The sequence below is a fragment of the Onychostruthus taczanowskii genome, unplaced genomic scaffold (assembly GCF_017590055.1).
Source record: "Onychostruthus taczanowskii isolate IOZ18803 unplaced genomic scaffold, ASM1759005v1 scaffold35, whole genome shotgun sequence".
In the NCBI taxonomy this organism is placed as follows: domain Eukaryota; kingdom Metazoa; phylum Chordata; class Aves; order Passeriformes; family Passeridae; genus Onychostruthus; species Onychostruthus taczanowskii.
In genome coordinates this window covers 6,739,754-6,811,842 of record NW_024500905.1, presented here as the reverse complement: position 1 = coordinate 6,811,842, position 72,089 = coordinate 6,739,754, and the positions used below count along the sequence as shown (strand labels likewise).

Below are 72,089 nucleotides of genomic sequence, written 5' to 3'. Positions count from 1 at the left end.
TTTCAAACTAAAGAGAATTACAAATTGGATTTGAATAATTTAAAGTAAGGCTATAGATGGTTACACTTTTCAGGCTTTTGTAAGAGCTCATATTTTAAAAGGTTTATCTTGTCTGGAGAGGATCTGCCAAGCAGGAATGAAAACTGAAAGATTTGTTAGACTATAAGAATAAGGAGGCTTAGTTATGGATGGCATACTTAAAAAAATATAAAAAGTAGAAACCCGGAAAAGGGAGGGGGATTTTTTTTTTTTTTTTTTTTTTTTTTTTTTTTAGGAAGCAGAATAGCTATGAAATATTCTAGTGTTCTTTCCTGATTCTTAGTCAAACTGACTTTTTTTTCCTGGTTATTTCCAACACTTAATTCTTTGGGATAATAAGGAATAAGAAAAACTGTTCAGTTAGAATATGAAATAAACCACCTCTGTCCCAGATTCCAATCAAATGGGGACGCTTATGACAAAAATGAAATCAGGAAAGATGATCTCTAAGTTTAAAGAGAAAAGGTAATTCATATTCTTAGCTCTGCTCTGAAAAAATGGAATAAACAGTCACAGCTGCTGCCTGAACTACAAGCTCAGCTTCACACAGATACACAGAGGCAGCTTCAGAGAGAAATGCAACACCACATCTGCAGCCAGAGGCAAATGGTTAGTCATGTTACTAACCATGAATAAACTGTAATTATTGAGTCAAAGAGGATACCTACTGGTGTTCAAAATATTTCAGTGCACAAATGGGAGCACAGGAACAAGGATAATATCACCATCAACTCTTGCTCAGTTATAGGATGATGCTTAATAACTTGCCTGTCTTAGGGTTTTTGCTTTATGATTAGAAAAGCTAAATTCAGTTGTTTCAACTTTCTGACCTGTATGGGGGGAGAACCAGTCAGAGATGTCTGCAGAAGGAAGTGACATATCCATGAAAAGCTGATGATTAATCTGGACTCTTGTTTAGATAGGAGAGGCAAATGGAAGAAGTTGCTGATAAACATTCAAACTTTTTAATGTCTTATCCAAGCCTCTCTGGTCTGGAAGCAGGACTGGAAATAACTCTAATAGGATTTCTTGAAGGATTTCCAGAAGTACTTGGTTTTGGCTGGGTAAGTAGTACAGCAAGAATAGACTTCCTGGGATATTTTGGCATTGCTGTTTCACATTTCAGACACAAACAGAACATTTGGGTTTTTACCTCTCCTCTCCTCTCCTCTCCTCTCCTCTCCCCACCCTCCTAACATTTCCAAACAGCTCAGGCTGTGGTTCAGCTAGAGATTAGGACAAAAGTTTTGCTTTTGTTGAAACAGGGACACGAAATTACCTACATGCTTTGCCAAAGAAGACTGCTGCACATCAAAGTCCACAACACTGAGAGCAAACAGTAACATTTGGTACAGAAAGAAAATGGGAAGCTAATGAATATTATAATTCAGGAAACTACATTTCTCTTTCTCCTTAGAACTGCTGTATGTACATAACCCCCAGTGTGTACACACAGAGCCAGATCCCATCCCCAGCTACGCACACCCTGTTCCCACTGAAGCACAGAACCACACACATGCATCTGAGGGTAAAATGGGGACCCAGCAGCTGGACATTTTAGTTTAGCCACATTAATTACACAGCTCAATGACCACTGCATACAACTGAATCTCTGACCAGACTGAGCAGACCAGCCTTGTAATGTCATTTTTGGCTCATGGATGGCAGGCAGTGATGTCTGAGGGAAGAGAAACACACTTCTGAACACCTGTTCATTCACTCCTTGCACACCAGCATTGGTGCCCGTCCTTCCTTCACCAAGGACTAATTGTTACATACATGGCCACACACAAAGCCTGCCTGGCAGACAAAGAACTCATAAACCAAACCCTGTAATCTACTTTGCTGGCAGCACTCAGTGATAGGGATGCAATTGGGATAGTGGCGTTGCTGACTTGGCCAGAGTTTCTTTAGCTGCTTCTGTTAACATTTCAAGACTTGGCTGCCACCAGGCCTTCCCAGCTGCCTTCTTTCACTGGCTTAATTCAAAGGCCCAAGTGGATTGAGTGTATACAGAACTGGTTCAACTTTGTTCCACTGTGTGTATACACACACACACACACACACACACACACACAAATAGCTGCATTTATTGAGTTGAAAGTGCTCTGGTTTTGACAGTTGAGAACCTGAAAATAAATTTCAAACTTCTGATAATAAAAAAATTAAACTGATATAAAAATAAGTAATATGTTGTGATAAGGCACGAAATGATGACACAGACACTGCTGCTCTCGAGGGGAACAAAAAAGAAAAGAACCTTTATTTTCTGACTCCAACATTTATAGTTTTCCAAAGGTGACAGTGGATTGGAGGGTGACAGTGCCACCTCTCCAATGCCACTGGATAGACCAAGGGTCCATCAATTCTCTCCACCTCCATGAAAGAATGCAAAACATAGGTTATTTACAGAACTGTGTGTGAGAAAGTTTGTTGAAAGAATGCAAACATCAGAAGGCTTAACAAAGTCTTACAAAATCAGGGCGACAGTAATATTATTAAATATTGGGCAAAAAGGATGTAACATAAAATAGGAATATATCGCAAGTGTTCTGTATTTCTGGGTGCTGCATGAGGCCCTAAGAAATGTTCACCTCACAAAACATAATGTGCTTTTTCTTACACAGAAGAGAATCTAACATTATACATTGGATTCTAGTCTCACCTTTGGTATCTTTGACAAAATGTGCATGCTGGCCTGAAACTCCACTAAAATTACAGCAGGCTGGATTTTGCTGCTTGTGATTCATTTTTTTGCTGCTTGTTTACCTCTTCCTTTGTTTTAATGGGCGACAACAACAAAAATGTTCATTTTTTGAGGATGTCCCCCACTTAAAAATAGAGAAAATTAAAATTATTCTTCCCCATGAACTTGTACCACTGCACAGCATTGGAAGAGTTACTTTCTAACAGTGCATCATCAATTTTGCTTTGTTTGCTTGCCCAATGTTGAATACACCTTTGAAAAGAGGAGGACAAGGTGAAAGTGCCTTCAGAATACAAATAATTAGCTTGGCTCATCTTTTTTAAAAGAGACAATTCAAAGTCAAAAAGACTGATTACATTTTACCAACTGGAAATCCTATCCTGCAAAGTCAGATGGGTGTTAGCATCAAGAGGAATGACACAACATGGAAAAGCATTGCTGTCACAAAAGCATGTAACATCAAGGGACATTAACAGCTAATAACAGTTTTGGGGGGTAGTTAATTAAATTGTGCTCTAGTTGATTTTGATTTTTTTTTCTCCCTGAAACTATTTTACATACATTTATATTTTAAAAAACCTTTTTCTTTTGCATCAGAGTTTTGAAATGTTTTTGATTTATTGACTCTAAGAAATACCCAGGTTCCACTACAGGAGATTCTGTGCCCCCAGGTTGAAAATCTTGCTCTCTTTTGTAAATTAAAAATAAAATATCGTCTTATAATGTGCTATGAAATTAAAAAAACACAAATCACACAACAAGTTGCATTTCTTTAAGGAAAGATGCTGTGGTTTTCACAGCAAGGAACAATTCCCAGCACAATAAAGTAACAAAGAAAATAATAAAAGAATGGAGGATGGCTATAAAATACTTGCAGCAGAGGTATTTCCATTTGCTTGATGCAGACCTCTCATTTCAGATGCTGGCTGAGTCCTCACCCACAGTCTCTGATCCTTTATGCGTGTGATCCATTCATTCAGTTCTGTTCTCTACACTGTTAATGGAATTGTCATCCCTTGAACCTGTCTTTGTGTAACCAAGGTTCTCTATTTTCTTTTGCTCTCTTAAAATAACATTCAGCCAGTGATGAGCACACCTATGTTCTCCATCTCTTCACACCTCCTGCACTGATCTTTACAAAAGGTACTTGTTGTTTTGAAAAGACTATGAAAAGTAAAAAAGAGAAAAAAAAGAAAGAGAATCTGCTCACCAAATAGATTTCCTAAATCATCTTCCTTTTGATGATTAAATATATTATCAATTCTTAATATATATATAATATATAATTATAAATATAAGACAGATTTGTTTAAATAATATTTCTTTTAGATATGCATTTCTTGTGCATATCACAGTACATATTCACTTAGTACACATTACTCAAAAGTATATTTTCCATGATATGGGAACCTTTGTTGTGAGGCTGTAGTCTTTAGTAATAAAAACCTGATAATTAAGTAATATTTGGTCCCTGATATATGTCTGAAAAAAACCAAAATCAGTTTCTCGTATTTTACCAAAACATTTATAAATATTTAAATGATGGCTTTCTTTAAAAGAAATTGTATTTTGAAATAATATACACAGATACACTGAATGTACATAGAAATACTGATTAATTAATTTTAAAATTAACATCATCAAGCTTTTTACTTTTGGTAGAAGAAGTCAGGGTGAAAAGAGCAAAATATTTAGTTAAATTATTTTCTTGTCTTTTTGCCTGTCTTTTCTTTATGGAGTATATTTCTGGTGCAGACATTTCACATGTATGAAAACATCCTCTGCTGTAGTTTGGACAAGTCCACTGAAGGCGTGGTTATGTGTGCGAGAGCAAAGCCTTGCAGAAATATCCATGTTAACTTTAAATGAGCCACACTAGAGACTTGGTTCAGAAGAGTTCCTTTAGTGGGATCAAACACTATGAGGAAAAACAGACATTCCTGTCTCCCAGTAGGCATTTTAGCTCATTTAGGACAGGTTCTTATAGCTCAGTTACTGCCTACTCTGAGTTTACATTTAGTCAGTTTAATGTTTCAGTGGAAAACTCTTGTAGGATAAAGTCCTGTGGCTCAGTGCAAGTCTGCTCTGATGAATTTCCATTCAGAATGTGTGAAGTTTGGGCTGTGTCAATACCTTGGTGCAGAAGACAGCACATGGCACTTTTAATAGCACAAAAGGGAGGATACTGCCTGCCCTGCAACCTGGTCAAGAAACTGCAGGAGCAGATGGCAGAGATTGGCTGGGCTGACTCTCTGCTCTAATCTCATTCCTCAGCAAAGATGGGTTCGTATTGTACAGTTTTATGATTTCTCTACCTCAGCTGCTCCTTTAACTAGGATTCTGCAGCTAGACAGACACAGGGATTTTCAGTTCAAGATTTTTCATACCATTATTTAAAGTAAGTGAATTTTAATTCAGCTACTGACTTGGTCAGGAGCAATATAGCCAACCCCTTGATATTTTTGAGCAGCTGGGTCACAAATGAAAGTCTCTATCTAAGATATATCCACAAGGGTACATTAACTATTAATTTTTACTTCATAAGAAAATTGTATTTTTTCTTTTAAGTAATTGTGTGTATCATGCTAACTTTATTCTTAATCTTCATCGATCCACATGCATAAACATTTGATGATTGTACTCAAGCATATGATTAAATCTCATATTTGTATTGAAGCATACTGATCAATATTTGATTCTAATTTACTGCAGAATTATTAAGGATCCTGAATACACAACATATACCATTTTCATAATGAAAGGATGTTATCTACTATCATAAGGTATACCATGTTTTGGAACACAACTTTATCTTAATATCAAAAAATAGTATAAGATTTTAAATTCTATAAAATTGTAAATGGCATGCATCTCAACAAACTGATGCAGAAGGCAGGTACATATGGGTTACTCAGCTAGATTATTTTTATTGGAGAGCAAATGGCATTACTAATCTTACATTTATTATGATATTTTAAGTCTGTTAATCAGGGTGAGATGAGGTGTTTCCCAGGAATAGCTGTTTCTCATAGCAGTCTGAAAAAGAAGACTGAAATACCATTAGATATAGATTTCTTCAACAGAGGTACCTATACTAGAAACATTTTCAAAACTACCATTGTTGTCTGACTGCAAAGGCACCTTCTGAAACACAGCCAGAAAGAGTTATACTGGCCTCTTATGTACATTAGATAGTTAAGTTTAATAATCTATTTACCCAGTGATTTACTGCAATTTGCCCAACCTACCTCTTGGCCATACTTTTTTCCCTATTAATAATGCAAATCATATTCCTCTTTCCTCACTTTATGAAAAAAAGGAAAAAGAAAGAAAAGAAAAGAAAAGAAAAGAAAAGAAAAGAAAAGAAAAGAAAAGAAAAGAAAAGAAAAAAGAACAATGAAGTTATATTTCTGCATGCAAGGACTAAGCAGAAGAAACCAAATGCAATGAATTTTGTGTAGCAGACATGTTCTATTAACATATGTAGGATAAATAGCAAGATACACAGATGAATGAACTTCTTGTATCCATTACCCTTCTCCAATTGTAATATGTTGCTAGTATAGCATTAACTTGTGATAAGAATGTCTGCTGCTCCAAGTAGATAGGAGTTGAAAAAGAAAATAAATTCATTTGATTTGTATTCTCAAGGGCAATTGCCAGCCCAAAATGCATTATGCTCATAGCCAATGGTATGTTAATTCAACAGAAACTTAGTCCAAAGGCCTTTGCCTGTACTTTTCCAAGTTGCACTGCTAAACCATTCAGAACAAAATAAATAGGAGAATAGATCATAAAGGAATTACAGTCCCAAAGGTAGTTGACTGAAGCTCAGATGCTCTTGGCAGCATGACAAATGATGTGCATATGATCAACAAAAACCATGGAAAATATGAAAAGCATCATGACATATTTTGCTGTTGTTTGTTTTTCTTCTATTTTGTTCATTGTGTACAAAATTAGAGGTAGAAGCCACAGTCAGAAATCAGCAGCTCAAAACAAAGTAAAACAGAATGCCTACCCAAACAGCTGGATTAAATAAACTGGGAACAAAACCAGGAGCAGCAAGCAACAACACAGAAGAGTGTTTGAGTCAGGAGAGAAAAAATCCCAGACCGAACAAACAAACAACAAAACAAAATAAAGAAAACTCTCATCTTTATACCTTTTCAGTGATGAAAACTTTGAGCAAATCATAATAAAACAAAAATTAAATATTTATTAATCTTTAATTATCACATCTCTTTCATGAAAAACTCCTATCAGAAATCTCTGGGGCAATACTACACCTTCCCTGGGGATCTGCTGGTTCCCACTGCTCTTGACAGCTCAGCCATTCTTGCTGTGTCATCATCATCATCATCACTACCTGCTGGACATGAAGTGTTGGGAAAAAGGAAATTTCTTCCTTAACAACAAACCTGATATAAATATTACAAAATGCCTTTCTATGTTTACAGAAAAGGTATTTATAAAAGAGGAAAAAATAGAAACATCAGAGCTCCTGACAAAAAAAAAAAAAAAATTATGTTTGTTAAAAGATATTCTAGGCCAAAGAAAATTTTAAATTAAAATATTCCACCAGTTCCAACTTACTGTTTTCATGTTGATTTAAATCTCTCTTTACAAGAATGGTTTTTGCAGTTAAAATTCACCCAGCCTTTTCTGTGGCCTGTAAAGCATTTATTAAGTACAGGAGCCTCATGCAAATTTGTTCATGTCTGTAAGATTTCGTGTTTCGATTCTGAGGCAATATCTTGCAGCTGTACTTGTGAGACAATGTCCCTGAAAGGTGCATTTTGCACCAGCAAATTAACAAAAACACAAACAACATTTTGCCTTGTTCTTCTGAACCCCTATAATGTAACAGCTTCAAAAGATGTTATTCAGGTGAGCCTGTGGAATAGACATCAGGGTAAGAACTTCAACTACCTTTCACTATCTATCCTTCCATTTTGTGTTCTGAGATTCTTTATTTCAAAGCTTCCCTGTGAGAGCAATATGGCAGATTAAACAGAGACTAAAAACAGTGCAATCATGTTATTTTTTCTTTCTTTTACATTTTAAAAGGTTGGACTTTATCCATTTTGGCTTTCTTCATTCCCTCAGCTAAACTGGGAATTCAAACCCAGCTTGGACCTGTGTCTGTCTATCTATCTATCTATCTATCTATCTATCTATCTATCTATCTATATTATATATCTCCCTCTATATATATATGTGTGTGTATATTTATCTATAAAATAGGTTTGTTGGCTCTTTCTTCATGACCTTGGACAAACCAGTTTACAGTTGTCTGATTCAGTTTCCTTACCTGCATATTTTTTAAAGACTATTTTCCTTTCTCTGATGCATTAACATTACAAGCTGAAATTACATCATTGCCAGAAAGCCTATCACAGGAGTTTAGGAAGCAAACAGAATGGATGAGAGACTGAATCCTTTTGAAAGTCCATTAAAAGAGCATTGGTGGCTTTCAGTTTAGGAAAGGTTGCACTACTAGTGCTTGTGGCATTCCTGCTGTGCATGTAAGGAGGAAAAAGTGCTCTCTGGAACAGACAAAACCAAAAAGCTATAGATTTACTTCATAAACAGATAAAACATTAAAACATGTTTCTCCTTTCTCTGTGTGGATTGCACTTGTAGATTTCATTTATCAGCTCAGCACTCTCCACACACACACATGCAAAATTCATGTGACTGTTAAAGACTTATAGGTTAAAACCATAAATAAGATATAGTCCATCAATGGGTATAATGTGCCCCATCTTTTTCTTTTATCAGCCAAGTGTGAAACACAGGCACAGACACTGAACACTGGTTTAATTGAATCACAGTTGCTTAAGTGCTCTCAAGAGGTGATAAATTAAAAAGTGTTTTATCGATGAAAGAAATGGGTTTTTGCAAGTTGAAGGAGCAATATGGCATGAATCTAGTAATAAATTGTTGGTTATCTACTAACACCAAATTGCTACTAATAAAAATTATCTGTGAGCTTTTTAACAAGGAAGGAACAATAAACAGAAGATTCCAGCCCAGACATTACTTCGTTTTCCTCTTTCTGGTCAAATTAATGTCAAGTTAAATGGAGAACTGATCAAAATATTTTCTGGAAGGCAATTATTTCAGTTAATCTGATTTATTTTGCCCTGAATAAGTGTTTCCCAAGGAATGCTGATTAGATGACTTTATGGCTGTTTTCCAAATTTTGAAACTATGACCTTTTCTGCAAATTTCTTTTTCTGAAAAGTTCTTATTAATTTTTAAAAGTGCTTGCTTTCCAAATTCATATTCTACTGGTTATGTAAAATCACCAAATAGGGTTTATCTGCAAAAATATTTTTTATGTTTTAATACAAGTTTTTTGGTTTTTTTTTTTTCTTAGAAGTTCCTAGGTAAAATGCTGACCTGTCTAAAGGTAGTTGATTTTAGCAAGGACAAGAAGCCATATTGCATGTCTTGAAAGTAACTACAAATGTAATGGAATAAAACAGAAAAGGCATTTAAAAATAAGCAAAAAAAAATAATGCTATCAGGTAAATATTTAAAATATTCCCCAATTAGGATCTGTGCCTCTTCTTCCTGTACAGGTTTTCTCTGGGACAAAACTAACTTTCTTTATAGTAGTTTGAATGGAGCAACATGTTTTGGAGTTGTGATTATAACAGTGCTGGTAACACATCAATGATTTAGCTATTGCTGAGCAGTGTTTTCACATCATCTTGACCTTTTCTGTGTCAGTGCTGGGGGTCCACGAGGCACTGGGAGGAGGCAAAGCTGGGATAGCCTCCCTTCTTTTTTCCCTAAAGATCTTTCACAGCCCTCTCCTTCCCTTTTCTCATTTCACATGCTTTCACTATGGAAACAAAGTTCATAACCACAGCTTTATTAAAAATAATGTGTAATCATATACTTTCTTCAGAGGCCCCTTGAGTAAGTAGAAATACATACCAACACCCCAAATAACCCTAAACTGATAGGTGCTTAAAGGTATTCCTCTTTCTTCCTTGCCAGCACATAGAGACTGATGATGTTATAGCTCCTAAAGGGGATCAGGTTGGGAATTCATGCAGTCAAAGACCTAAAATGCACTTTCAAGATGCCAGTACTTGTTTTGCACCACAGAGTAATCAGAGCCCTCCCCTCAAGGGACCAACACCTGGTTCTAGATCAAATTACACAGTGTGGCTTGTGTGCACACTGCTCAGGACAAGTTCTGTGAGAAAGCCCTGGCAGAAACTCTTCCAAATAGCCTGCGGCACCTCCAGGCTCCATTTGGCACCTCTACAAAATCCTTCCTTCCTTTCCACTTCCTTCCTCCACTTCCTTCCTTCCCCCTTTTTTTCAACCTATAATGCCCTGAAATGTTGTAAGGACTGTGTTACAGCCTATAAAATGCTTTGGAATCCCTGATTTGAAGGCATGTCAGTAGGCTCTGCAGGGGCACCACTGCTCCTCCTTCCCCAGCTGACCACTGGGAACAGACTCAAACACAGTTGTCCCCAGAAGCACATATGAATTTAATTACAGAAGGATCTGGTTGATTCACTAAATATATGTGTATATATATATATATATATTATATATATATATATATATATATATATGTATGTATATAGAAGACCTGAACAGGGAAACAGAGATATTAAGACAATAAAGATATTTCCATTTTTCTCCAGGGTCCCAATCAGGAAATCTCATTTTGCTGTGCAATTTTATGGGTACAAAAAGTTAATCTTTCCAATATAAGAAAGACAGGCTTTTGATGTATCATAATATCAGATATTCCTGCTTCATCAAACAAACTGGTAAAGACATTTGGACATTTCTGAATACTTGAGGATACTGCTTTGGAACACCCTTTTGGAAATTTCTCTAGAGGAATCTAAAATTGAAAGATCCAAACTTAGAAAGAAGAAAACAAAACAAAACAATTTTGTTTCAGTCTACAGCTATTTCACAAGGTCAACAATTTTTTTCAGGATTGTATCAATATGGAAAAATATTTTTGTTGGGAAAAAATTGTTAATCTCTTTTTCTATTCTGTATCTTAAGAAACACAATATCTTTTATTTATCTTGCTGGTAGTATAAAGTTATAAGAGTTTTACAGCAGCAAAATATAATTCTCCCATTCAAACTTACAAAATAAATATCTACCTGGTGGATCATTTAATAATAAAACAGTAAATTAAATACAATACTGCTTCACGGTCTACGGCCTCACCTCTCAGGATTCAGAATAAGACTGAATACATTAGGTCTTTGGGGAATGTGTGATAAAAATTGTGCCTGTTTTCAAATTTGTGTGCTTAAACAAAGACTTTACAGTTCCATCCAGCTTAATAATGAAATTCTAGCTGTTAGAACCTCATACACAAATGCATTTCTGAATGGGTGTTAGTGATGAAGTAGCCTCTCCATCATGTGTGAGAAGAGAAGCACAAAGCAAAAGCCCAGGAGTGATTCTTGCTAACCAAGACGTTTCCCAAGGCCTCTGCCACAAGAACATTTTCCTGTCATTAGAGAAACACAGGCACTTCCAAAGGGCTGTCCAGGCCATGGGCTCAGCCACTCTCTGTCAGGCATGGATGAGTATGGTACACTTAAAGCCTTTAGCAAATACACAAAAGCAAAACTCAAACCAAAGCCAAAGTCAGAAGTAAGCACATTTTGAGCTAATGCAGATTCATCCTGCAGCTGCAGAACAATGTCACCTGACTGATTTGTGAAATCTTGAGCAGTGTGAAGAATCACAGAAAAAAAGAGAAGCATTTGGTGCCCAAAGATAGTCTTGAGGGGTGAAATAAGTTGGAACTGAGGAATGCTCTGCAGGCAGCTGTGAGGCTCTCTCTGCTTCCCAAAGGAATGACCCTTTTAAAGAATAACCTGCTTTTCCTGCTTGGCCTTTGCCCCATGTCAGGACACAGACAGAAACAGAAACATTTCACAAATGCCTAAGCATAGCAGCAGGGTAGCCATTCCCACAGGAAGCTTATAATTCAAACAATTACAAACTCAGAGGAAAGGCCATATTTCTTTCATGGTGCATCTCAGCTGAAAGCAAAACAGAGATAAGCAAAAAACACAAAATCACTAAGCTTTGGAGGGAGCTGCAACAATGTTGAACATGTGAGCAGTCTGAATACGAGTTCATTTGCTCAGTTACTTGCTCAGGAAAGCTGAGGCTGTGCTTTTTTTCTTTACTGCTTTCTGTATATTTAATTAATCTAGGTTTAAACCTAGAATGATAAATAGGTATAGTGTAGTTAAAATTATTCAAGTGCTTTAAACAACTAACATTCAGTGCAATTAGAATGGAGATCAGAGAAGATAAAGTGTCAGAATATGTTCTTGCTTTTCATTAAAATTCACGTTTCTGAGAAGTGGCACATTTTGAATTTTGATCAAATTTATTTATTTCCAATAGTTGTAAATGCCAATTAATTTCTTCCTACATTATTGAGAGATTAAATATTTTTAATAGAAATATTCAAACCCAGTGTTCCCTATCACTGTAAGCAGCCCCTTCAGTCATCCTATTCTTAACTGCTAGAACACTAATAAAATCCTAATTTAAATCGGAATATTACCATTGACTTCAAACAAGGCCAACTTACACCCAGTGTAACTCATCCTGTTTCAAAACAAGACAGAACCTTCTTGTGATTCTGCTCAACAGAAATTAATTTCTTCCTGCCTGGAGCTACATTAGTCAATATTTAACCCAAAGTTTTGAATAAAGCTAATTTTTTAGATGATTCCCTTTGTTGATTTACAGTGATTCTTTATTTGATTATAAATTTAGAGGAAAGAGATGCCTAAAATGTTAAGGAAAAGACACAAGATATTCAAAGGACAGTACAGAAATTTGGCTTCTCTAGACCAGGAAGGCAGAGAAGGAATATGCTTGGTCTTTATGAAAATGTTGGAATCTACATATTGGATACTGTTCCATCCACTTTCAGCAACAGAAAGTTGTTATTCCAAAGAGCAAATACCTGTTCTGGGTAAATTTGGGCTGAAAATCAGAAACAGACTCCTACATTTGTGAGAAAGCAGGTTTTAGCATACATTTCTAAGTGGATTGAAGGAAGAAACACAGATGGCTTTTACAAAGGAACACTTTCTGCAGAAATTTGCTTGTCATAGTATTGTCAAAATACTCCCAACTCCATTCCTATTATAAGTATTTAAAATCTGCAGAAAAGGGTATCATGTTAATGAGCTCAGCTTCATCATCAGATGCAGCAAATTAAAATTAAGTATCCTGTGTTTGTTTTTTTTTTTTTTTTGTTTGCAGCTTCTATAAAATCATTTGGGGCTTTCTGAAGTCAGCTGAACTGTACTCTTTTTTCTCATTTCTAGTGAGTAACAAAGATTGTTATAGCACAAGATTTACTATCCCTATCTGACCAGAAGTTAAGCTTTCAATTTGGTCTGTTTTCTGAGGTTGTCAGCAGAATTGTGGGCAGCCTTGAACAGCAGTGCAGCTCCTTCTCAGATGGGTTTCCAAGACATGGGGAGAAGCATCTCCTGAGATGCTTATCACATATTCCCTGAGCTCAGAGGAAACCAAGACAGTTACCAGAGGCTACAGGCCCAGCCTTCCATCAGCTTAAAGGAATCAGGAAGAACCCAAGCCTTAACTACCACCTGCATCTGCTTGTATGAGATAAAACTTCCTTTGAAGACTTCCAGAAGTCTTCAGAAGTACAGAAAGGGCTTTTTGTGGTGCACCTGAAGATGTGAATTATCTTTCAGGTGTGTGGCTTGAGTGGTGCTAATATAAGGCAGTGAAAGTATTTTTGTTATGATCTCTGGCAGGACAGACATGCAAATTTGTTCAGAATAGCTCATACTGTGAAGAGCAGATCCTTTTTGCGGCAACTCTTCAATTTTCTCTTCTCCTTCCTCCCAACCCAACCACCAGCCTGCAGACATGGCTGCAGGGATGAGCCAGTCAGAACATTTCTGCTGATTTGTTTGGACTTCCTCAGAGTTTTTAGGTAGTTGATCATCCTATTCCTCCCAGTCTGTGCATATCTCTATGGTCTACTCCTTATATCCCTCCACCCCACAGTTCTCCCTAGTCACTCTCTTTTCCAGCGTTTTCTCCCCTCCACATCTATTGAATCTTTCCACCCTAAGCTCCTGATAAAACCATACAAGCTACCTCACAACACCACATCCTTATTTTAGCCCTTGCCTTCTCTGTGAAAGCTTGAGGTCCAAGGCAGGAGTGTCACCAAGTGGGAGCCAGCCTTGTGTGGCTTCTCCTCACTGACACAAAAGAAGGACCAGGAAGCAGAAACAAGGAGCCACCACTTTATCACTTAAGGGAAATTACATTATTTTGGGTCATATTTTGGATCAATTTGTTTTAAATTATACGCGATCTAGGAGTATCCTAATTTGCAACATGCAGGGTAATAACAGTTTTTAAAAGTAGGCTGATTTTGAAGTCTGTTGAGAATAGAATTATAAATTTTCCATAAAATCAAATACTTTGATGAATGAGAGCACCTGGGTTTAAACATGCTCTTTTTTTAGGAAATGCTGGTATAAACACTAATAACCATAAACCAGAAAAAAAAATAGAATACTGACTGGTTAGTCTTCCAAGTAAGCTATCTGATTTATTTCACAAATGTTGAATTCTAATATTCCTTGTGTTGCATTTTGTAGTGGACTGTATTTAAAATGTAAGAAGTGGGAACACCTTATACCTACTACATTACTGGATTTAGAAAATTGCTTGTTTCCAAGCAGCTAAAGACAGACAATTCATGAAGTCTTTGACAAGGCCAAATACTCATTTTTACCTTTTAAAACACATTATTTTATAGTCTCTAGCTACGAGAATAAATATTCTTTTAACACTAGTGTTGTGTGCAGCTTGATGTTCATCACCATTTCCATGCTCTACAAATAGTATTATGTAGTGTAAGTTGGAATTCTGTTCTAAAACATATTTCTGTAGTGATGACTGAAATAATAGCTAAGAAAGAAGTTTTTAAGGTGAGATTATTATTTAGTTTTTAAGCAAATATACTTCTTACCATTCATTGCAAGAAGAGGAAATATTTCTAAAATCAGTGCTCCCAGAATTTCTGCCTAGCTTTCCTCCCAGTTAGTTCAACAGAAGCAGCTCATCAAATTCTAGGATTCCTCCACATGTTTTGCCCTCAGCTATCGTGTAACAACTCCTGAGTTGTCTTATACTCATGTATTCAAAGGGAACAGAAAATTCTCATTTTTGGGGAAAGGATAGCCAGGCTCAGCACGTGCTCAGATGAAAAGCAAGTTCTCACCAGGGAGGCAGAATGATTGGCCAGGAAGTCTGAATGGGGGCTGCCTTGTCTGCATGAGCCATTCAGTAGGATTAGCTGTAAAAAAATAAAAGCATCAAAACATCTCACCTCTCAGAACTGACCACACAAGGAGACAGGAAAGCAAAAGGTCTTGGGACAACACGTTCCCATCCCTGCCCAGTGCTGTGAACTACCAGCTCACGGATGAATTCTCTTGAAGACCAAGAGCAGATTGGCTCAGCCCTCTCAGAAGCAAAAACTCACGGTGAGTACCTGAAATGTCTTTTATTGTTACCTGAGGGGCTGCTGTGAAGTTTGTCATGGCTTACCAGGGTCCAGCTCTGACTTCAGCTGCCACAGCCCCTTGATTCAATTTGCAGGCACACATTCTCTCTCCTACTTTGTTAGCAAGATCATTTTGAGTTTAATGAGAGTATTTATTTTTCTAATTTGCTTCAAGGAGCTGCATTAAATAATGGAAGTAGTGAACCACCTAGAGAACTCTCTAGAAAGAATAAGTATAGGCAACCTCTACACCCCACCCTCTATGCACACACGTGCACATATTATTTGTGACTATCTTTCCACCTGTGCTGACATGGATGAGAATTTACAACTGCTTCAAAAAAGTTACAAGAACTACCTCAGAAATTCCGCATTTTACTGAGCTGCGTTATTATGGCACATTTGTCAGGCAGCCAAATGCTATGTCAGCCCTGCAACTGATTTACAGCAACATCTGTAAGAATATTTGAGGAGAGGAGGAAACTAATGTTCACTTTTGATTCCAGTGTTCCAAAGAAATTAATGGTCATAGGGGATTCACAAACAGAAAACACAGAAATAAATAGCATGTTTGAAAGGTTATGTGCTCAATGCTACAAAAGGGAAGGGAAAAAAACCCAAATAAATGCAGTACTTTTCAGACAGGAAAATAACTACAGCCTTTTCAGGCATGTCTTAACTTAGCCATATAAAACACCTGGTCCTCAAAAAAGCAGACCCTTTTTCTTCTTTCCTGACAAATATATGAAGCTTGAGCAGGAAGGCCACATAAGCTTAAAACTGCTTTGTGAAAGACCTCATTAAAAAAAAAAAAAAGAAAAAAAAATCCCACCAAACTTACAGTTAACAATAGTTACTTTGTAATTGCTGTGGACTATAAGAGCAAATTCATACTTTTCCATTTAAGAATGTTTTGTGAGGAGAAAAGATGTCCAACACTACTGAACAGCTGGAAAGCCTTGGGTGGAGGAAAGAGGTAGGAATGCCTTTCCCAGATCCCCCTCCTTGGCCTCTGCACCTGATCAGTGACCAGACATTACAGGCTCAAAGATGTTCCCTCAGCTGCCTTGTCTGAGAGATAACATCTGATGCAGCCCTTTATTTGCACTTCAGCGGATGAGGTGATTCGGACATTGCTTGCACAGCCCCTGGATCTGAGGTGCTGTTTGAGATCTGCTGGACACAGGCATCCCCAGGGTAGGAGCCATGGAAAGCAAGGCTGCCACTGCAGCTTCCCTGCCAACAGCACATGCAGCAACGCTGAGAGGCCACTCGGGCCTTGCTCAGAATCCACCTTGGGACCAGCCTTCTACAGCTCTCAAAGCGCACAGGGAGCAGAACATTCCTAATCACACAGAAAAATATCAAGCCTGACTCTTTATGATTGTAGAAACTTGTTGAGTCAGTACTTTCAAGAAAAAAATCAAGGAGAGAAACGTGCTCTGGTAGGAAGGAGAATCAACCCACAAGGACCTGCCAAACTCAGATCAAATGGATTCGGGAAGAGGGATGTGCGGCAGAGAAAGAACAAGCAACAGCTCTGCACAGTCCAGCTGTGTGCCTGGTCTATGTTGCCTTGATAACCCAAGGGGGTCTGCACTTTATATTCCAGTTCTGAATGGAAAAGGGAGAATTCAAAAACAAAAATGAAAATAATTTTGAGACGAGTAATTTCAAAGTGAAAAGCCAGAACATTTCTATTTTTTCACACTTTTTTCATGTTTTGATTTAAACCACTTAGTTCGGTGATTCAGTGTCACTGAGTTGCTTTTGACTTCATCTTCTTTTTTGTTTTCAAGAAAACCCCCATACTTTGTAAATGCTGTTTCAGACCAAACTGCTAAAGTGTGCTGGTAGTTGAAATAACACAGTTGTTATAAGCTACAAAACAATAAACAAACACATTTTTTAAAATAAGGCACTTAAGTACCTCAGTTTATGTTAAAGGATAATTTTATTCATTAAGTTAATGTAGCTTTCTGATTAGTCATATTTTCCATCGTCACCACCATTTTACTACTTCACCTACTGTGTGGTCACATTAATGTGAAATTTAATTCATTCTAAGAACATTTTTACACGTGGGTTTTTGTGCCCTTGCCAAAATCTGAGAGTAGATTAACTTTTCCCTGCTAACAGCAAATACCCATGAGGCTGCTGCAAGCACCCCTGACACTTTCCATTCTTTAGCTTACATGGAAGGCTGTGTAAGCTAATTACAATGGAGGCCATGTTTCCCCTTTCCTGAGGGAAGGTTAATAGAGAAAGAACTTTACACTAATAACCACTCTGTGGCAGAGGCCAGGCTATGGGCAGCTGGCTGCTGTAGCACTGATGCTTCCTTAATGCTGCTGGTGTACAGACCCACAGCAGGTAGCAGTACAAATACAGCTTATTTTAAGCCAGGAGAGTGGCTAGTTTTAGTTATGAGTTGGCTTAATTACGTATGTCTTCTACCACTTACTCAAACAGCAGCTTCTTCATTGCTCTGCTAGTCAGCCACAGCTATAAAAAACATAGAACAAAAGATTTACTTGGAGATATGTTAAAAATTATTATGTGGTATCAGTGAATCAAACATTTTTTGTGTGAGCTTTCTGGTTAGTCAATAGACTGCAAAATTCTTCTGCATGCAGTAAGGCACATCATGAGGGATCTCCTTATGCCAAAGGAAGGACTAAGTCTTTCTGCTTACTTCTAAGAATCTAGACTCAAGAGATTGAAAAGCAGTTCCAAAAAGTCCATCATACTTTGTCCCATAGAAAATGCACACCTTCCCCATTCAAAGGCTCATAAAGTGGCAGCTTTAACACTTTGGTAAGCTTATAGAATTATGAGGAGTAAATGTTAGAATCTGCACAAGTTATTCCCTTGGAACAAGGGAACTATTCAAAATCCATCCGTAGAGGGGAACTGTAGCCCTCCTCCCCTGAATTCCCTTTATGCTATCTCTGTAGCTCTGCCTTACAGTAGCTCTGACTACTCCCCTAACACATAGCATGCCAGCCCAACACAGAACTAGATACGTCTGTGCTGGCACATCTATGAAAATCAGGATGAAAGTAGTCCACCACTTGTTGATGAACAGAGGCTGAATGGAGCCCCGAGTTCTCCATGTCACAGCAAAACAAAATGCAAGCATTTTGCAAACATTTTGCAAGCAACCAAATAACATCAATGTATATTCCCCCGTGACAGTAGTTTTTCAGTGATTTCTAAAATAAGTAGGCTGAACACCAGGAATTGTACCAAAGGTCGCTTCTTTAACTGGATAGGAAGTGATGTGGCTTTGCGTCATTTTGCTAAAAGAATCTGAAGCCTCACTGTCCAAAAAGATGTTATTTCACATGTCTCTATAATCAATACCTGAATTTTGATAATCCAGCAGCAGACCCAAATCATAAGGCATAGCTTGTCAATGCACATCTACAAAGGAAGTGTTGAAAGTAAGTAGGTCCCATATTGCTATGGCAAATGAGTGTCTTTGGACAGTGTTGCATACCAGCCTTTCAAAACAGAGGCCTACAAAATCCCAAAGCCTGTTTTATATCCAGAGGATCTTACTACCCCTGTCAAGTAAGTTAGATCTTAATTTCCAATGCCATATTTGAAATTCACATGCCTTAAAACTGGCCACCATTAATTTCAGAACGGAGTACATACAGGTACTCAGACTGCAAATTCCTGCAAATTCCTGTTGCTGGTCAACAGCCCATGGTCAACAGCCAAACTGAACAGCAATAACACCAGTGTCCTGGCTGATGGCTGAGGTCCAGGCCAACGCAGAAGTGCTATTCAGTAGTCCCTAATCTACAGTAATTTATGGTTCTGCTTTCTGTTGTGTGGGAAAAAATTTCTGAAGTAACAAGGCCTAAATTTGTTTTACAAGCAGTGCATTTAGAACTGCTACCAGCTTCCTCAGGTCCTGCTGTCCCATGGCATTCCTCAGTCTGACACAGTGGATCCCACATGACTCTGGGAAACTATGCACTCCACCAGCAATACTCTCTCTTGAACCCAAACACAGAAAAACAAATCTTGTTTCTTGTCTACCAGAAAAGGAGATTTTAGATGCAGTAAGAGGTAAATCTCCAGATGATGTGCTCTGTGGTGCACTGCTGCTTTTGGCACTTGAAAGCATAGAGGATGAGTGGAATTAAATATACAAAAAGCATTGTAAAGCTTGTAAAGTACAAAAATGCTCTTTATTATGCTTATAACATTGTCCTATAAATATTTAATCCCTGTCTCCTGAATTATGCATTTTCTGCACACTCATACCAAGTTCTTCCTAAAGCTGTGGCTAGCCTGTCTCTCTCCAGTCACTTCCCCCTCCTCTCTTCCAGCACACAACTGCTTACTGCCTGCAATTGCACTGTGCTCTGTAAACTGAGTCCACTTGCCCCAGCCTGCCACCACAGTGCCAGGGCAAGCAGAGAAACTGGAAACTGAGTGGCGTAGGTTACCAGAGAGGGTCTCCTGAGGACATGGTAGCAGTACTGAGCTATGAGAACAAAAGCAGCATAGGAAACAGGAGAGGCCACCTCTAAGGCCTTTTGGTAAGAAGTCGGATGTGCATATATTTATTTCAGGGGAACAACTGACCCCTTAATACTTAAGCACAACAACCAGGACAAGCACCTTTTGCCACACATTAGTAAGTCAAGACATTGTTGCTTTTATTCCTTCCTGTAACAGTTCCCTGAAACATAAAAACAGAAGGCATCTTGGAAAGTTCTCAAAGTAAAATGGTATGTACACAAACTACATCTTGTTGTACATTTTTTTTTTCCCTTCACTGAACAGGCTGAGGTTCCCCTCTGTTTTTGTAATGAAATAATTTCAGAAGACTTGTAAACTAACATCCAACTAGTCAAAACACATCCTCTATGACAAAGCAATAGGCAAAGTGAGCAAAACCAAGACTTCATTGAGAAAGTATAATTCTCTGAGATGTGTCATATCCCCAACAAGAAATCTTGCAGGTAGCTAACAGAATTTCTCCTTATGTATATATTCAAGAAGAAACACAACAGCCAATTATAGTCCTGGTTTGTAAGGCTGGCAGAACACAAATGTTTGCAGTGAAAAGCTAAGTCTTAGTTTTAAGCTTCTTTGAAGCAAGAGTTCCCCAAGACTGAAATAAGAAATGTTTGGTGACACTAATGAGCCCTCAGTTGGAGAAAGCTTTGCACCTGACTCTTTGTCATTTTTAAAGATCCCCTTAAGTTATGAATTCTAAATTAAAACATTTGCTGCTGAAATACAGCAGTACTCCATAAGATTGTGTTTGAAATTCTAACACCCTTCAATATGCACGTATCCCTAGTGTCATCTCAGACACAGCATTTAGGTTACTCATTTAGGAAATGCTTGTGCCTGAGAAAAAGTGGTAAATGATTAACTCTATCTAAACTATTTAAGGCTTGCAGAAACTATACCTCAGCAACTGCTTGTGTGAACTCAACAGGCAAAACATTTTGTTGCGTAAAGCATTAAGTGAATACTGCCCTTAAAGAACATTCTACAAGTTTTAAGTGATCCCATGGCAAGATTCCAGCTGCTGCTGGTCATAAAACTACAAAATGTCTGTTTTGTCATTCAGCAACACAACACTTGTTTCTCATTCTAACTCTTGAGATGCAGTGTAAGCTTTACTCAGGGTTGGCTGCAATTTATTTCCCCATCACATCAACTTATAATTTAGTTTTCAGCTGAGTAAATACCCAACTACCAGCTCACTAACATCTGCATCTTAGAGGGGAGGATAAAAAAAAAACAAAAAAACCCCAAAAAAACAAAAAAAAAAAAAAAAAAAAAAAAAGCAAGCAAACTTCCAAGCCTTCTTGGTAACATCATTGGTTTAAAACGAACTACTAAGATATTAAAACATTACAGTATATCTTGCACTTTACAGATACCCACTGTATAGCACAATCCACTTCTAAAACATAAAAACTCCAGCTAGCAGAAAAGAGGACTTGGGAGCTTTCATTTCCATTTCTGGGCATTTAAAGCATCAAATAAAATTGTAAGCAATTCCTATGTCAAGATTGCTAAATGCAACTTGATAAAAAGCATTTAAAATTCAGCCATTGACCCTGAACATTTATTTAGGTACAGACATCCAAGCCTTTGGAAGATTAGTACCTTTGCAAAGGAGATGAAAAAGAAATGACATTGTCACTGTTCTCAACCTTCACCCACTACAGAACTTAAAGCTGGTTTTTCATGATGGACCTTTAACATGGAGTTCTTAAGGATAAACACTAAATCTGGAGTTACTGTTTTTAACTTGGTTATTTTTTAACATCTCAGAAAGCAATGTCTGGTTACACACAGGAGCTATCACAGGCCCCAGCTCTCCTCTCCCTAAAAACAAGGCACTGGGGAGTGGCGTTTGGGAGGGAAAAATGAGAGATATTGAGTGAATCAAATGTTAGATTTCTTGCCCTATTGACCTACAGGTTTGTGCTTAACTGAGGAAAAATTAATCTCTTTCAAATGCACTTAATTATAATCAAAGACCCATACCAATGTCTTTCACCGCATCAGCACATCTGGCAGCAATGAAGACAAATTAACAATAAGTCAAAAAATCTGGCAATATGATCAACTACAGCACGCAAAATCCATTCTGTATGCTTAGACCACCAGTGACTGAGGATGGATTAACTTCCTGTCTCTAATACTGGTGCCTAAATTAAAGGGAAATTGCATTGCAATCTGGGTACCAGGTTTCTGGCTGCAGACAACTAAAAGACTTTAGTTCAGCTACACCAGGCAACAAAATCTTTGCTCTTTCTTTAGCCCTTATGCCTGTGAAGGCCTACTCTAACAGCTGCTTTTAATTTAGCCTAAAAGAAGATATTTGGCAACCATGTAAGTTTGCACCTTCAAAGCAGGCAGATTTAAAAAGCCAATGTCCTATAGAATTAACCATTTTGAAGTCTCGCTGTTTTAGTGCAATGATGACAACACAATTCACAGCTTTTTAAACAATATGCATCTGAACATGGAAACACAAAATAAAGACTGTTTTCACTCAGTTTCAACTACTGTTTTATAGTAAGCAATCCACAATCCTCTTCCTCTTGTATAGGTAAAGACAGTGGGTTCATTACTACAAATATAATCCAGCAAAAGTCTACAATTGCTCAACTTGACTGAGCAATTAAATGAAGCACATCTGTAACCAGAGAAGGGCAGCCAAGTAAGGAACAGAAGCATGACTTAAACAAAAAAAAAATTATCTTGTTCTTGGATTACCTCCTCATGTTGAGCAGGGAGTGGTTGCAGAAGCATAAAAGAGGCAGAAAGGGTATGGGAAAGCAAAGACTCAGGCATATACTGCATATTTGGCAAACACTTCACACTAAGCCACTCAGAGAAAAGCTAGGTTACCAGGCAGATATCCAGTGCCTTTTTTTTTCTTTTACTAAATAGCTCAATATGAATTTATGCATCCACTGTGTATATCCCGCCACCAGATGCAGGCACACTAACAAAGGCACAGGGAAACTTCTGGAACCACAGCCTCACAGGCAGTAAAACTGAGAACATGTGTGTGCACATCTGACAGGGGGAACTCACAAACTGGAGGATTTGCAGCCTTGCTTTGGTTCAAATAGCTGCAACCCACCTTACCAGTAGCGGTGGCAGGACCACACCCACTCTTTGAAGATGAGCATATTTTACACAGTAAATCTAAAGGTACAAGTTTAAGTCAAATGAAGGTACAAACATGCATCAGAAAGCACCTACATTTGCAACATTGTCTACAAACATAATTCACACTTTTCATTCTTCATACACTAATGTGGGTCAGAGACCACATGGCAGCATATTTTATTAAAGTAATGTGCAAATAAGATGCATGGTACCTGCAAACAGCATGGAGTTTCCATTTGTAAAAAGGTACAAGTAACAGTACAAAATTAGAATGCTTACTATTCATTTCAAGAAAATGAAGTCTGACATAGAAATACATACACTGTATTATTTACACCATTAATTTCCAAAACATATTATTTGCATAAAAAAGGCTATAAAATAATTACAAATACAGTATTTTTATAAGGCTTTTTCCCTGTATAACCAATGTAGATCATCTTGGAAATTATGCTTTATAGGAAAAAAAAATATTTTTTTCTTCTGAAGTCAGAGCATCATGTGGTTGTGGTTTCTTTCTTCCCTTCTTCTCCTTATTCACTTTTTAAATAAAGTTCCATACTGAGGTAGTAGTATGTCAAATTATTTCTTTGGTTCCAGAAAACATTAAGCCCAAAAGGAGCTACGTATCCGAATCAGAGGATTGGAAAGTAGAAGTCCTAAAGTTTTCAAAGGACTGTCTGCAAGTATAAAAGCTATTTTCTCCTCTAGAAACTGTCCTTTCTTTTCCCTCTTCATCTGCCTCTGTATCAAAGTCCAGCGAGACATGATGATTATTATGGGAGGTTTTTGGTTGGCAATTTGCTGGCTGTCTACAGCTTGAAAGAGAGTCCAGCTGAGGCCTCCATAAAGGCTTTCCAAATGTTCCTGAAAGACAGTAAAAGAGTGAGCACAGAAATATTGATGCTAAAAGCTTTGTGTCTCATCCTAGTGTACATAAATGACATTGAAATGCAAGACTGACAGAAATTGACATAAGTGACATTGAAATGCAAGATTGACAAGAAGTTCACCAAACTGAGATTTTACTTAAATGTTGTTCCACCATTTTAAAGAAAATATCTATGTGATCACAAGGCAAGATTCTGCCACCAAAGACCTGAAAAATATTTACAAGTAGTTGCATAGCCACCTACAACTTCATTTATTTTGTTTTCATGACTACTTCCATACCCATTTTTCTTTGGGGAGGGTGGTGAGGGGGGAGGTGGGAACACAGACCAAATGCTAACACATCACAAGACACTTTCTAATGCAAAAGTCACTCACTGTTTTGTTCTTCAATAAATGAATGGCACATGCAATCTGCCATGGAGCTCAGAAAAAATAAACAGATTTTTTTTTTAAAAAATGAAACTCCACAACCTCTATCAGGTTATACAACATTGTCCCAGAGTGCAATCTGAATGCTAACACAATCTTTTTCTGGCTAGCATCTCCCATTAATAATAAATGGAGCCACATGCTCCATTCAGCACTGATCATCCAGTCAGCTGTGGGCAAAGAGAACAGTAGCAACCCAAAGAGAACTACATATTTCAGTTGAACTGTAATTAATAATTATCTGGATTTACTAGTCAGTAAACAATCAGTGTGTGTCATGCTTCAACACCGTGAAGCTGTTAGTATCAACAAGAAGGGCCTTCTTTTTTCACTGAACAATGATAGAGCCATCCTAAGTCATAGTGTCTGTAAGGACTTATTTTCAGACGACAGTGTGCCACAGGCCGACTTTGAAGAACTCAAGTTTTAATTAATAATTTAACACTATATTTTAAAATAAATTTTGAAACCAAAATGCAACACTTCTAATTCTGTTTAGTTGTTGGAACCAAGGGTTTCAAGTAAAACTGTGATCTGAGAAGTTACTGAAAAAGGAACTGGACAAAAGCCTTATTTCCAGCAATGACTTGTAGAGCAGTTTTGACCTAATGCAGTGTGAAAGGATGTTCCTCACAGCACCAAAGGTACAAATGAACTGTCTTAAAAAGAAAAAATCCAAGCTACAAACTTTCTAGCTCTAATGCCAGCTGTCAACTTCACTATGATTACACAGGCAAAAGGGGGCTTGAATTTGACAACTGTGATGAAGAAGCAAATTCACAACTAAAGACAAGAAATCTATCACAACTTCTTCCACAACCACCACGTCCAAGATCTAGCCATAGGCTCTTCGAAGGAAGAGTGTTAATGACTATGAGGCATCAAGGCAATGACAATGCAACATAAGTAGGGTAGTATGCTCAGAGAACTGATCAAAGATGTAACTCTGCATAGATTTTTAGGGCAGACAGAGGACTCTGCACCCTTCAGGTGGCATTAACTCCTGGATATACAAACATACAGCTGTCCTGCTTTCTGCAGGAGACATGCTAAAGCCCTATCTGTGCAGTCCCACCACAGTAAGAGTGGCAGGCAGCCAGGAGGCCGGCCGTGTGCAGTCCCAGGGTCTCTGCCAGATGTCCTGGCATCTGCAACATTTTACAGTTCAAACATCTGGCTTTTGAAGGGGGAAAACTTCAGAGCTAGTGCCTCCCTCCCCACCCCCTGAGAACAAAGAGCCCAGTGATGCACATTCCCCCAGGTCCCCTTCAGAGCCAGCAGACCCAGATCTTGATCAGCCAGTGCTGACACACCAGCCGGGAGACAACCCATGGTACCAGAACTGTTTTTGGCGCTAAGATATCACAAAGATGAAAGCAATATGTGGTTTTGTATGCATTTTAAACCAAGCAACCAAACCAACATATAAAATTTAATGAGCTTCAAGGATAAAGCAATGCTTTTCTCCTTCCCCCATCACTCCCTGCAATCTGGATTAAAATTGTAAACCCTAAACTAAACTTCAAGAATTCTTTTATCATACACATAATGAGAGAATGACAAAGGAGGCATAAGGGAGGGCATTTTTACATATTGCCTTATTTTGAAGGGTAAATAGTTCTGGCTGACTGTGTTATACAATATATACGCATACAAATTCAATTCTCCCTATGTGCACTGAGCCCTCTTTACACACCTTTTGCCTGTCAGGCAAAACTTCTGGTATGTTTCTTAAGGTGTATTTAAATTATGTACGCTAACATTTAGAGAAATCTGCCAGCTATATTAAAACGGAAGATAAGAATCGCATCACTGATGAGATTTTTACATAAGTGTGAGCTATGAAGATCTGGTAATCCAGACGTCCTCATTACACAGTTTTACTATAGTCACTTTTCTGTTCCTCAGCATCAAACATTTGGGAAAGAAAAAGCTGAAAAATTAGTTTTGTTTGGTATTTTAGGTAGGAAACCAGACAGCAAAGACAATGGCTTTGAATAAAAAAACAACAGCTAGAACATACCCATGAAAGTGCTTTTACTTGTAATGGATGAAGGTTCCAAACTGTTGCTTAAATCCAGTGTGTCTGAATTGAAACTTTTGCTTTTCATTCCAGTTCCTTCATTTTGAGTATAAATAGAGTTCATCAATCTGCTGCTTGTAGCCTGCGTTCTAATAATGCCAACACACTGGTCAAAGGGATCTTCCTGTGGAGGTGAGTATTGACAGCATTCCTTTTTCTTTAAATATCCAGACTCATAAGGGCCCAAGACTGCTGTTCTCTGGTCAGGGCTGCAACCTAAAGGAAATGAAAAATTCATTTTATATAGATTCATCTTAACAAAGACTGAGTTAGGACTAAAACTTCCCCCACCAACTTACTTGTACTGTATGCTTCAAATGAGTCAGAATTGTAAGTGCTGCCTTTTAAATACAAAGTTCCTGAAGTCCCCAGATAGTGGCAGAGGAATGGATCTGCAACACCCTCCAAGTCTGTTTCACTGCTGTTATCTAGATGGCAAATGCCTTAAAAATAAAATTGATGTGTCAGCACACAGCCTTTTCTGAATCTTCGGCACAGAGTTGTAAGAACCCCACGTGTTCAACTACATTTCACAGTGCAGTTTCGAGTTTGCTTAGGTTTAACCTAACTTTTGGATGAGAATTCTAATTCCAGCAACTGTTCAATTAATTAGCTTGACAGAGAATGTGTCACTTGACTGTACAATCCCTGAATAACAAAACAAAACAAAACCAATCACAGGATCAGAACCAAGGACTTCCTTCTTCCAAAGCACAGAAGACAAATTCATTATCTGCCTCACAGCCTCCTTTCAAAGCAGAATGTCAATGTCAAAGTCCTGGTGGAAAGAATCTGAGGGAGTCACTGGCTGCCTAAATAGCTATAAAGATTTTTAGTTCAATGGTTCCTGAAAGCTTTGGACACAGTCTCTGGTTCCTGATCCACAAATAGGCTGTTCCTCTCACTACTCCACAAAGGCAAAACTATCTCACCATCATTCCATTCCCACCTGTCCCAGCTCCTGATTGTATCTCAACCCCAAGCCCTTTCCCAGAAAGGTGCCTTTTCCTCCCTAGTGCAGGTATGTAGAGGATTCTTAGGGGCCACAGGTATAAATGTCAAGGACTGCAGCTTTTAACTTGCAGTCACCTTAAATCATTTATTGACTCTGACCGTAACAATTTTTTTTAACCAGCAAGTTTGAACAGTTATACTGAAGTTCCACTGGTATTACCACACATGCCTACACTCCACTAAAAGCACCCTTTTCAAGCTGTAAGAGAGGAAAACATGTTGTGATAATTTCTTTTGGACTCTTGTTTTGCGCATGTCCTCATCAGTTTAAATTTACCCTTGAGACTAGAGAAAAACTTCCTGATTTAAATACACACCATAACATCATCTGGATGAGCAGAACCAAGCTCCAGTTATTATCACGTTGAAAAAATCCCAAGCAATAAATTTCACATCCTCTATTAAATTCTGTAAACATGCTTTCTTTAGTGTTCTTTCTATTAGTTAGAAAGACAACAGCCAAACTGCAGCTCCTCAAGTCACATGAAAAATCTGCTTAGCATTTTCTACGTACCATTACTGTCCCTCCGCTGCAGGAAATACCCTCCTACAGCAGATGAGAGGAACTGATGGTGACTGCCATTTTCAGATGAGCCATATCCATCCTGCCTTTCAGCCAGTGTCCCCTGGGATGACAGGTAACTTGGAATGTCAGCAGGCAAATTTGTTTCATCTGTGGGGGAGCAAAACACATACAAAAGCCATCAACATACTTCAGTTTGTAGAAACATTTTTAAACTTGTCAGCAAAGCACTGGAAGTAACAATTCACCTCTCTGCCTCTGAGTCAAAGCACACAAATGTTCCTACAATAAAGTCACTGCAAGGCAACCACAAACATTTGTTTTCCTTTCCAAGGTAAACCTTCAGTTTACACACCTGTATTTGTGATGCTGCAATCTTCGTTTCTCCTTCTGGTGTGGTAGATGATGACCACCCACACCAAGGAAGTGCCCACCACACAGCAAACCACAGCTATGATCACAATGCCAACTGTGGCCCATCCATCATCATCAAGTGATGGGGCAATGTTTTGAGGAGAGTCACAGGTGGGAGTAGGAATTACATTAAGACGGATGTTGCCTCGTTCCGTTCCAAGTGTATTAGACATTTCACAAGTGTATTTCCCAGCATCTTCTACATCTGTATCCACAATAATTAGTAACTGATTGCCTGCAGCAAAGAAGTGTCTTTCTGTTACCATAAGAGGGCTGTCATCCTTAGTCCAGTTCAGTCGGGGTGGAGGGCTACCACCAGCAATGCACTGCAAGACTGCAGTTTCACCTTTTGTTACAGTTCGATCCAGCAAAGGCCGTAAAAATGACGGTGTTTCTGAAAAGAAAGCACAAGCCTTATATTCTAAATCATCTCGCAAGAGTAAGAAGCGTCCCTTTTCTTCACAGCTCAAGAGGAAAAGCTAGATTGTATGCATCAGTAACACCTAATAAAGCTTACTCTCATTCTAAGAAGAAACTCAAGAATTTGTACTTAAAGCTTACAATTTACTTGTCAATTGATCTGATTTACATGCTTGATTACCTTACAAGGTAGAAATGCTAAATCATACATGCTTAAGATTGCAGAGAGCTACAATAAAAGCAATTAACAAAATGTCAAGAAATCAAAAGTTAAACAAATCTACTGTCTCTAAATGCAAACAGAAGCCCCTTCTTCCCTCCATCCCCTGTGTACCAGATGTGTATACACTGAGAAACATAACTAACTTTTATTATTTTGAATCATAATATCGATTGTGCTGTTAAAGTTTGCCAATATCTTACCTAGTACTGTTAATGTTGCGTTAGCTGAAATGCTTCCAGCAGTGTTTTGAGCTGTACAGCTGTAAACACCTGTGTCCTCAATCTTTACATCAACAATAAAGAACACATCATCTTCAGGCATGACATGCATGCGCCTCTTGCGTGCTGCAGGAAAATCTGTTCCACCATCTTTCTGCCAAGCAATCTGTGGGATAGGATGCCCAACTGCAGCACATTCCAAACGTGCCATTGCCCCAGCTCGAATGGTTAAGTCCATGGGGATTTTTGTAAATGAAGGCAGCACTAAAGAAAAGTTGGTGATATCAAAATCAATACATGAAACATACTTTTACTGTTTCCTACAGCACTTTCTTGAACACCCCTCATGGGCCTAAAAACACTAGAGAAATATACGATCTAAATTGATCAGTAGCTTCAGCAGAAAGGGAGGGAACTGTGAAGTATGTGAGACCACCTAGATCAAAATCTCATTTTCGCTAACAGCCTCCTATGTGACCTTTCCATAGCATCTTGAAACAGAGCATACACTTACCTCCTGTGAGAAAAAGTTAACATTTTTCCATCTTACAACACTGATTTTGCCAAATTTACTATGAATTGGGTATGTTATTTGTTTTTTCCTATACTATGCTTCAGTACACTGGGACTTGAGGTAAAACTGAACAGTGACCTTGGAAATGGATAAATTTTTAAGAAATAATCTCGTATTACAGATCTTCTAAAAGATGCAGATGATGAGAATGGAAAATATATGAATCCCTATCTTGATTAATGACTTCCACAAGGAAAACGTAACATACTTACTGTTAACTGTAAGTTTGGCTTTGACAGAGTAGGATGAACCAAAATGATTTGAAATTACACACTGGTATTTCCCTTCATTACTGAATTCCACATTGCGCAGTCGAAGGATGGTGGTGTACTCCATCACTTCTCCACCCTGGGCCCGGAGGTGTGCGTAATTCTCCATTTCAGCATCTTGCAGTAATTCATTGTCTTTCTTCCATGCAAAAGTCATTGGGGAATCACTGCTGCTGGCTGCTGAACACACAAAACTCAAATTGGAGCCTTTAATTGCTGACTGGGTTTCTGGCTGGACAGTGATCTGTGGTTTAGGAAAATCATCTGCACAGAGGAAAAGAAAAAAAAATATGTGATGCCCGAGGACTCTTTCCAGAGAGTTAGTAAGCCTTGTTTTATAGGTTTGAGAGTAGTCAGATAAGTATTTATTAAATGGATCCACAATGCTTTTGCTTTAAATTTTGTTAGCCTTAGGGCATTTAAAGATGCCGTATTTATGAGTTTATTGTGCCAAGCCATCTCTTATTGAAGAGAAAGCACATTTAAAAGCAGACTGTGTGCATAGCTTCTTCAATAGCAGCACTAAAGGTAGAACTACCCCCTGACATCCATAAGAACTATTCTGAACATCAATCATGAAGCCTACCTCTCATCTTTACAACACCTCAGGCTGCTGGGAGTCTTTCTTTATTGAAAGCATAGTTCTTCTGCTATCAGAAACTGCAAGTTACAGTTGAGCATTTCACCCAAACCCACAAAAAAATCACGTACAAAAGTCAGTGTTCCAGTGATATGCGTCTCTTTGGGCAAAAGGGGATGGAAGGTTCATTAAGCAGGGCAGAACACAAGAATTTCAAGAATTCCTGGAGGTCTCTTTACTATAGGAATGTTACCTTCAAGTGCCATGTTATGAGTTTACAGAATTAGCTGCCTTCTGTATTATTTATTCAATTGTGTGTACACTGCATGCATGTAAAAGGAGCAGGCAAGTAAATGCCTGGTCTCCCAAAACCAAAAGCCTTAGCATCTTCCCAACCTTCAAGATGTGTACAATCTCTGGACAAAGGAACTGCAGGGAAAGCCCTGTGCCCCAAAAATTCCTCCCTGCAGATCCTGCTGTCTCCTAGCACCTTTGTCTTATTACATCTCAAATGACTGGGAACAACTATGGGGTCAAAGCGCTATTTTCTTGAAGAACCTCCACTCTGTTACAAAGCAGCGAGCCTAACCTTGAACTGTCTGCAAAACTCCTGCAGGTATGATGCTGTGCTCCAGTGACAGGGCAATGTGGATCTGGGACTCTAAGCATGGGCTTTAAGAACATCCCAGGCCATTTGCTTTTCATGCTTCATACCCATGTCTTGCTATTTGCAAACTGAGTTAATTGAATACATTCACTGACTTTGCATGGGACTAACTAAGTAAAACACTCTTAAGTACTTAAATTAGCCTTGTGAAAGGACAGCAGAACATACTTCAATCTTAATTATCTGACAGAAAGGGGTGATACAAAGGTCACTCCAATAAGCATACAGCACAGAATACAGAACACACTAGGATAAGACTAGCATTATGTTTTGTCAGAAGAGAATAATAAAAGAGCATATTTGAATGAATGTATCACAAAGACATCCACATATATACAAATCTTTTAATTTCAGACAGGAGTCAACACACTCCACTTAAAAATTCTATAAAAGCAAAAGCAGCCCTTGTGAACTTTTAAGGCAAGCTGTGAACACCTGAACATCTAGTGAAAACACACTTTATAGATATAACTGAAACACTCAATGATTTTATTAGGAGATTTTAGTTGTTTCTGCATGGCAATTGCATTAAGTATCAAGGGCAAAAACTGATTCAGTACTTTTCTTTTTGTTAGTGCATCTTAAAATTTAATTACTTAAAAATAGCACTCAGCAGCCAAAAGAAAGATCACAATTCCCCAGATTTAACAAATGGAAGACATATATTTAAATCCCCAGCTTAATTTTTTGACAGAATGCCCTTTGCATAAATTAGGATGCCTACCTCATATATACTCCTCTAGACATTGAGAAATCTGTCATTCTCTGCATTATGTCAACCTCTGCTTCTCAGCAGTAGCTAGAATCTGCTGATTATTTATTAAACATCTGACTGCTAACAGGAAAGGAAAAACCAACATTTTGGTACACTATTTGATATTCTGGACTTGCTTTCCCACTGAAAAAGGGTAGCAACAGTAAAAATTAACCACTTATATTTGCTGTGAGATTACATTATTGAGAATACACTTACCTTTTTGTCTCCAAAGAATATAATCCTTGAATTTTTTTTTTAGTAAGAAAAAGAAAACTTATTCAACAAAAATACATTAAATGCAGTTAGCTGGCTTTTAAATTTCCTGATATTTCCAAAGTTCCCACTTTACATATCAGAGTAATCAAACATGTCCTTACTCTGAATGCTTAGCTTCACTTTGCTTTAAATAGAGAACATAACACATGTGCTCATGAATGCTACTAAACACACATAGAAAATTTTCACTTTTAAAGCAGATGCTATCGCCTCAAATTCTCAGGTCCTAAAGTAAAAATATTTTGCTAGCATTTACTATCTGGCAAACTGAAATAAAAAATACCAGTATCGTAACTGTGGTAATCAGGTATTTTATAAACACAGTTTAAAAGGCAGTAATTTACATACTCCAAATAATTTTTAAAGCACACAACAAGCGCACATAAAAAATGTCAGAGCTGAGGCCAGGATGGTTTTTTTTTTGCCTTGAAATTTTATCAACCCTGGAATAAACTCAAGACTAATGAGTAAGAAAAAAATTTACAAATAACGAAACCCAAAAACTACATCTCAATTTTGCTAAAATATGTCTCACTTAAAAATGATAGTTATCTAAATAACATCTTTTAAATCTCGAGGCAGATACATTTACCCTCACAAAGTATTGAGCTTTCACTTGCACACTAAGATATGTTCTATGTAAGCAAGCTGTACTTGGTATAAAAATCAAAATATCATCACTCCCTGTCTTGTACAAAGCCTCAAGCTTTAAGCATCTACATCACAGTCTGGGAACAGAAGAAAATGTTAGTAAGTATCACGTCCTCTCAATTTTGTTATAGAAATCACAACATATCAAGGAACCACAAAAAATCCCAAGCAATATTTGTTTTCTGAAATGAGAAATAGATGCTACACTCACCACAGACAAATCCATCCAGGCTGACAGCAAAAATACTTCTCCCTTTTAGCAGCTGAGGATGGGCACAACTGGCATTTACAAAGCTCTGGAAGTTGTTCTCTGACATCCACTGTGGTAGCCATTTCAACTGGCAGTCACACAAGAGACTTGATGTGTTGAAGTGCCTAAGAAAAAGCAATTAAAATCAAAGCCTGTTTGTGTTCTTGTGTTTGTAATACAGATCCGTATGAGCACACTTTCATAACAGAACTAACGCTTTAGGTTAAACACACATACTGCAAGAGAAAGATGGCAATATTGCTCAGTTCAAATCCCCTCCCTTGCCCAGCTGGTGATACTGTGCCTGATGCACCCCAGGACACTCTTGGCCCTCCTGGCTGCCAGGGCACTGCTGCCTCATGTCCAACTTGCCACTGACCAGGACCCCAGGTCCCTTTCCACAGCTCTGCCTTCCAGCCTCTCATTCCCCGGTCTGTCCATACACCCAAGGCAGCCCTACCCCAGAATCCAGCACTTTCTCTTGTTGGGCTTCATATAGTTGCTGATTGCCCAGCCCTCTCGTTTGTTGAGGTCACTCAGGGCCTCCCTGCCTTCCAGGGAGTCAATAGCTCCTCCCAGTTTTGCACTATCTGATAACTTGCTCAGTATCCCTTCCAGTCCTGAGTCCAAGTCATTTATGAAGAGCACAGGGCTGAGGATGGAGCTCTGTTGAACCCTGCCAGTGACAGGTTGCCAATTTGATGTCACCCCTTTCAGTATAACCCTCTGCATCCAGCCTGTGAGCCAGTGTTGTTCTGCATTGATCAACAGAAAAAAAGGGTGAGAGGACAAAAACTCATCCTCACTAAAATACATTTTTTGCAGTGACTGCTTCACAACTTCTCTGAAGATCTCTCTGCTACTACAGGAGAGAAGGACCCAATTACAAGCAGTGACAACCAGGTCTTTACAAAATAATTACAGCACTGCATTTCACTGGTCCAGCAAGCTTTAGCTCAGTGATAGCACTACTGGTCTTAGAGCACGTTACACTAAAGTCCCCCTTATCTAAAACCTGTTAGAGATCACCCAATTTAAAACAAGGACTTTAGAGACAACAAATGTAGCAGAAAATGAATGTAGCCTCCTAGCCTACATTCTGTCACTTAAATACACCCATCATACACAAAAAAAGAAAAAAAAAAAAAAACCAAAACACTGGCATAAGCTTTTTGGTATTTGTTATTTGTTTTTGTTATTTCAGAGAGATTACAGCAGAGATTAATCACTGCATCAGGTGACATCTTACAAGGCTTTTATTTATACATTTGTATGTATAAAGAATATCTATATACTTAATAGAGATTATGTCTTTTGATAGAAACTTACAATTCTTTGAGTGTCTTCATTTGTGAAAATGCATTTCCTTGAACTGACATAATTGCATTGTTACTTAGATCTCTAGGAAGAAAAAAAGAAAACTAGGATTAGAAGAAAATAATAGATTATTAAACTGAATGGATTTAAGACTCAAGCAATAATTTGCTATTTTAGTGATATACAAAGGACGCTCAAGCTCAAAATCAAGAGATGCAAATAAGGAGTTTCATAGCATGCTTAATGTGTAAGAATTTCTGCATTAATTCCAAAATTTACACCCAGTGTAACTTCAAAACTGAAAAATCCTCTAAAGATCACAGTAGCAAACACGGTAAGTGTATTTCATCCCAAGTCGTAAGTAAAGCTTGTTAGTCCTACTTTAAATTCAGTTAGTATCAAAATTAACTTTTTTCCTATTTTGGGTTAAATGTGAATCTCTACTACTTACAAGTGTTCAAGTGCATCCAAACCAGAAAATGCTTTCTTTGTAATGGATCTAATCCTGTTTCCTTGGAGTATCCTGAAAAATTTAAGCACATGATGCAGAAGAAATGCAATTAAATGGGAGTATTTTTGAGCTGAATAATTGCATTTTTGGCATTTATTTTTGAACTGTGACTAGTATTCACCACTCACCCATTTCCAATGCAGCAAAACATATCACATCTAAAAGATACGAATTTATTCCCCTTGTACTACATTTTTCAATTATTTTAGAAGACATTTAACGTGTGTAGTTAAGTGACATGGATTATTCTAAATGTATAAACATATTTTAATTTCATAAATCTGTATTTGAAAATTTCAATGCAATGGAGCCACTTCCACTGGATGTTGCTTTACATTACTGAAGACTAAGCTTACCACTATGCCTTTATCATATGATACACTCCTTATTTTTTAGCACGGGAAAACCTTATTCTTTGATGAATATGTCCATAAATATTAATAATACTTAAAATATTTCAATTCGTTTGACTTCGAGAATCCTGAATTTCTTTAATTGAATAGGAAGATATTATAGAGAACAAAGTGGTAAAGGAGAAAAAAAATCATCTCTGCTATGGAAAATTTAACATTAAGTGTTGGGCTTGTCCCTTGAAAGACACATAATAAGCTATTTTTAAGGCATGATGAGATAGAAATATTGTAGCAATACTCACAGCTTCTTAAGTTTATCTAAGCCAGAGAAAGCACCATTCATATCTTCAATAGTCCAGGATATTTCATTGTTTTTCAGATCCCTGTTTAAGAGGGGAGGGGAAATCAAACCATAAAAGCTATTAAAAAAAACAAGGCACATACTTCTTCAACAGCATGTATTACTTAAAAAAAATCTAAAATATCTTTCTGTTAGGTTGGATTTTTGTTCAGTTGTTTTTTGTGGGATTTTAAGAGAAGCTTTTCCTGATTAATTTTATCATTTCAATTTTTACTGAGAGACTTTGAAGACTATTAGTATTTTTCCCACTGATAATTTCAAAGATCACAAACTCAACAATTTTTAGAATTGTGAGCAAACCCACCCACATACCCCTCCAAAGGTATTCAGATATAGGACTATTTAAGAAAACATGCATTGCAGGAAGGGAAAGGACCAACTGTTGTCCCTTTGAAATGGAACACCCTCACATCTTTTTAAGTCCTTAATACTAACGCCCAGAGAGTAATTTTAACATCCCAAAACACGTGCTTAATTATCTATGAAGCAGAATATCTATATTCATATATCTATAAAGAGGATACAGAGATTTGTGTACAGAACAGTGTGTCTGCAATCTACAGGGTTGGGCTGGAGGAGAAAGAAAAATCTAGGAGAAAATGCCTAATACTTAATACCTTAACAGCTCATAATTCTCTAACTTCCTCTCTTTATGACCTCCAAATCTCTATATTCTTAAAAAACATGGTGTACACTCCTCTAATTTGCATCTTTCCTAGATGCCCTAAGTGTCACTATGTGAGCAAAATAGAAAGCCTAGAAAATAATGCCTAGAGCAAAAGCAATCGTTTTGCTCATCTGGCTGACAAATGGGTCAGTGATATGCAATGAGAAGGTTTTAATGAAGAGGAATGTATTTAGATTAGTTCTTTCCCTTCCTTTAAGAAATGCTATTTCAAAACATGCTCTAATACTTAAAGCAATTGTCCAGTCATGACAATGAGTTTTGTCTTCTTATTTCTGCTGTGAGGGAAAATGATTCAGTTAAGACTCAACTATGATCCAGATCCCTAAAACTGTGGGTAGCAGTGCTCTACTTGCTGCCTTCAAGAGATATGCCTCTCCCACAAACAGTGCTACTGGAAGTCTGCATCACAGTTACCACCATCCGTTGTGCACAGCCTTATCAAAACAGGAACTCCTCCCTTTCTCAACTATTCTGGAAAGAAATCTTATTTAAGAAAATCGTGCACTGATCAGGGGAAGTTAACAAAATGTTCTTGTCTCTTTCATAAAGAAAAGTCATAACGTATAAACACAGTATTTTTCTTAAGGTTTTTGACCTTACAAATTGAGTTTGTCGACTTACAAAATCTGTAGACTGGAAAGTCCCTTGAAGGCACAATCAGCAATGTAATTTACTTTGTTGTTTCCAATGTACAGTCCAACCAGCAGGCTTAAACCAAGGAAGCTTGAATCATCTAACCTTGCTAATTGATTGAATGTCAAATCTCTGCAAATTTAAGGGGGGAAAAAAGCATTTTAATGTTCATGCTGCATTGCCTATTTAACTTAGTTCAACCCACATGAATTTTCAGGGGGGAAGCACCAGTCTTCCCCTGATGATTATCACAGAACCCACTACACCACACAGAATTTTGCATTGTTTCGAACAATTCACAAATTACTGCAGAATTAATTTCTCTCATTTGAAAATTACTGTGTTATGGCTTTAGTACAACAGCTACAGTGAAATGGAGCGATCTCAGTTAACTTACAACTTCTTTCAACAGGAAGTTTCAACTTCTTTCAACTACCTTATACAGCGAAGTTGTAGTAATCTTGTAAACTTTGCTATGAAAAATTCACAGATTAGTGCTAAGAAGCTCATGTTCTGGCACGTATCCGGCTTTTGAAACTGGAAGAGAATAAAGGTACTCACAGTTCACTGAGTTTTTGGCAAAATTCCCAGGCATCAGGACTGATCCTGCTGATGGCATTTTGGCTGAGATGGAGTTGCTGCAGCATCAGTAAGCCATAAAGCCAGCCTTTAGTTACCTCTGTTAAGTTGTTATGGTCCAGCTGCCTACAAACACCCACAAACAGAAAAAGACAAAGTTCAGAAACTCAGCAGCATGCATGCTATGCCACAGGTCCACCTCTGACCTCATGACACTTGCTAGATAGCCGGAGCCTCTACTTAAGAAATCTTGAGTTGCATGCATGCATTCAAAATGTGCTGCTTTACACATTCACTACTGACTGCTTGCTCCTTTTCAGACCACAACAAAACAATTCAATTCCATAAACACCTTTAAATTTTATCACACAATTCTATTAATTTTGTGCAAATCTACTTAATATGTTATCAGCAGAACCTACCAGCAAAAAGTTGATACTTACAAGACTTCCATGTTGGTCAAACCCCAGAAAGCACCATCCATAAGCCTCGTAACCCCATTTCTCTGCAGTTTTAATGATTTCAAAGAAGGAAGTCCTTGGAAAGTGAGCCCATCTATTTTTTTGATTTTGTTGCGACTCAGCTCCCTGCATCAATAGAATGTACAGTTACAGCACAGTAATTTTACTTACATGCCAACAACCTTTCTTCCCTCTCTGGAACCAACTTTATTTAAAGACTTTTCTTGCACATGAAACAAAGACAAGAAGTAATAAAAATAAAATATTTTATTGTAACACATTGTGTTCAACGATGTTAATACTGCTTTGCCTTTCTGATACTGAGAACAAGTACTTGGGAGTTCCTCTATTTTCAGACTTAAAGAATCCCAGAAGACCTGGAATGCCATGGTTAATCCTGCTCCCAAATTCAAAACTGAGAACGGTGTTTATCTAGCAGTAGAGCTGTTAAGACTGGTTTGTAATTGCAATCAATAAACAGTCAAAAAGATGTTAAAATTTTAGTTGAGACAACTAGACAAAACTGAACATCCTGGGAGATATTTCTTTATCTGTAGTCAAGCACTCATCACATCCCTCTCCCTTCTCCACAACCAGTTACACATAGTGCCTCCTCTCTTTCTCAAGTGGTCTTGGCACTTGCTCTTCTGCCACTACACTCACACTGTGCAGGTCAGAAACTGGGAGCAATGTGTATCCTGTGAGGGAGATGTAAGGTGTAACTAGCTGGAGGGCAAGATGCAGTGACAGGATTAGACAATATTACCAAAAGGTAGTGAAAGGAGTGATCATCTGCCTCTTCAAGGAAGTCTTAGGTCTACCAAACTAGGAAGAATCTCTCCTTCCAAAACTTAATTCCTCATGCAAAGTAAAGGTCTAAATTCCTCATGCAAAGTAAAGGTCCTCTCCCCATAGTTATACCATCATTATTTTTCAGAGTCACAACCCTGTAAGAATTCAGCTTGTCTCCGTGGCAGTCTGACACAAATTCTACCTGACAACAGACCTGAGGGAGAACGCTGCTTCTTATCCTGTGTTTAAATATGAATAAGAAATGAAGAACATTCAGTAAGAACAAGCTTTAGTTCTTCCTCATTTTTCTTTGAATACTTTCAGGTGATAACACAAATTTTTGGCCTTCCTTGCAGATAAGGCATCTAACGTAACTCAGTCAGCATAACAACTATGAACAAAGGGAACATTTTTAGGCAAGGATACAAGCAACATCCAATTTAAGGTGAATCTGAAGATCAGAGAGTCTACCAAGATCATTAACAAATCCTGAGCTTTGCAGGACTGTTCCCATACTCTTCCACTGAGGCCTGAGTAAAACTGTTCCAGCATTTGTATACAGAAGAAAAACAGTCACTCTTTCCAGAATTGTCAAGCACCCCAAGATTTCAGCGTTCTTATAACCTATCACTTTCAAGGCTAACCTAAGAGACTTCATAATTTTTAACTACTGACTATATGGTATGGAAAGTAATTATTCCGGATTTGACAAAGTGCAACCCATTCTCTTGTCCATTTTCTGCACTTTCTAAGTTTTCCAATTAAAACAAACCCCACAGTCTCTTTCATATAACTTTATTGTTTATTTGGTAAAACATTTATGGACAGCACTGTACCAGTAAAGCTGAAGGTCTATTTATTCAAGCATATTGCTTATTGTCACACCATCTGAAAGCAAATGCATTTCCTTCATTCTGCTGTGAAAGCAAAAAGTAAATGACTGCTGCAGTGAACTATATAAGTTTACTTTCTATTTTCCTAATGCTTTTTTACAGAAATATTGCTCCTACCCATTTTCCAGTCTTTTTTTTTTAAACTTTTAATAGGAAAACACAATTTTAAACACAAAGACTGTTCACATCTCACCAACACATAAGACTAGTTTTGTTCCGTACAGCACTGCAGTTAGTAAGGGTTGCAGTAATATGTTTCCTCTGTCTGTCTCACTCTGCCTCTGGTTAAATTAAAGGCTAAAGTTCAAGCACTGCCAGTGCTTTGGAAAACCTGAAAACAATTAGTCAATTGTAGGTTACACTTACAGGTGCTGCAGATGGGACAGTTTAAACATCTTTTGAGGAATTGCTGAAATTTTGTTCCTGTTCAGCTTCAATACTTGAAGTGTGGTAGACAAATTGTCAAAGGTACCAGGCTCCATGGAGGTTATTCGGTTACTGTTAATATACCTGTAGAAACAATGTCTAGAAGGTTAAATTTACAGTTATTTAATAAATTTTTAACACCAAGTAGTGAAACACAAAGCTCTTGTGGTGCTTAGTCATTTATAAATGGAATTTCTTCATATTAATTAGAGCTCTTGACAGCTTTTTCTATAGTCAAATAGTATTTCACCAGCACTATTTTACTTTACTCTGCCAGAGTGTGATAATGGAAGAAGATAATATGTGGCAATCCTGCTACTTTTTTATCAGTCAGTATATCTGGCATTTCAATATTCCTGAATAAGAATCAAAGTGTATTCATAAGAAGTCTATCAAACTCCATATAAAGACAAACTAGCCTATCCATGGGGAACTTAAATTCATTTTATCACGTAATTATTTCTCTCAAGAGACACATCTATTTGTTTCATCTTGAGATAATGGCCTTAGCTTTTTTTTTAATGAATGAAAACATCTCATTGTAACAACTCATATATTCAAGTTAGTAGCTTATGTTAAACTAGACAGGTAGGAATATTAATGTAATTCCAATTAAAAGAAGACTTAGAACTTAACAAACAGCTGCCAATCTAAATTATCCAACAAGATTTTTGAAAGTAACCTGAAAGGTAAGAATTTTACTTACAGATACTTGAGTTGTAATGATGGAAATGATGAAATTTTTAGCTCCAATATGTTGTTGTTGCTCAAGTCCAAAGTTTCTAGACTCTGAAATGGCTTTAGATGTTCAGACAGAATGTTGGCAATCTTGTTACTGGTCCTAAGTTTAAGGGCAGTAGGCAAAAGACTGTCATTTCCAGAATAAACAGATCTTAACTACACAACTCTGGCAAATATTGGCTCTTAATTCCCCTACTCAAAAATAATTTTCTATTACAGAAAAGCAGTAAAGTATGTTCTCTATGCATAATATTAATCCAAAATCACAAACTGGAATAGTCTAAATAGATTTTCATTAACATTTCTTAAAATATAATTCCAGGAAACTGTGAAAGAAAATGCAATATAATCAAATTACAGCAATTCATGGCTTTTAAGAAGAGATGCAAAACTCTATAATCACCTATTTCTGAACAGTAGAAATATCTGGCACTTGCATGGAACAGTATGCCACAGTATGGTAATGAAATAAGGTTAGAGCTGTTTTCTATTTTAAGCAAATTAATCTCATAGTAGCTAAACAGAGTGCTTGGGGTTTTCTGAAATCTTCCTTGGCACGGAAGTCCAACTGAATTTCCAGAAAAAAACAAAGAGCTAGACTATAAAGGATGGATGACAGTGCAGCCCCATGAAAAACATTCTGTAATTGTGGAATTACACCTAGTATTCCAATCTACAGATTTTTCTAATGAGTTAGCAAAGAACAAAATTTCTGCATATCAGAGGTCATTACAGGAGTTTTGGACTTCACATCTGGTCAAACTTCAGCTCAGCATCACACCCAATTCCACAACAAAAAGTACGCAACAATCTGAAGATGTGGGTATTGTAGTCGGCTCTCTTTCACACATGAACTTTTTCCAGTGACCCTGTTTCATGTTCATACCCAGCAACCTAACAGTTTTTCCACCTCAGATGCATAATTTACAGATTCATTCACCACACATCAGCAGCCTTATTGTTCAGGGCTACCACTACACAGGGGAAAGCAGATCACAACCAATTAAACAAATGTAACCTGAAATAATTCTTGTTACCTTGTAAGTTCAAGTCATTCTAGCTGTGGTACATTCTATACCTTGTCTGATAATTACACAGATTTAGGAACTTTTCCCAGATCCTAGAGATTGCAGGCAAAAGCAATTTTAGTAAAACTATCAACAAGAATATTAATTCTGGAAGGTGTTTACCTTTACTGTAAATACTTGCTATGGATCAAATAGTATGCCAGATATTAGGGTAGCATGGACAACTCTCATATATTCAAGGGGTGTGGGGGAACTACTGCTCAAGACAAAGAAGTCGTAACTCACAAACTGATCCAGAAGTGAGATTAATGGGCTTTCTGACCACATATGGGAATGGGTAAGTGATCCTGCAGCCCCTCCAATGCTGAGCTTGTATCATGTTTCATTCCTTAGGCCGTCTGGTATACGTACACTGCATTATTTAACTCTTAGCTGAAAGTATTTATAATAAATGGAAACAAATTACTTTAATAAAAAACAACAACAAACACCACCACCCTGTGTCAGTTCCACCGGCCAAATAAGAATGTGAGTTAGATAACGTAACAGGTCATAGAGCCTTGCCTTTATGCATTAGTTTGTTTACAAGGTAATTACTAAAAGGTATTAAAACTGCCAATTACTTCAGTGATGAATAAATTTTTCCTTGCAGTAAAAGTGTGCTCCAGCAGAAGCCAGCAATTTCCTGAACTGGCCACCTCCTAAATTGCAGTGTGAAAGTGTTCAGTTATAAGACGGCTTGCACAGTACTGTCTTTGTGTCAGCATTGCTCCATAAAACAGAAATTCCTCACAACTGGCAGGATAATAGCCCCTGTATTACAAACTTTAGTTGGACCTAATGGAACCGAATAAAACTCTTACACCATCTTCAGAGTAGCACTTACACCAACTGGCACATTACCTGACACAGACCAAGTTACAACAACATCAGCTGCCATATTGAAGGGCAAGTATAGCAAAAATAAAGTTAAGATTTTAAAAAAAAACCACCAAAAAAACCTGCAACTTGTTTGCTTCAGGAACATTTTTCTTTTTTTTGAGATGGTAAGGCCACATTGAGGAGAGACAAGCGACTCCTTTTGCTCACTGAAACTGCACTACACATCATAGTCCTAGTCCATCCCACAATCAAAATCAAACCAGCCCTCCCTCACTGTACCTTCCTGCTTAATCATATTTGTAGAAGTTACTCAGTCGCAAAATAGCTGAACAGCTCACTCCCTATTGCTCCAACACCCTAGTCCAGTTTCTCTTCAAAAGAATGTAAGTATAATAATTCACATCTGGAAGACTATTCAGCACTGAAGATATCCAAGTAGTTCTACTTTAAGACCCAACTTCAGTTGAAATGAGAAAGTTTAACTCTGATTTGATTTTTTTTCATAATCATTGCTTAAGCAAATTGAATAGAATAGTGTATCACCCTCCTCCAAACTACCAAATCATCATCAAAATTAGTCAAGGACATGTTTGAAAACACAAGCCTATCTAACTATCAAGACAGAACCAAAGAGCACAAATGTGGACACAATGCCGTAAGTTTTTTCACTGAGAGGAGGGTGGGGGTAAGAAAACCCAAAGGAAAATCTCCTGTGAGATGGTACTGTTGCTGTGTTCAGACAAAAGAAGCTGCATACACTTCACTGGTTTAATTTCACAGGCCTTCAAGCGAGATGAAACAGAGATTCCCTGCAACAAGAAAACCAGCACATCAAGTTTGCCCAGAAACGAACCTGCAGCAATTTGATAACAATTTCTCTATGTGAAAAGACTAGCAACATGCTACAGCTTCCTTACAACTTCTTCAGTTACAGCAAAAGCAGCAGGAGCACCAAGGAATGCAGATAAACCCACCAAAAATATCTACAAGAATTTAAACGTGCCTTTTGCAATTTGAGTGCCTTCACCCTGACTTACAGCAAAAAACCCCACAAACCAACAACCATGAGTGCATACAGCCTGCTTTAATTACTTTTATATAACCCTGTGCGAATACCAGTTTGAGAGAGAATACCAGTTTTTCACTATGGGTATGAGAAACCTTAGCTTTCCTCCTCAACATTCAGGACTTGAAACGTACCAATAGGTCTGAAATCCTGTAACAGCCCTCTTAATCCTGATCTTAAGATTTGTTCTATATAACCAGCTGCCATGTATCTGACATAATCACTTGTACTTTCCTCACTCTGGGGAAATAAAAAGCACGTCAGAAACTTCTGTATCCATTTTGTTGAGCATCTACTTAATGCCTTTCAGATACAAAAGCTCCTAAATGTTGAAACAACCACCCCCCCCCATTCCCCCAGTTTTTACAGCTATGAGGTAGTCATACTGTCTCTTGATAAAGATTGTCAGTATGAAATGTTTTCTACCTCAGAAAAATATCCACATAAGCTTCATGGTCCTGATGCATTGTAACTCATCATGCACACTGTAACATGGAAAATCCAAGGTGGGAACAGATTAGGACCTGAAGTCTTGTCTTTTGTTTCTCTTTGAAATCTCAGCACAAAAAACCACTCTTGCACTTCCAGTATTAACTTTTTCTTCCAGCTGTATCCTGATCTGCAGCATTTTAAAAACTTTGTTGGATCTCACCCTACTATCCTGACAAGGAGGTATGTGTAGGAGCCTGGAGGTGGAGCAACCCAGTAAAAAACAAGTTGTATAGAAAGAGAGCTTTAGAGAAGAGACCATGCAGCCTGCTCTGCACAACTGTTAGATATAAAGTAACTGTCTTAACATATGTGTATAACTGGACTAATACACTACCTCCCCACCCTCAACTAAGCCCAGAGAAGCAGAATAATCTGAATCACAAAAAGGCAAATTAAACCATAGTGGAATCTCCTGCTGGAAAAAAAGAGTAAAGAGGAAAAAAAAAAAGCCTTCTGCTAGGACTGGATGCATCTTTCTGACCAGTGCTGAGGCCGAGACACAGAAGTTCATGGATGCATAGTCTGACCAGATTAGAGCTTTTGGAGGCATCCATATCAGAATCCTTACAAACCCAACATGACTGTCCACATCTGAGCACCTTCTAGGTGGTCTCCACTGTGTGCCACTACAACTAACAGCCTCCTTTTAAATTTTTCTGGGTTTTTCACCTGTTCTTCCCATCATTCACTAGCTGACATCATATTCATATAGTTGGCATATTCTTTCTTGCAGTCCCCCTCCTCCTATCCCAAACTCCTTTGGGAGCAATGATGCAAACATACTGTGTGGAAGAAAACTGAAGCAAAAAGAAAAAACAAACTATGTTAAATACAAAGGATTGGAAGTGCTGGAAGATACATATCTTGTGACTTTTATGATAAGACTGGACAGTTTTAAGGAACTCTTAACCCTTAGAAGAGCCTCAGTAACTACTACTTCAAGAGCAAAAATGTTCTCTTTTTCTTCACTTTCTACTCATGTGAATACTGGGCAACATTTTAATGAACAATCACATTATTTAAAATACTGAAATTTTAGTTTTAAGCAGAACACAACCCTTACAAAAAAGCAGCCTCTGATATGAATGGGACTACATGCTCTTCTCACCATTAAGACACCCAACTGGACTGAATTAAGAAAGTCTGGTTTTTTTTTTTTTTTTTTTTTTTTTTTTTTTAATATTTGCAAGTGATAGTCATAGAAGTATTTCAAGTGAAACTCTTTTTTCTCCAAGACAAAGTAAGCAGAAATAGAGCCCAGATTCTGTCTCACTTCCAGTTCTACTGATATGTTTACAAGTCTGATGCCTCTCTCACACATGAGCTTCCTGCCTTCCTCGCAGCAAGCAGTTGCTCCTTCTTTTGAAGGTCTCCTTCATTCCATGATCCATGCCTCTCAGTCCTCTTTCAAGCCAGATGTCAGAAAGACTCTGGTTTTATATTTTGTGTTTTTTATATTACACAGGCATAACAAAAAAAGAAAACTCAGAACTCTGTAGGATACTGATACCCTGTGCAAAACTTGAAACCAAAGGTTTATTGATTCCCAAATCAAACATAAACTGTGAAAGGGGAAAGACGCAGACTGAAACAACTCTGTGATCAGATACATTTTCCTCATCAAAAACAAAGAGACAAATCCAAACTTTCAAACACATGATACTTCATACTTCCATAACAATTCTCTTCTGATTCCAGTCATAGTACCAATATGCAACTAATTAAATTTTCCTTCCAAACTCTCTTCTTAATACCCTGATGTCTGTTTCCAATTCAGTTTTCTGACTTTTCCAAAGTAATCACAAGTTACTTAGCATGTGATAGGCAAGTGAATGTGTAAATTCATCCCTTTATTTTAACAACTATAAACAAAAGCAATGCAAGCATAACTATTTTGGCAAAAGCTCACAACAGGAATAGCCCATTGCAGACTTGGTGAGCTGTGTGACAGTTAGTTAATACTAAAATCTTGGAAAATTTTAAATACGACCTAGATAACATCAGCATAGTGCCCTTGAGTATTATAAATCATCTTTTTAATCTAATGTATAGAGTTCCTAAGTAAAAACACCTTCTTTATCGTTAGAGAGCAACGCTCCCTTTTAGAGGGTGCAGACCAAAAGTCTAGGCAGTTTAGACTGCACACCCCTCTAGATGTACCCCTAACTTCAATCATTCAAGGTAAGCAATGTTCACCCATCCACTTCTCTTTCACTCAAGGCACAAGTGATTTTACTGCTCTATTGCAATCACCACCACCAATTCTCTAAAATATAATCCAAACACTTATGCCTGACCTCTCATTTTCATTCTCACTTCTCTCACTTTCTAGATCATATGCCCCACTCCTCTGTAAAATTCCTACCACTCTTCCATTCTGTCCTATCAGAACAGAGCTCTCTGTTTTTGTAGTCCATTCCAGTTCTTTTTAATTCACCTTTTCCTTTACCACTCTGATCAGAAAATCATGACAGATTTATCCACTGCAAATAGCTCATAAAATTTGCATTCCTTTCCATTCTCATTGCAAAAGTATTAATCTAGGCTCTCACTCACACGATTTTTGCTACAACAAACTCCGGGTTTCTATGTACTTCTTCTCTTTCCCATCATTCAGCCCAAATTGCTGTCATAAAAATTGAGTTTCCATGTCTGTAAGTCTGACTAAGTCAGGTTTCCTTACAAATTCTTTCATTTACTTCCTCTTAAGTCTCCACACCAAATGTCAAAGACTGCAAGAACTAATTCCAGTAAGTTCCTCGCTCAAGCTTTTTGCTAACAACTTCAGACCAAGTCACACATGGTTTACCACCACTCTGTTTTGGGACATTCTCCAAGTAGCCTTATGCCTGAAGCCCGGTCTGGCATTCCTCTATCCCTTCTTTCAATCCTTCTTCAAAACATACTCTTCCAGGCAGTGTCCAAATCTTAATCCTTCCCATAATAAAGTGGTAGCTGAAGAGATGACAAGGATGTAAAGTATTTGACCAATGTTTTCTTCATACTGGGATCCAGACTCCAGTTTAGTATGCTAGCTTTATAAACAAACAATACCACTTTCTCTGGCAAGCATAGAAGGGAAAGGCATTCACTCCTAGTGAATGTAAGCTTTCATTTTCAGGAGTTTCATCTAAACATCTTTCTTGTGACTGCAGCTTTCTAACTGCATACCGAGACAGCGTTCCCTGGATTTTACACACAGCTTTCACTCCCAGACCACTGTGAGATGACACAGGCAAACTCCTCATACCTATCCTTCTGTAATGCAGGCCTTTCACGGAGCTTTAAGTAACTGCCACAAAGTGCAAACTATCACTCTTATTTCCACACTGTCAGCTGGGACAAATGCATGATTTGGGTGTTTGCTTCAACTGAATTTTATTTCTCAGTATAATTATATGAAGCCTGATCCAGGATGCCCATTATCAAATAACATACATAAATACACTTTTCCACACTTTAAACAGAAAGGAACACACAATACTAAAAACAAAAACAAAAAAAAACCCTTTGCAATAGTAGAAGGGATTAATTGTCACCTTTCTTCAGTAACTATGTTTGTGCATAAAGTAAGATAAGTAACCAGGCTAATTTTGTAATGGCTGATCAGAAAGCTAAATTTAAAGCTGAAATAGTTTTTCTTACTATGAAAACTTGCGACCTGTGCAGTCACCGAGGACTAGCTACTTTACAGTTCTGTTGTCCTGTATTTATCTCCCGACCTTTTCTGTAAGTACTTTTTGTTCATTTACCATTTTAAACATCCAGGATACAAGATACATCCTCAAAGTCAGTAAATTTAAATTCAGCACATACTGACAGAAATACATTACAAGCTAAAGGCTGTAGAAAACCTTCAGAGAAGTGGCTTGTGGATTCTGTTCATCGTCTAACAAACACATGGCCACATTTCAAAAAACTGCCTCAATTTTGGCATCACTTTTAAGTATCTCTGAACTCAAAAGTGAATGGCCCCTGCCTTAAAGGCTTCCTGTACAGATAGAGTTGGAGGATTCCCCCAGCACAGCAGAGAAAAACCTCTACCATATCACATTTTCGTTATGTCTCTCACAAACAGAAGATTTCATATTCTAAAAAAAAAGTGAAGCAGGAACCTAATATAAAACACACATTAATGCAAGACTTGAAAAACATTCCTAAACTGCGAATCATTCATGCACCCTTTAACTTCCACACCACGACTTTTACATTTTCATCTTTGGCTTTTCTACGATCAAATATTTGTTTCTGCTCTAGACTAACACCATCAGTCTTTACAACGTAACAACTTGAATCACCTACACCATATGCTCTAGTGCCTTTAAATAAAATATCTCCAATAAACTGTAAAATTACAAGTCTATTTAACACTCCATTCTTGAAAACTACTCTAATGTTAGAATTTCACTATATGCAATAAAGACTTGTGCGTGTACAGCTCTTCTAGTCTCTACTGACTACAAGTGCATTACTACAGAACATATCCTGGATGTGGGCAATGAGAAACATGGGGGTTTTAAAACATAGTTCTACACATATGTTTAGATAAGAACAATAAATTCTAGTTGGAGAGACAGGATACTTCAATAGTCAAAGCTGTTCTGCCTCTGTAGTCACTGCTATCTTCCATTTTTTACAGTACTCAAGGATAAAGTGTACTGATGATGTTGGACTGTGTCGACAACTACGTATTTTTTTAAAATTCTCCAAGTAAAAGTTGCATGGGTTTCTTACTTAAACTGTATATCCTTAAACAAAATCTTACCTAACATTGCTGAATTTGCAAATCAGTCTCTTCCTTACAAAGTACTAGTAACATTAGAAGTAGTCAACATTTTTGGAAGAATTTTAAAGTAAAACCCCTGTGCAAAAGTAGCTGGTAGTTAAAACACCAAAAAGGACTTCTAGACAAGGCTATTGTACTTACACTATTTGGTTTCAATCTGTTTCTGGATTTTTCCCCTAGGTCCAAAACTACAACCGCAATAGATCTGAAAGGCAGTATTGGTTTTCTTCTCATGTCAAGATCTCTGGTTCAGGCAGATTTTTAGGATAAACAAGACAGAACTGGTACATTTTGAATAAGCAATGTCATTAGAATGGAAACAATTCTCAGAACTTTTGCTTGTTCTCCTAGAATGGGCATTAGTGCCCATTTTTGTACCTGATACAAAAGCATTCCATCTATCTTGGAACAGCAAAAAGGAAACTGTTTTTTCTCCAAGAAATGAATAATTCTCTACTACAAAAATTTAAAGCAATTCTCCATTAATTTAACTGTTTTTACATTTACTTCAGGAATGCAAACTAGAAAACTTCTAACATATTTTACTTCCAGGGATAGATAAATACGCTTACATTCGCATGTGGGCTGTCTACACATTATATACCTGTGGTAAGCAGTTGTTAAATCCAATACTCTTCTCAAAAGCTTATGTTGCCAGCACGTGGGGGACCTGACCTCCTGGCTAGAGCTATTATGCTAACAATCTCCGGCAAATACCCTAACTTCCCTCTTCCTTCGTATACTGCTCTCTTTATGCTTTCTCTTATAGAAGGTTATATAAAAGGGCTCGGTGGCTGTGCAAAAAGAACACCCTGCAATTTAATTTTCAGAGACTTGACCTGCACTTCCTGACCAGATATACCCCAAACTACTACCCATGTAGCTCACAGTAGTATCCAGATTCCCAGGAGGCTCACAAGCTCTAACAAGATATATACTCATCACATGAATAAAATCACAGGTAAATCTCCAGCCATGTAACGAGAGTGTGCCTGAACATCCTTGTATACTCACTCCTTCACACTGACGCATCTCCCAGGGTGGTGGTGAGGGGGTGTGCCTGCCTGACACTTTTCATTTCCAAGATGCTCAACCCTCAACTGGCATTGCTAAAAACAAAATATTAGCATTGCTGTTTCATGTTACAGACAGACTGGGACCATGAGACTGGGATCATCTCCTGCTCTGGGTATGTTTATCCTGAATAATTCATTAGTATGTAAATATCTCATGTAGATAAAATATCAATTTGATATCTAGAAATGAGGTAGCTCCAAAAGTGGAAAGTGGACTAACACGATAATCCACTCATGCTTGTTTATATCCTTCGAAGAATTCAGACATACATGGCTGTGTGGGGATACCTGCACTATTATGGAGACATATCAGCAGTGTAATTTCCTCTGCAGGGCAAGAAAATTCTTGCAGAACATGTAAAATTCCAAGGGTCCCCAACTCAGTGAGAATTCTTCACAAATGAAAGAAAAAAACTTGTAATAGAGCTTCTTCAACAATGAAGATATTGGCAAGAAAAGAGGGTATTGCTTCCACAGCATTCCTTGAAGATTCCTTGGAAAAAAAAAAACAGCTGGCTTTTCAACTGACAGTAATGAACCAACATAGATGTATCTCATAAAAAGTGTAATCAAGTCTAGAAGACTATCGCCCTCTTTTCCGCTATCACTTGAAAGCCAGAACAAAGACTCAACATGGAAACAGTGGTTTGCTTTGGAAAGGCTTCACAACCCCCTTTCTTATAGAAGTTTAAAATCCTGGAGAAAGTCATCAGATGTTTCTCTGAAGAGTGACTCTAAAACTTTTATTCTAATTGTTCCATATGTGTTCTCTTCACATGACTTAAGATATATTAAATCAGCTCAATTCAATCCCTTCAAGTAACGTCCACCACAGAAAAACCAAATACACACATTTTTTCCCTTCTAAAAGAAACCCTAGCATTAGATTATTTGTCCATTCATGCTACCACAATACCGTATATATTTTTATGCCAAACAGCTGTATGTTTATTTCTCTTTATTTATACTATTTTCTATGAAATTAAGTTTAATATCTTTACATAAATAATATCCAACCAATAAGAACAGGAGGCTCAGGGGAGACCTTATTGCTCTCTAAACTACCTGGAACGAGGTGGGAGTTAATGGAATTCTGCCATGATTTAACACATCAGGATCTCAGCCAAATCTCCTCTCTGAAGTAACAAGCAATAGGACAAAAGAAAATGGCCTCAAGTTGTGTCATGGAATGTTTAGACTGATATTAGGGAAAATTTCATCATGCTAAAGGTTGTGAAACATTGTAACAGGCTGCAAAGGGAAAGGGATTAAGTCACCATCTCTGGAAGTATTTACAAGATGTGCATATGTGGCTTTAACAGACATGGTTTAGTGGTTGACAGTGCTGAAATAATGGCTGAACCTGATGATCTTAAAGGTCTTTTTCAACTTAAACAATTCTGTGATTCTACTCTAGGTTTAAAGAAAAGCTGTGCAAAAGAGACAAGATGATTTATTTTTGGACAATACAATACAACTCTAATTTTATGTCCTATGTTCATATGTTTTGATACAGAACAAACAGTTATCTTAACTACTGTAGATTAGAATTCGTAAGTTAACACAAAACAATAAAGTACTTATTTCTGCCATATTAAACTCCAGGAATCTCTGCTGTAGTTGTAGAATAGGTATTAAATCTCAGCCGTAGCACAGTTACATTCAGTAATCTCCTTATCCACACACAGAATTAGAATGAAAACCAGTTAACACCCAACCAGAGCAACTTTAACTGCATTAGTAGTGGGATAAAAACTTTTAGAAAATACTTATTTTTCTTTCAAGTGCTAGAATATACAGTGCATAGCACAGATCTAACAAAGATTTTTCCATGTTTGACTGCCTGAGTAAATGTCCCAAGCCATGGACATAAGGATATGAAACAAACAATTCAACAGCGACTGATAATTATTTTTTCTCTCAAAGGAATACCAAAATTTTTGCACAGCTGCAAAAGAATGATTTTAGCTTCCTCTAAACAACAATTGCTGAGTTTCCATAAGAAGGAGAAATACTAAGAATTCAGAAATAAAGTAAAACTATATAAACCACTTTATTATGCTAACATTTCTAGAAAAAAAAATATATATATACGTATTTAAGAAATAAAAATTTTAGATCAATTAGATGCTTGAATGCTATGCCAGTGTAAAAGTTATGCCAGTGCTACTGCAAAAATAAAATATGTGCTTAAATTCAACAGTTATTTGTCAGACACCATCTGCTTTTTCTTTCACTCCTTTCTGATTCTGATCTGTAAGAAACCACATCAGTATCAAATGTCACTTAGTTCTTATTCAAACAGAGCAGCCCAGACACAGCGGCTGCACCAGCTGACTTGGCTGACCTAGGCCTAGAGAAAAAACAAACCCCTATAAATCACCAGATGTAAGCAATTGAATAGTGATCAATTTAATTAACTGAACAGCTTTCCAAAGTTTATTGTATTGTTTTAACCCTTCAGAATTCTTCAAGAAAAGTAACTTGTAATTTGTATTCAAGGACAGGATTTGGCCAGAGGGCTACATATTATTAACTTTAGACACTTTAGATTCCCAGTGATAAAACACAAATCCCACACATGAAAATCAGGTCTTTTTTTCTAACTAATAGTATGATAGTGACTACTTTTCTACACCTTCCTTCAACAGTTTATTGAAACTAAATCACAGAAAAGAAATCCAACTAATTTATCGTTACAATATCACAAATAAGATTTCCTTTAAAATCAACTTTTTTGTTTATGGGCTCTATATGCCTTTTACAACTTTATACTCACATTACAAATGAACACCAAGTAACCTACTCATTTCTTTCATGAAATGCAATGAACATGGACACAATCATGTGTCACAATTTTATGTATTAACTGCAGTAAAAAAAAAAAAAAAATGTGCCACACGATAAAATGGGCTCCAAAAAAATTTTTCAAGACATTGGCACAGTATCTTCTAACCTAGATACCTGTTCTGAAGCTGCATCGTGAGGGGATTTCCCTGTATCATCCAGTGAAATTAATGGAATTCTGCCATGATTTAACACATCAGGATCTCAACCAAGATGCACAACGACAGAGTACAAGTCTTGTTTTAAAGACAGCACTGTACGAGTTTGTGTAACATTTACAGACACTTGTACAGTGCCTAGCACAACAGGACTGAGGCTTCTGGGTACTACCACAACATAAATTAATTCTAATGCAGTCTTTGTATTTGGGAAGCACAAAAACTACAAGGATTAAGCTCAATTATACACATTTTAAAGAACTACTAAATAATATGACATAATCAATTCCTAACCACAAGCTGCTCTATTTCCAATTATTTTACTTTAATCTCTGTAATGCACATATTTCCATGAACCTTGTAGAGTCAGTTCCACTAACCAGGGACAAGAGTAAGATTTACTTACAAAGACAGAAGAGTTATATTTGCCGAGACTGGTCCCAGATCCGGAATGATCTCCAGTTCATTGTTGTTCAACTTCCTATTAATATTACAAAAGGGAGAGTTAACTTTGATGTTAATCAGATGTACGTTGGACTTGCTAAACTGCTGAACTGTGTCACCTTGAAATTAAAAAATAATTCCAGTTTCACTTAATGTGAAATATCAGAACAGCAAGTATCTTTGTTGTTCAAGCAACCATCCCTAGAGAAATAACTATACAATTAGCATACACAAACACAGGTTGGGTATTTTTGGTTGGGGTTTATGTTTTGGTATGTTTTTTAATTAAGACAAATTAACTTACACTTCCTGAAGACTGTGAAGGTGATCCAAGATACTGGTCTTGATTGAAGATAATTTGTTGTGACTTAAGTCTCTATGAGGTTACAAAAATAAACACCCTGTCAGTTTTCCCATAAGATATCAGGTAAAGCAGTGCAATTTCATCCAAATTATGTTCTCACTTGTCTCCAAGTACATAAAAAGATTCCTTTTATTAGCAAAATTATAACAAACTTATTTGCTTACACAAGATATAAATATACAAATACAAATACCTTGATCACTGCTAGCAGTGTCAAAGGAATTCCTACTATCTCTAAACAATATAGAACTGTTCATTGGAATGTACATAGGACCCATGGAAAACATCTTAAGATTTTGACTCAGATACACCAACAACCACTCTCCCACATCCCCTCACAACAAAAAAACATGGCTATAACAACCTCTTGGTTACTTCGACAAGGAAAATTCAAAAAACAATAGTCACTGTAGTCTCATTCCTTGGGTTAATCATAATATTTCACTCTTTTCACCCACATCTCAAAAGCAATGCAGAGCTCACAAATACATCATGACGACCATGCATAAATCGCAACTGTATTTGCATGCTTCCACAAAATTCTGCACACTATTCCCACATAACCAAATTTAATGGTGATCTTAAGAAACAGCAGAAGAAAACAGACATAGCAAGGGCTAATTCTGAGTTTTAAGATGTCTCCATACTGGTGATATTAACACCACACTTAATTACCCTTGAAGAAGTAGCTTGTGCCATGTTGAAGATCCCAGTATATACTGATGCAGCTTATAAGCAATTGTTCACACCTTTGCAGCATTTGCTACAAAACAAGTCAGGTACTAAAAAGACTTCTTCTTGACCCCAAGAAATATTTTTCCTTACAGTGGCATGCATCTTTACCCTCTCAAACACTTGGCATTATACAAGAGTCCCAAGAAATTTTTGCTGTAGCCTCAGAAGTACTGGAAACGTAACACAAAGAAGAGTGACTGTAAAGTAAAGGACAGAAAAGCTAACTGCAGGAACTCAAACCTGTACGTCTCTAAACCTCTGCACAAGTGGTACAGACTCACAACTCATCTTGTAACCATGACTAGCTCTGCTGAGGGCCTCCCCCTGCTCAATCACTCATCCACCAAAATGTGCACTTTTCTGTTCCCCTACTAGATTATCACTACCTCACCAGCATCAATCCAGCCATCTGCAAGCATTTGTTCCAAGTTAAAACACTGCATTTATCCAAGCCAGCTAACAAAAATGACATTATTTTATTGAGTTCTTAAATTCTCCAGTTTGTAATGCAGACACATAAAGAAATGAATCAGCACACCTCAGCAGTGAGCAGCTGTAGTATCAGGTAAAGGGTGCTTTAAAAAGCAACCTTTTGAAAAAAAAAATTGCTCACACTCCATGATACTTTTCCCCATGCTAATTAAGCACTTAAGAGTCATCCACCACAGCTGGGGTCCTCACCAAGCCACACAAGTGTCATTCCAAGCTGAATCTATGAGGAAACTACACGATTCCTCACTTTTTCTGGGTAAGATGACTCAGTAGAGTCATCTGTGCTGAGCACACCAAACGCAGGTCTGACTGCCATGGACGTGTCTACTCTCCATCCACAGTTCCAGAAGTGAAGAAAGATGATGAACAGCATATCCCTTCTGCACACAGACCAGAACTGGCTTAAACGAAGCCAAGTTCAGGGTCTGTGCTAGACGTTCTGCTCTGTGACTAAGCCCTGAAAACCCACAGATCCAGAGAATTCCAGTTTCCCTGCATCCGTAACTCCACATCCTCAGACACAGGTGGAATTCTGCAACCCAGCCAGGCACCTGGGTTTCCTTAGCAGAACATGTGGATAGTAAAACGGTTTTAGATTCTCCCAACTGACTCATTCAATGTTGCCAGGACAGTTTCATCACCACTTTTGTCCTCTCCTACAGCGGGCAATTAAAAAATCCCCCAGTAATAATAATAATTAAGCATAAAAAATAATCCCAGGCACATACGGGTATTATGAGGGGTACCACCAGTACTCAGCTGTAAGGTGTGCTCTCAGCCAGCCAACTGGACCAGGCCCAGTGAGTTGCTGAGCTGTGGCACAAGAGCCTGGTTCAAAGCCACAGGTAGGGAAAAGATGTGCTGTGTTTCCCAAGCCAGGACTGCACAGGGCAGAGCTGCAGGTGTGAATGGCATCTTCCAGAACAAAAGAAGGGGCTGAGGGCTGGGGGAGAGCCACCTACAGAAGGGGAACAATTACACCACCTTCAGGTGGCCACAGAGGGAATGTTTTCAGAGACTCAGCTCTGGACTCAAGCACCTAATATAAATGCCTTGACTTTCAAGTGTCTAAACCCCTACAGATTTTCCTCTTAACAATGGAAAACCAATACAGTGTCAATGTTTTCAAAAGCCCACTAATTTTAGCTCCACCATTATGATTTTGAGCTCTCCTGTATATTAGGTTAACCACACTAAAGTTAGAGACTGCATCTTTCACTGCTTAAAGATCTAGTGCAAACATCCTCCAGGCCATACACTGGAGAAAAATCCCTTTGTTTGACATCTGAAGGCATTACCTGCACAGATTTGAAATTTTCACACTTCATTCTTAAGTGTAAATACTGAAAAACTATCTGATACAAAAATCTAGACAGAAATATAACTTGGTCCTTGAAGGCAGAGTAGAGACAGTTTTCACCCTTAAACTTAATTCAATATTTGGCTTTAGTCTGTAGGGATTATAAGAACTATGCAAATAAACAGCCAAAATTCAGTTAAGTTATGGCTGTTAGTGCCTAACATGTTACTTTTGTTCACGCTTCAGAAAAGACTTAGGAATCAGTAATTATTTCAACAAAGAGCTTTCAACTTTAGTGCTAAAAACCTGCATTTCTTCATTTCACCTAAAAACTCTGCAAAAGATTTATTTAAGGCAAGTTTGCCTAAAGGACCTACCAGACAGTAACAGACGTGAGTAGATTTGTTCTGCTGGAGTTAAAACATGTTAAAAAAAAAATCTGGCAGAGTCCTTAAACTATAAAAATCCTGCAATTACAACCACTGCTGTGCATGATCACCACACTGGAGCCAGACACTTTCACTCATAGCTTAAGCTCACATCCATCTGGAGTCTATCAAGGCAACCGTGAGCGTAACTAACACTAGGTTTCAAACTACTTTTTTTGGTGTTTGTTTTTTAACACTAAAGATACATTCACATTTTCCAAGTAGCACCTACTTTAAAAAATACATACATAAAAATTTCTTATGCCTGGTTTACTTACACCAGGTTGTCAAACACAAGATGGAAAAAAAAAATTCCCAAAGCAAAAAACCAACAAAAAATGCCCAACCTCCAAACAATACTGAATTGCCTGTTTCATACAGTATATATGCTTGTCTACCAATACTTACATAAAATACGTACTATACATATTTTATTAAGCATTACTTCAGTACTACTGGCATAGGAAACTTCATGAAAATTCGGTAAAAAAAGCCTTGCAAGTTACATTTTAAGTTCAATCAGAGTGGCTGAAAGTGAACCAAGAGTTAAAATATTTGCCTTTTACTAATAATCTAAGTGAAGCATAAACCTGTAGAAGTGTTTCAAACTTATAAGCACTGTATTGGCACAATTTTTTACAATATAAAAATCTATCATCCCACTTGCAAAGCTACAAGTTGATTTCAGTCCAATGCATTTCTCAACATACCTTAAAACATGTATGAAGAGAAAGTTGGAAAATTAAATTCTATTTTTCCTTCACAGAAATGGAACTGACATTGTTCAAACATTATTACTACGTGTTTTCCACTTCTAAACTTTCCCTGTATGTTAAAGCTAAATTACAAGAGGGGAAAAAATTCCCTCTGTGATTACTTTTGCTACTAGAATCTCGAAAGTCATAGAAGACAGAACATACTCTGAAAAGTCAGGAATCAGTTACTTATTAAGAAATTCTTTATAGCAATAGTAAGCATATATACTTCTACTTCTCCTCACATTTCTAATAGAAGTGATTGGACATTTAAGTAGAATTGCCTCCACTTGAGAAAGTATGCCATAGATTTTATCCCCAAATAATCTGTTCTATGGAAGAAACTATTTCCTTTGTTCCATTATGTTTGTATGACCAGTTTTTGTAACTCACAAGTCCCAGCACCAGCTAAACTTAACTCTGTACATAAATGTTTGTGTGATTAAAAAGTGAAAGGAAGACTAATGCATAGAGGGAGAAAGCAAGTGCTTCTTCACACATTTTATAGATACAACTTTTAGACTCTAACTTAATTTACAACACTTAGTCACAATTATCATCTTCTTCCTTGGAGAACTCAGAAACCTGAGCCCCAAGTCAAATTTTAAAATGCAAATCCAGCAACAGTTCCTTAATCAGTCCCACTGGGGCCTATAGAGCTGCTAATTCAGCAGAAATCAGCAGAGCTGAAAAACAAAAAGCCAGGCTGTAGCTGTTTTAAGACACTGATCCAAAGTGACTCATAAATCAGCTTGCTATGTTCAAGCTTTAGTCTGGAAAATATTGAAAAACGGCTGTGAAAACCATACAGCTTTTTTTTTTCTGGCAATTGTGGTAGAGAACTAGAGGATTTACAAAATGTAAATACTAAAGACGTAATACAAACACAAGTGAAAACCATTTTTCAGACTTTCCCTCCTGCCCCACCGACAGTTCTAGCATTCCTGAGTGAACCTGGCAAAGGGTACTGCAGTGCCACTGGGAGTTTGCACACATGGAGGACTCTGGCCAGTGCTCAACACTCTTCCTCCTCCACCAGCTCCAACAACCTCACATTCTTGCAATATCAGGATACACATCGTGGAATTAAATGGAAATCCAACTTCAAAACTATCTGTACACAAAGCCATTATAAATGTTTATCAGTTTTCAGCAGACTGTTACCTCTCATGAAGCCAAGGTAATAGAAAAAGGCATTTTTAGCTAAAATCACAGTGAAGCTGGCAATTATAGCCTGTTTACACTCCACTTTGTGAAGACACTTCCATACAACGCAGTAGACTCACACCTACCACCAAGAAGAAGGGGACATCAGACATGTTCATTTTTTTTCCCCTCTTTGTCCATTTTGAGGTCACTTATTTTATTTCAGCAGGGAATGTGAACAAAAAAAAGGCATGAAAGTATCCAGCAGCAGGAGTTTCGAAAACCTACTCTCCGTATGGGTGAGTACAAATGGGCAAAGGAAGGTGTAAAGCCTCACATGGGCCTAGACCTTCTCAGGCAGAAGAGCTTCAACTCTCCTGCTTGGGGGTCTCGCCTGTGTATGTTAAGAACGTGGTAAAAAAAGTTGTTGTTTCCTCAAGAGGACTGGAAAGCCTGCAATTAAACTACTAGCCTTTGGCTATACCCACTACAGGGTTTCATGGAAAACACAGCAGATATATAGCAATAAAATTCATAAACAGTCTTTTACAATTTGTAATGTGCAGTTTGTTGCAACAATAATCCAAGTAGTCAAACTTTTTTTGCCTATGTAAAGCTGAACGCTCTAATTACCAAATTGCACAATCCCAGGTCCAAGTACTGGGGTAGCTGGAGGTAACAGACAAGGCTACACTCTTCCTTGTTCTTATTAAGAGGGGAAGGAAGAAAGAGCTGGGTACTTCTAAGGCATTTGTCACAAACTAAAGAAATATTTACACAAAAGTGGCCAGACCACATGGTTTGGTGACACCTACAAAGATGTCCTTCTGTGAGTTTAAAAGCAAGTGACACAGCTGTCCAATGAGTAATCACAGCAGGGTTTCTTACAACAGACCAAAGCTTATTTATACAAGCGGAACTTATTTTCTCACACTTTTAAAGGAATGTGAACTTACATAAGGGCAATTTACACTACCAAGGGATTTCTAATTAGGAAAATGTCCCTTGTGCTAACAAAAAAAGCCCTGCAATGTGTTGTATTGTCTCTCGGGAACATAAGTGGAAAAAAACAATTTGGATTACTGCTAACAAAAAATGCTTTTTAAAGCAATTCTAAAAAAATGAAAAGTTCTGTGTTTTCCCCCTTTTTATTTACCACATCTGAATTTTAACAGCACTGACGTATGCTAAGAAATTAAACTATAATGCTTACCTTATATCAAAACAAAATCCTTAGGTTTTGTCAGAAAACTTAAGTGGGCATACTGAAACCGTTCAAAAAACTAAGAGGAATGAAATACAATAGAAAGCAAAACCAGTTGCTGAATGTAAAGCACATTGTTTCAATCACATAAGGGAAAAAAAAAAGTTTCTTTCCCCTCACACTTTGGTACACTAGCCCTGGAAATATTCAACTCCCAGAGCCATGCCTGTGTTCAGTTCCATATGGTGTCAATACAGCCATCTACATTTCATGAGTAAAGCAGCATGACCTCCAGACGAGGCAATTGAACAGAATTAGCCACAACTAATTGAAAGTCTTCCTGTTTACTTTAAAGCCCTTATCTCGATCTGCTTTGAAAATGTAACAGAAAATTAATAGGACTAATATAGAAGATCTTTCAGTGACAAGCGATTAAAAACAAATGTGAGAAGTCCCTCGGCCATTTTCAAGCTTTTAGATAGCTGACCTAATTTATGCTTTTTCTATAAAAGTTTGTCACTGAAAGTAACTTTTCCTCAGCCCTCGAGTTCGCGCTGCTCTGGATTCGGGCACTGCGCGGCACCGCGCCGAGCGGGCCCGCACCATCGCCAGCGCCAAAACTACCCAGGAATGAAGAGCTGCACGAAGAAAACCGACAGGAGCTTTCCCAACACACCGACCAGCGTTAACGTAATGATTACTGCACGTTGTCCAAGAAAGTCAACAGAACTTTTTCCTCGCCCTCTCCGACACTGAGCAGCGCTCCCAGGCCCATTTCAGCCGGGCGCTTATCGCCACCACCGTCCGGGGCCGCAGTCCGCCCCAAGGGACGCTGTCCCGCTGCGGTCGCCGGCGACCTCGCCGCGCCCGCTGACAGCACGGCCGCAGCCCCAGCGCTGCCCGCTCCTACACCTCGCTGCAGCCACCACACCCGCGCTCTCCTCAAAGCCCGCCCGTCCGCGGCTCCGGGGGCAGAAGATGGCGGGCGGGCGAACGCAGACCCCCAGCCCGCCAGGCAGCCCGCCGCCCCGATACTCACAGCTGTACCGCCCCCCGCGGCAGCCGCTCGGGCAGGCGGCTCAACTCCAAGCGGCTGCAGGCGACGAGGTGCCCAGCGCAGCGGCAGGGCGCGGGGCAGCGGGCGGCGGCGGGGCGGCCGCCCAGCAGCAGCGGCAGCAGGAGCAGCGCCGGGAGGACGGCGAGCGCCGAGCGGGGCCGGCGGAGCATGGCGGGCTCGGAGCCGCTGCCCGCGCTCCCGTCCCTGGCGTTCGCCCCACTGACAGAGCCGAGCGCGGCACAACCTCCTGCTTCTCAGCGCGGGTGGCGGCTGCCGCTCATGCCCCGGAGCGACCGTTGAGGGGGGAAGGCGGTGGGAGACGGGTGTGTAGAAAAAAAGTAAAGAAAGCGGGAGGGGACCGCAGCGCCGCCACTGCCGCCAGCCACTCCGCAAACTTTCCGCCACCTCAGCCCGCCTCCGCGCGGCCGGGGGAGCCCCAAGCACGGCCCGCCCCGCCGCAGCCCCCTCCCCGTGCCATGTGACAGCCGCGGCCGGGCCCCGCGGGGCTGGGGTGCGGGATGGCGGGCCAGAGCCGAGGTGCGCCGGCATCGTGCCCCACTGCTGCCAGGCCTTGGCGGTAGCACCCCCGGGCCCCCGCCCCGCCGCACGGCGGGCGCTACGGTGGGATTTTGCTGCCGTCCTCGGCCTCTCCATGGGCGGGCGGGAGCGTGCCTTGTGTGCCCTGAGCGTCACCCACCACGCCCGGGCCGAGGTGAGAAGGCACGGGCACCGTGGTCATGATCGCGCCGGGTTTCCCTTTGCCATGACGCCAGGTAGCGTGTGTCGTGGTAATCCAGAAGTTGCTCCAGAGGCCCTAGGCTTCCCAGCCAAGCCTGGGGTCACTGGCATGTAAAAGGTGAGGTGAGGTTAACTCCTGCCTTCCGGGTCCTACATGGCTAGTCCAGACACCGTAATTAAGCCCATTATGTTCCCCACAGGATCCCGGCTCCAAAGGTTCAGGGAAGTGGGCAGGACGTAGGGATTCCTCATGTCTGAGGTAATCGATGTAATTTAAGTAAATACCTATTGTTCAAGTTCCATATGTAAGTGCGGACCCTGCAACGGGTTCAGTTACTGAAGGCTTCACACCCCCTACTCCGCAGGAGCAGCCGCTATCAAATTGCTCAGGAACACTGCTTTCCCTCCCATCTTTATAGGTGCACCTGAAGGATGGCAGACATCTGAGACAGTGTGAACTTGAAGCCCCAAGAAGTTTGACAGCTCCAGTATCAAGATTTGTAAGGCTGAAACTTTGTCCTGGTTTTTATTGTTTCCATGAATATCTCATGGTACGGGGATTTTTGTTAAAGAAACAAAACTACATTTTAGCCAGGAGTTATGAGTTTGCAAGACTGACAAGACCTAAGTAACTACAAACATTCATGTGCCACTGTCAACATAACTGGTTCAGATGCATAGGGTGTGCAGAGCTCTGCAATGTTTTGTCAGCTTGAGCTCCACTGACCATTGGTGTTCCCTAAGGAAATTACCATGGGAAAACAAACACATGCTGCAAGAACACACTTTTTTCTACATATAAAAGCAAGCAAATAAGCAAAGGAACAAAATATAGGATAGAAATTACTTAGTATGTCTTTACAAGTTATTTTTTATTTAAAGTGAATGAAAACTGTCCTGGTACAATTGGCATGTCAGTTTCGCAATTTCTTTTCCAGTCTTCCTTTGGAAAACATTAGGGTGACATTAGATCAACAAAGCCTGTGAAACACTAAGCTGTTCTAAACAGTCAGCAGGACAATGCCCAGTCTGGATTTTTGAAGCTATCCATGATTAGTCTGTACCCATTTCCATGGAAGTCAGTGGGAAAACTGCTTTTCTCAAGTTCCAGCATTTGTTCTAGCTGTCCAACTGTTTCACACTGTAGCACCGAGATAAAAGAGACACTGGCACATGTTGTGTTTGTGTATAGGTAAGATATGCTATACTTGCTAATTTTGCAAAGTAATCAAAAATCCAAGAGAAGCATCTTTATGTTGCTCCAAGTAATTATTGAAGGATCTACAAGAATTTAAATAGATTTAAAGTAACTAAGCTTTGTATTATAGCTCCCGGAATTCACAGCAAAGGGCCTCACTTTTCTGGGAAAAGTGAGCTTCTCTTATCTTAAGTGTTGGTAAGGGTGGTGTGATTCACTAGTAGGTGGCAAGAGAGTCATTAAGCTGTCAGCTTTAACATCCAAGGAAAAGAAAAATTAAAAACAAAGCATATTGAACTTAATTTATCATAGCAGTCAATAATATATGTGGTGCTTATGTGAACTGTGGAACAAGAGAGAATCTGAGAAACAATAGCAGGAAAAAAATAGATGAAAAGGGCAGGAACTTCTGGTTTTGTAATTTTGAAAACCACTCATGCAGTCAGGGAATACTGTGTCCATGGAAAAACCTAATGCATATTTAGTGCTAATAATATATGAAGCTGGTTTAAGTTAAGCATGGTAAATCAATCCAGAAAATTAGTTCATTTGTCTTTGCAGCTTCTTTTCTCAAAATAATCAATATTATGAATCCTACAATGCTTATGTATACTTAATATATAAGTATGTGTACTTCAGGGTCCATGATAGAAAGTCTTTGTTCCTACAGGGAGATTTGCTCTCTTCAGAAGTCTCAGGGACTGGTTCTGCACCTCATATGAGCACTGCAAGCTCTTGCGACCCTCAGTTCCAGGAGTGTCTTCATCGCTGGTTTTAGTTTCAGTGTGCACTGTGACTGTACATAAGCACATACAAGTCTCTTTTTCACAAGTTTTGCTGGACTACATCTTACAAGCTTAAAAGTAAGCTTATATCAAAATAAGAGGTCTCCCATTCATCTACCCTGTTATCTCCACATGTAGCAAGGAACTTCTGGTGATCATTCTTTGGCATTGCTATTACCATAATGGCGGATTCACCAGGATTAGGGGACTGATTTGACTGAAACCCCTTAAAAATAATAACATCCCCCCCTCCCCTCCCACGCACACAAACACACTTTCTTTAATTCTGAGTTGGAATAATTTCCTTACCCAGTTTTCCATGTAGCTGCACAAGGAAGAGACTTGTGGTTATGCAAAGACAGGTCCTTTCCATGACAGCCTGAATACAGGTCAGCCTGGGGGAATGATGTTGAGGAGGGGGGAGCATGGCTGCAGAGAAAAATTCTTGAAAAACTAGACTCTCAAGCTCTCTCTTTGGCAGATGAGATTAGTTTCCTCCACAACACTGTCAAGCATAGTCCTGTGGATGAGTTGGTAGTGGAGGGCAGAGGATTGTGTAGTGAGATACAGCTCACTGTTTTGGATGTTATGGCTTGATTCTAATGGTATCATTGTTAGTCTTTGATTATTGTAAATCAGAGTCAAGTTCAAACATATGTTGTTTAAAATATGTGTTCACTTCAGGCAAAAGGCACACCCAGAAGCTGTCTAAGTATGATTTTTTTTCTTTTTGCAGATCATTAATGCACTGAAATCAGGCACTGCTTTCAAATAATCTACTTCCAGAAAAAGTCAACCCTAAATCAGACTGGGTTTAGCAGATTATTAAAAATAATTTACCTATTGCCAAATTTAAGCAAAACTAAATAAAGGTACTATACATTTTCTGTTCTGAATTCAAATTAGAACATCTTTCATAACATTAATAAGAGTTCAGTTAATCTAATTACAGGTTTTTTATTCATTTTGCAAAGGAATCTCAAGTCATTACATGAGACACATAGATAGTTGTATATAGTTATGTGTAGTTAGTATTAGTCTGCAGGACTAATATCAGAAGGTCAAAGGGACTGAACAGTTACATCTACTAAGTTTTAAATGATTTTGTCCACTAAGGCCACCTCAGGAATTAAAAGTCTTCCCAGGTACTCCTGGATCATCTTGTAATCCAAATCTATGTCTGTTCATTTCAGACTTTTCTACTTTTCATGGGTAAATGAAGTGATTTGGGTAGGATTCAGCAGCAAAAAGCAGAAGCAAAGCAGAACAACATTGCTTACACTCTGACACATCTGATAGAGTGACATAGAAACCCATGGCCCATCTATTTACGTTCTGTCAGTAAATGACCTGTAGGAGCAGTGGCAGAATTAATGTCCTGTCTGTTTACTCCTAAACTTCTTCCACAGTTCAGTTTTATTTATTGTCAAAGAAGATGTTTAGGGCTATCTGAGAGAAGGAAATTAAGAGATCATGCTCTCAAGATCATTACTGTCTTTTGGAGATTCACCAATTTAGTCCATTAAAAATAATAATCTTAAGGCTAACAATTTTTTTTTTCTAAAACCACAGCTGGAGGGAGAGATGAACCAGTGAGACCCATCCTGGTTATAAAACAAAAGTGGAGCAGGATATGCTTTTTGTGGAGGCTGCTTGCCTACATGAAATACCTTGCAATAGGCAAGAGAAAGTTTTGCCTCAGGCACCTGTCTGGAAGTTATTGAAGACTCCCACAAAACCTCTGTATTGTATGCAGAAGAGCCTTTTTACTTCTTTGTGTGTAAACAATAATCACATCCAATGTCTTGGAATATTTTTCATGGAAATTACTCTAAATGAAGAGCTTTTCTACCTTCCTTCTGCCCATTTGGTATTGCAAATGATACTACTTTTAGATTATAGCAGCACTAAGACTTCATGACCGTTTATTTCAAACCCTATGATTAACCATTGCAATTTCATTTGCATTTGAGAAAAATAATAAAATATTCTTAAATAATTTACTAGTAATTGTTAATCTCCTTCTAGTGTGTCATAACTCCATGGTGAATATTCCAAGGTGCATACAAAAATTTATTTTTGGTAGTAATTATAATTGACTTTATGTGATCCAACAGTGAAACCATGAAAACCAAATTATACATAATTTGAATGCACTGATTACAACCAGAAAAACCATATGAACTCTTTCTAAAGACTTTGCCTAGGGCAGAAAATGTTGAGCTTTTATAGAATTCATCCAAACAGTGAGTCTTTGCCTCTATTACAAATAAACTTAAAGCATCCTAAGGCAATCCGCATTAGTGACAATTGTTAATGTCTTCAAGTCATGTCCTGTGTGGGGCTAAGTAGGAAGTTAAGTGCTTGATTGGAAGGACAATTAAACAATCAACAGCTACAATGATGTAACTTCAAAGAGAAAAAAATTAAGACTTAGTTTTTTGTCATTAAGGAACACTCAAGTTGAAATGTTGTCAATTTGAATAAAAATAAGTAGATGTAATTTCAGGATGGTGCTACTGTAATAAAACACCTGCCAGGTCTGTTCTACCTGTTGTTTCAGTTTGTTGAGGGTTAAAAATAGTCTTTTAAAATAAGTAAACATTTTGTGGTAAGAAAGGCCATGTGGTCCAAAAGGGAATCTGAAAGAGTGCTCAGCTGAACCTAGCAGTGGCTCTTCCGACAGTAATTTCTTTGGCTCTTCCCTGCTGCCCTTCCTTAGGGTGGGGGTTTGTGGTACCTGAAGCTCAAACATAAGTTCCTTTTTACCCCAGGAAAAAGGGCTTGAAGGCTTTATCTGCTTAAATAGTCAGAGACTGATTTTTAAGATTTATATCAGTATTTTGCAATCTCAGTGTTAAGTATTTGCTACTTTTAGGTGTGTAGCTCTCCTTGAAGTCAACTGCTTAAAGAATCTCACAGCAAGAAATCAATGGGAGTTAGGCCTTAAATCTTTGAAAAATTTATGTCTGATTGTCTGTTCTAGGGGGAGAACGAGCTGCAGCTGGGACTCATCTTGTGTAATTTTAGCAATTTGGAAGTTTGGTATCTCTTCTAAAGCATTTGTATTAGCTTCTTCTGTAGTCAGTAGAAAAAAGACAAATCCAGGAAGTGATTACTACCTTTCTAAAATACACAATCAAGGAATTTAGAATGAATCAGTCTCTGGAGATTTTCTCCTTCTGTATAAAAAGAACCTTATGACTAGTTTAGTCTAGACCCTGCTTTTTCAAATGATTCTCAATGTCTGCCTTCAAACATACGCATTAAGCTAAACAGAATAATACTGGAGCATACTTCTCAAATTTATTTCTATAATGGGGACCTGTATTGTTTTTGCCTGGTTTTGATAGTGGGGAAGCTGCAGGGGTTGCTTCTGTGAGAAGCATCTAGAGGCTTCTTCTGTGTGCAGCAGAACCAGTCCCTGATGGCTCAAAAAATGGACATGCCACTGGCCAAGGCTGGGCCAATCAGAAATGCCTCTGTGCTAACATACTTAAGAACAGAGTGATAATATGTGAGAAGCACAACTCTGCAGACACCAAGGTAGTGAAGAAGGAGAGGGAGGAGGTGCTCCAGATGCTGGAGCTGAGATTCCCCTGTAGGCCGTGGTGATAACCATGGTGAAGCAGCTGTGCTGCTACAGCCCATGGAGGTCCATGGGGATGCAGAGATCCACCTGCTGCCTGTAGAGGACCCCCACACTAGAGCAGATGGATGCCTAAGAGGAGGCTGTGATCCTGTGGAAAGCCCTTGAAGGACTGCACCCCATGGAAGAGTGACCCATGCTGCAGCAGTTTTGGGAGGACTGTTGCCCATATCATGGACAAACATTGCTTCAGTTTGTGTTGCTTGTGAGTTGGACTCACATTGGAGAAGTTCGTGGAGAACTGTCTCCCATGGCAGGGAGCCCATGGTGCAGCCAGGGAATGACTCTTCTCCCTGAGCAGCAGGTGAAACCTCAGGTGGTGAACTGACCATAACCCCCATTCCCTGCCTCCTTGAGCCACTACTGGAGTAGATGATAGAGCTCCAAGGAGGGAGGAATGGGGGGGAAGGCATCTTTCAGGATTTATTTTACTTCTCATTATCCTTCTCTGATTTTGTTAGTTGAGCCTGTTTTGCCTATGATGGTATTTGATGAGTGATCTTTCCCCATCCTTACCTCAACCTCTTTGTTTTATTTCTTTCTCCTCTGTTCAGCTACAGAATACATGATTTTCTATCATGTATTTGTACATGATACAAAATATCATACAAAATGAGGACCACAAAATATGATACAAAAATGAGGACCACATGGAAGAAAGATCTAGTAAGTGCATCACAAACTAAATAAGTATGTGTCAACAATAACAATACAGGAAGCATTTCGGGGTATATCACTTGGAGTTTTCTATGTGAGAGAAAGAAATAATGTCCTGGTGAGGACTGAGATGAAGTACTGTATCCCATTTGGAAGTCACATATTAAAGGAGAGGAATGGAATAGGCTACAAAAAGCTGGTAGCAAGGTCAGGAGGACAGAGTATCCAGCTCTCACAAAATGAATACCCAGTGTTGCAGTGCAGCAAGTAGCACTTGAAATTTTGCACAAAGCTATGCCATTGCCATCATTAGGAAACCAGTGAGTCATAGCACACTGTAGTGTCATCTGGACTAGGTCCCCCGCTTCTGCTGTCTGCTGCCTCTTGCTTTACCAGTTATTGTATGCAACAAAATAAGCAAGCACTATCCCGGTAAGGAGTTGGCCAAACACAAATTGTACACTACCACAGCTGTTCAAGTGGTTACTTGAAATAGTTATGTTTGCCAATAAAGTCTGACTTTCCAAGCTGGAGCATCAAAGAGCAGGCTGGATCCCACGGCAGCACACAGCCTGCAGATCTGAACGGGCTGGGTGCCAGCTACATCCCAGCAGGAGCTGCAATCAACAGCAGTCCTGTGCACTAGCTGGCCAGATTGGTGAACAATGGTCTGCAACACACTCTTTGCTTTGATCTTGTTAATATGGAATCAGAGAAACTGCAAGGGATCCTGGTATGAATCCTTTTGGGGAACCTTACACAAGCAAAAGTTTTTGTGGACTCTTGTACATCTCTGACATTCGGGCAACACGGTCTGGGAAGTCTCTGAAATGGAGATGTCACTTTCAAATACCCCGTTAGCTGCCAGTGAACACTGGGAAACTGAGGTTTTTCAGTTTCCTAATGGTCGTGGTACTTCTTTTGACCCCAAGTAACTTTATGAAGTGGGTTTTCTGCTAGGGTAATCTAAGAAAACCCTCAATATGCATTTCCATAATGTTTTCAGTTGTAAAGTTTTTCTTTTGTTGTTTTCACTGACAGGTTTGAAGCCTAGTAATTTCCTCTCAGTAATTTCACCCTTTCACTAACCTCTCTACACTCTTCAATCTATAAAACAAAATATTTAGCAGGGCAGAGAGTTGCATATGTTGAGTCTTCAAATACTTTCCTGGTAGTGACTGTAATCCCCAAAGAAGGAACTTCTGGTTCAGGGACTCTCCTTGCAGTTGTGTTCTCCGTTGCTGTTCAGCTTGTGGAGAGGAAATAAATAGGACACAAGGGTGCAATGCATTAGCATTGCCACAAGACAAATATTTAGTGTACAGTTCTCCTTGGACAGAACTGACCTGAGGATTGGAAAAAGCAACCTTCTAGAAAGATATCAACAACACTGTCAGCATCCTACCACATCTGAGGTATGAGGATGTGAGGATGAGAAGGCATGGTGCCACAGTGTGGGATATTATGTACCTTGGTGCACATGTGCGGTGTCAAAATCAAAGCGGTGGTATCACACATGTGGGTGGTCAGGCTGGGTGCAAGTCTGGCAGTGGTGACTAAGAATTTCACTGAGCTGCAGATGCTCAGTAATTGAGTTGTCCTTTGAGTAACTTAGGTGTTTAAAAAAAGACTGGATGTGGCACCCAGTGCCATGATTTAGTTGAGGTGTTAAGGCTGGGTTGGGCTCAATGGTCTTGAAGGTCTCTTCCAACCTGGTTATTCTGTGAAATAATCAGCAAAGTCTCCGTAAATTTGGCTAAGCTACTGCTACAGTATGAATTTCCCAATTTTGTGGGGGGATTAAAAGAAAGAAGCTATAAACTAAAGTAAACAGGAAGAGGTTTGCTGATCATTTTTAACTTTGGGAAAATTACATCTTATTGTAAACATAGTGAAAAAAAATTCACCACAAATACACCATGTTATGACAGTAATATTTTTTGTTCTGATTTTTTGTTAGAAAAAACTGCTAATGATAAACACAAAACTACTTTTCTAGAATTTTGATAAAATCATACATGCCCTTACTGAGTACCACATGTGAGTAATATTTCAAATATCCCACTGATGTCACTGAGATGGAATTAAAAGTGCTGAAATTTTCAGTGATGGATATTTCACTGCAGCTGTGAGCAATGTGTCCCTCAGAGACTAATTCTCCTGGGACAGTGTTAAACCCTTGGACTAGCATCTTATTTGTAAAATAATACTATTTAAAAATAGGATCAAAAGAGATCTAGCCAAGAAACTTAGCCTTGTGTATATTTCAGTATATAAATTAATATAATAAATTATAAAGAAATGTTCTTTTTACACATATATGTGAATGCATGTCATAAAAAATAAACCATAAACTATGTTAAATAAAATCAACAAGAAGAGAACATTCAAAGTGAAAACTAAATGTGACTGTCTAAAAAATGTCAACAGCTAAATATGAAAGGGTAGAATTTTGTTTAAAATTTTTAGGTATAGCTGCCTGACTTCTTGCATTTTAAATCTCTTGAAATTATTCTACTGCTTTCCAAATACTTAATTCTCTAATTTTCTTAAACAGATAAAATTAAGGGTATAATTAATTATAAAATATGTAAAAGCAGTACACAGAAATGAATCATTCTACCAGAGAAGCTGCTTTGCAAATGCAAACAATCCTTTGTTGTCGTCTTTATTTAGGAGCATACACTGATCTCCAGAGCTGGACTATTGAAAAATGTCATTTATTCAAAGAGCCCTCCAGCATGTATTTAAGAAGGAGGTTTGGGCACAGAACTCTAAGCCCAGTAAGATGGATGGCGAGGACCCTTTCTGACCAGTTCCCCTTCATGAGCTAGACTTGAGTGTTAGACTTGTAACAAAGCTGAATACAGTGGATGGGGAAAGTCATTATAGCTGCCAGCATTCTGAGCATGTTTCCCTAAGCTGTCTCTAGCACTCCTCCCTCAGCAGAGCAGCTGTGCCTGAATAACCTTTTGCCTGTGGCCTGAGGACCTTTCCATACCCATAGACAAGTTTTCAAGTTGACAGGGTGAGGCAGTGGAGAGCAAAAAGAATAACTATCCCCATGAATGTCTCCCCACACAATTTTCTCAAGCAGCCGTGGCTTCAGATCTTCCCATCCAGCACACTGCCTGCTCAGACCTGCCCTAACCACCCTTGCAGAGTGTGAGCACAGCTGCTCCTGGTGCCTGACCAGTAACCAGATCGAGATTTTTTTTTTATTTTTTTATTTTTTTTTTTTAGAGTTATTTTAACCTGTCTCGTTTGTTTGGTTTGTCATTTGGCCCCACAAATGATGCTGGCTGCCATAATATGAACCAGTCTCAAGGCATTAGGGGTCCTAGGTGCACCTTAAATGGTTGTTATCTCTGAAAAAAAGTGTGTCAAATACATTGTGCCCTAAAGAGTACTACTTAATGTGGTGGTAAATCCAGTCTTTGTGCACCGAGTCTGAGTCTAGAACCATAACAGTCCCTTGAACTTAAAAAACCTCACTCTGCCTCTTCAAATTAATTCAGTTTTTTTTCCATAAACATCTTTGATCTTGAAGGTTTGCTGTCTCAAATGTTGTCTCCTCTAGTTTTGCTTTATGCAGGATCAGAATGGATCAATCTGTAGCTCAAAAAAAGCTAGTATAAGATCCTAAAGACGGAATTAAAAATCTTACTGTTCAGTTTGGCAGAATGCAGTTGTGTATTCAAACCTGATCTATCTCCAGTGTGCACTTCCATTTACTCCAGTAATGCACAGGTGTGGTATAAATGATCATGGGACCTGCAATACAAGAAAA

The 72,089-nt window shown here is 38.4% G+C and overlaps 1 protein-coding gene across 1 annotated transcript; it reads right to left on the bottom strand.

The window, feature by feature from the left end:
- Positions 1-23,155: 23,155 nt before the first annotated feature.
- LRIG3 (leucine rich repeats and immunoglobulin like domains 3) lies at positions 23,156-61,631 on the bottom strand. Its single transcript, XM_041411250.1, has 19 exons — positions 61,255-61,631; positions 54,096-54,167; positions 53,754-53,828; positions 40,978-41,112; positions 40,212-40,355; positions 38,143-38,286; positions 37,682-37,825; positions 37,109-37,252; positions 35,741-35,821; positions 35,026-35,097; positions 34,587-34,658; positions 33,219-33,382; positions 30,020-30,340; positions 29,216-29,497; positions 28,314-28,766; positions 27,950-28,108; positions 26,721-26,864; positions 26,362-26,637; positions 23,156-23,882 (listed from the first exon to the last, which is right to left on the bottom strand). The coding sequence occupies exons 1-19, from the start codon at positions 61,440-61,442 to the stop codon at positions 23,638-23,640; spliced, it is 3,315 nt and encodes a 1,104-aa protein (XP_041267184.1). The 5' UTR covers positions 61,443-61,631; the 3' UTR covers positions 23,156-23,637.
- Between the last annotated feature and the right edge of the window lie 10,458 nt (positions 61,632-72,089).

Excerpts from the sequence above, each read along its gene's own strand:
- LRIG3 (XM_041411250.1), bottom strand. The coding sequence starts at position 61,442 with ATGCTCCGCCGGCCCCGCTCGGCGCTCGCCGTCCTCCCGGCGCTGCTC. Across the intron at positions 40,356-40,977 it reads TCATTACAACTCAAGTATCT|GTATATTAACAGTAACCGAA; the intron begins GTAAGTAAAATT and ends TTGTTTCTACAG. Across the intron at positions 34,659-35,025 it reads TTGGATGCACTTGAACACTT|AGATCTAAGTAACAATGCAA; the intron begins GTAAGTAGTAGA and ends TTTTCTTCCTAG.